Here is a 72,089-nt window from a genome sequence, read left to right as displayed (position 1 = left end):
ACCCATGACCAGCTCGGAAACCAGATTGCATAGCTGAGAAGGTACGGTGGGATTCTAAATGGTCGGTGATCTGTTCGTTAACTTGGCTTTCGAAGACCTTAGAAAGGCAGGGTGGGATAGATATAGGTCTGTAACAGTTTGGGTCTAGAGTGTCTCCCCCTTTGAAGAAGGGGATGACCGCGGCAGCTTTCCAATCTTTGGGATCTCAGACGATGCGAAGGAGAGGTTGAACAGGCTAGTGATAGGGGTTACAACAATTGCAGGGGATAATTTTAGAAAGAGGGGGTCCAGATTGTCTAGCCCAGCTTATTTGTAGGGGTCCAGATTTTGCAACTCTTTCAGAACATCAGCTATCTGTATTTGGGTGAAGGGGAGTGCAGGGCTGTTGACCGGGGTAGAGGTATCCATGTGGAAAGCATGGCCAGCCATAGAAAAATGCTTATTGAAATTCTCCTGGGAGGAGGTGCTCTTGTTCTCCATGGACTTTACAGTGTCCCAGAACTTTTTTGAGTTTGTGCTACAGGATGCAAACTTCAGTTTGAAAAAGCTAGCCTTTGCTTTCCTAACTGCTTGTGTATATTGGCTCCTAACTTCCTGAAAATTTGAATATCGCGGGGGCTATTCGATGCTAATGCAGTACGCCACAGGATGTTTTTGTGCTGGTCAAGGGCAGTCAGGTCTGGAGTGAACCAAGGGCTATATTTGTTCCTGGATTTTTTAAAATTGAATGGGGCATGCTTATTTACGATGGTGAGGAAAGCACTTTTAAAGAATAACCAAGCATCCTCTACTGACGGAATGAGGTCAATATCCTTCCAGGACACCCGGGCCAGGTCGATTAGAAAGGCCTGCTCACTGAAGTGTTTTAGGGAAGGTTTGACAGTGATGAGGGGTGGTCGTTTGAACGCAGACCCATTACGGACGCAGGCAATGAGGCAGTGATCGCTGACATCCTGGTTGAAAACTACAGAGGTTTATTTAGAGGGTAGGTTGGTCAGGATGATGTCTATGAGGGTGCCCGTGTTTACGGATTTGTGGTTTACCTGGTAGGTTCCTTGATCATTTGTGTGAGATTGGGGGCATCTAGCTTAGATTGTAGGACAGCTAGGGTGTTATTAAGCATGTCCCAGTTTAGGTCAACTAACAGTATGAGCTCTGAAGATAGATGGGGGGGCAATCAGTTCACATATGGTGTCCAGGGCACAGCTGGGGGCAGAAGGTGGTCCATAACATGCGGCAATGGTGAGAGACTTGTTTCTGAAAAGGTGGATTTTTAGAAGTAGAAGCTCAAATGGTTTGGGCACAGACCTGGGTAGTATGACAGAACTCTGCAGGCTATCTCTGCAGTAGATTGCAACTCCACCCCCTTTGGCAGTTCTATCTTGTCGGAAAATGTTACAGTTAGGGATGGAAATTTCAGATTTCAGATTTTTTGTGGCCTTCCTAAGCCAGGATTCAGACACGGCTAGGACATCTGGGTTGGCAGAGTGTGCTAAAGCAGTGAATAAAACAATCTTAGGGAGGAGGCTTCTAATGTTAACATGCATGAAACTAAGGCATTTACGGTTACAGAAGTCAACAAATGAGAGTGTCTGTGGAATGGGAGTGGAGCTAGGTGCTGCAGCTCCTGGACTAACCTCTACATCACCAGAGGAACAGAGGAGGAGTTGGATAACGGTACGGTTAAAGGCTATAAGAACTGGTCATCTAGTGCGTTTGGAACAGAGAGTAAAAGGAGCAGGTTTCTGGGCGCGGAAGAATAGATTCAAGGCATAACGTACAGACAAGGATATGGTAGGATGTGAATACAGTGGAGGTAAACCTAGGCATTGAGTGACAATGAGAGAGGTTTTGTCTCTAGAGACATAATTTAGACTAAGTGAGATCACCGCATGTGTGGGAGGTGAAACAAAAGTGCTAGCTAAGGCATATTGAGCAGGGCTGGAGGCTCTACAGTGAAATAAGACAATAATCACTAACCAAAAGAAGCAATGGACAAGGCATATTGACATTAGGGAGAGGCATGCGTAGCCAAGTGATCATAGGTACCAGTGGGTAGCTAGGCGAGCTGGAGACACTGCGATTCAGACAGCTAGCAGGCTGGGGCTGGCAGGCTAGCAGAAGAACGGAAGAGGTCTGTTGTAGCCCCTCGGACGGTTACGTCGGCAGACCAGTCGTGTTGGATCAGCATGGCTCTGTGTAGGCAGTAAAAGGGTCTAGGCCAATTGGCAAAATAGGTATTGTAGCCCAAGAAATTGGCTGATGGTCCTCTTCAGCTAACAGTCCGATATGCTCTAGACAGATAGCGGGCCGCAGAGAGCAGGCTAGCAGATGGGCCCTCAGGGGACGTCGTGACAGAGGAGCCTGTTGAAACCCCTCGGGCGGATTACGTCGGTAGACCAGTCGTGATGGATCGGCGGGGCTCCGGGTCGGCAGTAAAAGGGGTCCAGGCCAATTGGCAAAATATGTATTGTAGCCCAAGGAGTGGCTGATGGACCTCTTCAGCTAGCCGGGAGATGGGCCTCGCACGAGGCTAGTTCCAGGCTCACTGGTGCTTGCTTCGGGACAGAGACTTTAGCCAGGGGGTAGCCACTCGGATAGCAGATAACTAGCAGTGATGATCCAGGTGAAAAGGTTCAGAGCTTGTGGTAGGATACCGGAGATGTGGAGAAAGAGCAGTCCGGTATGCTCTGGGTTGAATCGCGCTGTGCAGACTGGCAGGAGTTGACCGGGCTAAGGTTAGCTGATGACCGCTAGCAGTGGCGAACTGACTGCTAGCTAGTAGCTAGTTAGCGGGCTAGCTTCTGTTGGGGGTTCCGGTTCTAAAGTATAGAAAATAGCAGATCCATACCACATTGGTTGAGGCGGGTTGCATGAGAGTATGTTGAAACGGAGGTTAAAAAGAAAATATATACACTGCTCAAAAAAATTAAGGGAACACTTAAACAACACAATGTAACTCCAAGTCAATCACACTTCTGTGAAATCAAACTGTCCACTTAGGAAGCAACACTGATTGACAATAAATTTAACATGCTGTTGTGCAAATGGAATAGACAAAAGGTGGAAATTATAGGCAATTAGCAAGACACCCCCAATAAAGGAATGGTTCTGCAGGTGGTGACCACAGACCACTTCTCAGTTCCTATGCTTCCTAGCTGATGTTTTGGTCACTTTTGAATGCTGGCGGTGCTCTCACTCTAGTGGTAGCATGAGACGGAGTCTACAACCCACACAAGTGGCTCAGGTAGTGCAGCTCATCCAGGATGGCACGTCAATGCGAGCTGTGGCAAAAAGGTTTGCTGTGTCTGTCAGCGTAGTGTCCAGAGCATGGAGACGCTACCAGGAGACAGGCCAGTACATCAGGAGACGTGGAGGAGGCCGTAGGAGGGCAACAACCCAGCAGCAGGACCGCTACCTCCGCCTTTGTGCAAGGAGGTGCACTGCCAGAGCCCTGCAAAATGACCTCCAGCAGGCCACAAATGTGCATGTGTCTGCTCAAACGGTCAGAAACAGACTCCATGAGGGTGGTATGAGGGCCCGACGTCCACAGGTGGGGGTTGTGCTTACAGCCCAACACCGTGCAGGACGTTTGGCATTTGCCAGAGAACACCAAGATTGGCAAATTCGCCACTGGTGCCCTGTGCTCTTCACAGATGAAAGCAGGTTCACACGCACATGTGACAGACGTGACAGAGTCTGGAGACGCCGTGGAGAACGTTCTGCTGCCTGCAACATCCTCCAGCATGACCGGTTTGGCGGTGGGTCAGTCATGGTGTGGGGTGGCATTTCTTTGTGGGGCCGCACAGCCATCCATGTGCTCGCCAGAGGTAGCCTGACTGCCATTAGGTACCGAGATGAGATCCTCAGACCCCTTGTGAGACCATATGCTGACACATGCACATTTGTGGCCTGCTGGAGGTCATTTTGCAGGGCTCTGGCAGTTGCTGAACAACGACATGGATAATATAAAGCTGGCGGGTTTTACCTCACATCGGCAAGATAGAACAGCTGCCTCCGGGAAGACAAGGGGTGGCGGTTTGTGTATATTTTTAAACAACAGCTGGTGCACAAAATCTAAAATTAAGGAAGTCTCAAGGTTTTTCATGCCTGAGGTAGAGTATCTCATGATAAGCTGTAAGACCAAACTTTTCACTAAGAGAGTTTACATCTATATTTTTTGGAGCTGTCTATTTACAACCACAAACCGATAGTGGAACTAAGACCGCCCTCAATGAGCTGTATAAGGCCATAAGAAAACAGGAAAATGCTCATCCAGTGGTGGCGATCCTAATGGCCAGGGACTTTAATGCAGGGAAACTTAAATCTGTTTTACCTCATTTCTACTAGCATATTAAATGTGCAACCAGAGGGGGAAAAAACTCTAGACCACCTTTACTCCACACACAGAGATGCATACAAAGCTCTCCCTTACTCTCCATTTGGCAAATCTGACCATAATTCTATCCTCCTGATTCCTGATTACAAGCAAAAATTAAAGCAGGAAGTGCCAGTGACTCAGTCAAAAAATAAGTGGTCAGTTGACACAGATGCTAAGCTACAGGACTGTTTTGCTAGCACAGACTGGAATATGTTCTGGGATTCTTCCGATGGCATTGAGTACACCATATCAGTCACTGGCTCATTCAATAAGTCCATTGATGACGTCGTCCCCACAGCGATCATACGTACATACCCCAACCAGAAACCATGGACTATAGGCAACATCCGCACTGAGCTAAAGGGTAGCGCTGCCGCTTTCAAGGAGCGGGACTCTAAATTGGACGCTTACAAGAAATCCCGCTATGCCCTCCAACGAACCATCAAACAGGCAAAGCGTCAATACAGAAATAAGATTGAAACGTACTACACCGGCTCTGACGCTCATTGGATGTGGCAGGGCTTGCAAACTATTACAGACTACAAAGGGAAGCACAACCGCGAGCTGCCCAGTGACACAAGCCTACCAGACAAGCTAAATTACTTCCATGCTCGCTTCGAGGATAGCAACACTGAAGCATGCTTGAGAGCATCAGCTGTTCCAGATGACTGTGTGATCACGCTTTCCATATCCGATGTGAGTAAGACCTTAAAACAGATCAACATTCACAAGACCCCAGGGCCAGATGGATTACCAGGATGTGTACTCCAAGCATGTGCTGACCAAGTGTCTTCACTGACATTTTCAAACATGTTTCAAGGAGACCACGATAGTGTTCTTGGGCACAGGGACTAAGGTAACCTGCCTAAATGACTACCAACCTGTAGCATTCACGTTTGTAGCCATGAAGTGCTTTGAAACACTGGTCATGGCTCACATCAACACCATTATCCCAGAATTTCCATACCGCCCCAAAAGATCTCTATTGCACTCCACACTGCCCTTTCCCATCTAGACAAAAGGAACACATGCGTTAGAAAGCTATTCAGTGACCACAGCTCAGCGTTCAACACCATAGTGCCCTCAAAGCTCATCACTAAGCAAATTACACTGGGACTAAACACCTTCTGCAACTGGATATTGGACTTCCTGATGGGCCGCCCCCAGGGGGCATCTCAGGGGTGCATTCTCAGTCCCCTCCTGTACTCCCTGTTCACCCATGACTGCATGGCAAGGCACAACTCCAACACCATCCTTAAGTTTCCGACGACACAACAGTGGTAGGCTGAGACCTGGCCGTGTGGTGCCAGGATAGCAATCTCTCCCTTAACGTGATCAAGACAAAAGAGATGATTGTGGACTACAGGAAAAGGAGGCCACATTCTCATCGACGGGGCTGAAGTGGAGCAGGTTGAGAGCTTCAAGCTTGGTGTCCACATCACCAACAAACTATCGTGGTCCAAACATACCAAAACAGTCGTGAAGAGGGCATCACAAAGTATTTTCCCCCTCAGGACACTGAAAAGATTTGGCATGGCTCCTCAGATCCTCAAAAAGTTCTACAGCTGCACCATCGAGAGCATCTTGACTGGTTGCATCACTGCCTGGTATGGCAACTGCTCGGCCTCCGACCGTAAGGCACTACAGAGGATAGTGCGTATGGCCCAGTACATCACTGGGGCCAAGCTTCCTGCCATCCAGGACCTCTATACCAGGCGGTGTCAGTGGAAGGCCCTAAAAATTGTCAAAGACTCCAGCCACCCTAGTCCCGGACTGTTCTCTCTGCTACCGCACAGCAAGCGGTACCGGAGCACCAAGTCTAGGTCCAAAAGGCTTCTTAACAGCTTCTACCTCCAAGCCATAAGACTCCTGAACAGTTAATCAAATGGCTACCCAGACAGCTTGCATTGTCCCCCCCCCCACCCCTCTTTTACGCTGCTGCTCTCTGTTTATAGTCTATGCATAGTCACTAACTCTACCTACATGTACATATTACTTCAATTACCAATACTAACCTGTGCGTCCGCACATTGACTCTGTACAGGTACCCCCGAATATATCCTCGCTAATGTTATTTTACTCCTCCTCTTTAATAGTTATTTACATTTTTTTTATTTACTTATCTATTTAATATTTAAATCTTATTTTTCTCAAAACTGCATAGTTGATTAAGGGCTTGTAAGTAAGTATTTTACTGTAAGGTCTAAACCTGTTGTATTCCGCGCATGTGACAAACACAATTATTTTATTTGAAGACACAATGTATCCCAAATCCTCATTATTAGACCCAGCCCTTCTCCTGAGCACACACAGACCTATAAAATGAGTGAGCCGTTGCCAAGCTAGGAGGGCAAAGTAAACACACTAGCATCAGAACGATCTGGGCAACATGCTGCTTATGCTAATGAATCCCCTTCCCTTCTTTTCACCTCATCTCATCCTTCCTTCCAGTCATCCCCTGGCCCTGCTGGCACATTACTAAATAATACCCAGATCATTTAGGTTAGAAATCCTTTTCAAATTGAAGGTGTCGGATACAAAACCACATTCAATATTTCATAGTAAGCTAAAATTGTGTTGGGGACCCTCCCCCAATTTGTAGACACAAAAAGCAACTTTGAACAGTGTACTGTAAATATATCCTATATATATGAGCCGTAACGTTTTGGCATGTGGCATCCTCCATAGAGCCCTATATAATGGGAAGGATTACTGACAACGCTAGGGGTCAACATCAACAATATGTCTCCTTTTGGAGGGAAGATTAGTGTTTACAGTGATTTGCATGGTGACCTGTAGTAGGTGAGCACTTCTGCAGACTCTATGTCACAGGGACATTGGGGAACTTAGTGCTGAGAGGGGAAAGTGCTGGGCACGATAGAAACCAGTGGAGTCTACTGAACTTTGTGTGTGTCGCAGTGGAAGATAGGATTAGGCCAAGGGTTGGCTGGCTCCAAACACAAATGCTCTTGTCAGTGCAGCAGAACGTTGTTTGGTTTGTGTGCATGCGTGCGCTTGCACGTGCATTCATTTGTTCATTCATGCTTGCGTGTTTTTGTGTGCGTGTGTATGTGTGTGTGGATTTTTTGTTTTGTTTGATAAGCCAAACCACTGACATGTGGAATTGTGGCTTGATTGTAGAGGAGTTTATTGCAGATAATTCCATAAAAATGTGCTGGAAGAGGAACAGACCATGGATCGTTTGGGTTGACAGCTGCTCCACTTGGTCGACACCACCATGTCCCACACTCCAGCCCAGCATACTGCAGCAGGCATCTCCCACTGGGCAGCAGGTATCTCCCACTGGGCAGCAGTCATCTCCCACTTGGCAGCAGTCATCTGCCACTGGGTAGCAGTCATCTCCCATTGGGCAGCTTGCAGCTTGACAGGGCGGCAGTGAGGAAGGACATTAGAGACCCAGCGAGCTCCCTCGCTTTCCTCCTCACACTATCCCCCTCTTACAGCGCACATTTTGTTTGTTTCGGTAAAAAAAATACATAAAGTCTGTAAAATCACCAGGAATTCAGCTAAAAGGAAGGCATTTGAACATAATCAAAATGTGTTTTTTTAGGAAATGCCTTCTGGAACATATGAACTTTCATGTGTCTTAATAACAAACTTGCATTCCATCCAAAAATACTAGTACAATTATTAAATTACGAGCCTAGTTGGTTTAGCCACGGAAAAAGACAGGAACATTCCTGCTAGCCATGATTGACTGAGATAATGGATGGGCTGGACATGCCAGGAGATTTGGATTGGTCTGCCATGTGGCATGCTTCTGTCTATAACGTGAGCTGCTCAGTATGCGTTGATAGTCATTTCTACTGCTCCGTTTTTGAAAGATATAACATTAGCCATCGAGAACTACAAAAGTTTTTCTACTTTTTTCAACAACATTGATGCCCTGAATTTAGCAGGCGCTATGGACAGATCAGTTGGAAAAAGTGATTGGCTACTTTCTGCACACGCCACGGTGTCACAACTTCCACCGAAGTCCTCAAAGTACTCAAATGTCATACTGGAGTAAAAGTAAAGATACCTTAACTTCTTAGCGCTTTTAAAAAAAATAACATGCCCAACGTAAACGGACATTTTCTCTGGCCCAGATTGTAGAATATGCATATAATTTACAGATTAGGATAGAAAACACTCCAACGTTTCCAAAACTGTCAAAATATTGTCTGTGAGTATAACAATACTTATTCTGCAAGCGAAAACCTGAGAAAATGTAACCCGGAAGTGATATTTAAAAATTAAAAAAAATCTGTGTTCCCTGGCCCGTCTAACCTCCATTTAAAGGGAACCAGATTCCTTTTCCAATGGCTTCCTCAGGCTGTGACCAGGCTTTAGACATAGTTTCAGGTTTTTATTTTGAAAAATGAGCGACATTTTTCAAAAGTAGTCAGGTGTCCTCTGAATATTTCCTGCGCACGACAGAGGGGCTCCCCATTTTCCGTTTCTCTCTTAAAAACTTCTTCTGGCTGCAAGCCCGAGGCCGGCCACAATATGACAACAGCCACTTCAAGTGCAGGGCGCGAAATTCAAAATATATGTTTTAGAAATATTTAACTTTCACACATTAACAAGTCCAATACAGCAAATGAAAGGTACACATCTTGTGAATCCATCCAACATGTCAGATTTTTTAAATGTTTTACAGCGAAAACAGCACGTATATTTATGTTAGCTCACCACCAAATACAAAAAAGGACAGACATTTTTCACAGCACAGGTAGCATGCACAAAGCCAACCTAACTGACCAAGAACCAACCAAACTAACCAACAAACAACTTCATCAGATGACAGTCTTATAACATGTTATTCAATAAATCTATGTTTTGTTCGAAAAATTTGCATATTTCAGGTATAAATCATAGTTTACATTGCAGCTACAATCAGAAATTGCACCGAAAGCAGCCATAATAATTACAGACACCAACGTCAAATACCTAAATACTCATCATAAAACATTTCTGAAAAATACATAGTGTACAGCAAATGAAAGACAGGCATCTTGTGATTCCAGCCAATATTTCCGATTTATTAAGTGTTTTACAGCGAAAACACAATATAGCGTTATATTAGCTTACCACAATAGCCAGAAACACAAGCCATTCCCCAGTAGCAAAGGTTAGCGATCGTAACAAACCAGCAAAAGATATATAATTTTTGACTAACCTTGATAAGCTTCATCAGATGACAGTCCTATAACGTCAGGTTATACATACACTTATGTTTTGTTCGAAAATGTGCATATTTAGAGCTGAAATTAGTGGTTATACATTGTGCTAAAGTAGCATATTTTTCCCACAACGTCCGGATATTTTTCTGACACTTTTTCTGACACACATATTCTGACCAAATGACTATTCATAAACATAACAAAAAAATACATGTTGTATAGGAAATGATAGATACACTAGTTCTTAATGCAATCGCCGTGTTAGAATTCTAAAAATAACTTCATTACGACATAAGGCTTACGTTATGGCGAGCGAGTGCCCAAAACCTGGGCGCAAAACTAATAGTACACAGTTCGACAGATATATGAAATAGCATCATAAAATGGGTCCTACTTTTGATGAGCTTCCATCAGAATGTTGTACAAGAGGTCCTTTGTCAAGAACAATCATTGTTTGGATTTAGAACGTCCTTTTTCCCTCTTGAATTAGCAAGCGCACTAGCCAAGTGGCGCGAAGCTCTCCTTCCTGAACAAAGGCACACAACGCAACACGCCTAACGTCCCGAATAAATTTCAATAATCTAATAAAACTATGTGGAAAAAACATACTTTACGATGATATTGTCACATGTATCAAATAAAATCAAAGCCGGAGATAGTAGTCGCCTATAACGACAGCTTTTCAGAAGGCAATCCCCGGTTCCTTCTCGCGCCTTCCTGAAAACAGGAAATGGGTGACACGTCATTCCAAGAGGATTTATTCCAACTCAGACCAAGATAAACACTCCATTTCTTCTCTCACTGCCTCTTGACATCTAGGGGAAGGTGTATGACGTGCATGTATACTAATACGTATCATGCCCATTTATAGGCAGGACCTAGAACAGAGCATAGTTTTCAGACTTTCCACTTCCTGGTCAGGAAGTTTGTGCCAAATGAGTTCTGTTTTACTCACAGATATAATTCAAATGGTTTTAGAAACTAGAGAATGTTTTCTATCCAATAGTAATAATAATATGCATATTGTACGAGCAAGAATTGAGTACGAGGCCGTTTGAAATGGGCACCTTTTATCTGGCTACTCAATACTGCCCCTGCAGCCCAAACAGGTTAACCTCTCTGGGATATAGGGGGTGCTGTTTCGACTTTGCGAAAATTGATCTCCAAATTAAACTGCCTAGTACTCAATTCTTGCTCGTACAATATGCATATTATTGTTATTATTGGATAGAAAACACTCTCTAGTTTCTATAACCGTTGGAATTATGTCTCTGAGTGAAACAGAACTCATTCTACAGCACTTTTCCTGCCAGGGAGTGAGATTTCAGAAATCTTGGCCCCTGCTCCCAGGTCAGTTCATAAGTCCCTGTGAATGCTATGATGCTACAAACACTGCCTACGCCTTCCTCTAGATGTCAGTAAGCGGGGAGATTTTGAATGGAGTGGATTGCGCAATCCGGGCTCTATAAATAGACCCTGGAGCGGAAAGAACGTCCTTTTCAACAGTGCGCTCGACGCAGAGTGGTCGTCGGACTGGCCTCCTTCCAAGCTTTGGTTTAGCCACTTATATATCGCCGGTCATGTTTTTATTCGTTATAGGTGTTAAAGACATCATAAGGTAGTTAATTTAAACCGTTTTATATTTTGATTTTGAGGCATTTCTTTGTGACGTACTTTGAAGAGCTGGTCACGTTTCCAGTACATGCCGAACGTTAGTGGCCATTTCGACAGGACGAGGACATCTTTCGACCAAAAGACGATTAGACCGCAGAAAGGATACATTGCCCAAGATTCTGATTGAAGATCAGCTCATAGTAAGAACTATTTTTGATGATAAATCGTTATTCTGTTGAAAAATGTCAAACGCATAAGCCGCCATTTTGTTTTGTGTAGCTTCGCTTGGCGAACCCTGTATTGCACAGTAAGGATAATTTTAGAAATGTAATTCAGCGATTGCATTAAGAACTAATTTGTCTTTCGATTGCTGTCCACCCTATATTTTTTAGTAAAGTTTACGATTAGTTATTCATTACGCCAGATCACTGTCCAAAATGGCGCCCGACATTTTCAGGCTAGTTTTGCTAGTATTGTCATTGTATAACCATGTTTTTTTGTGGCTAAATATGCACATTTTCGAACAAACTCTATATGTATGTTGTAATATGATGTTACAGGAGTGTCATCGGAAGAATTCTGAGAAGGTTAGTGAAAAAATTAATATATTTTGGCGATGATTACGTTATCGCTCTCTTTGGCTTGAATCAATGCTCGGGTAACGTTTGCACATGTGGTATGCTAATATAACGATTTATTGTGTTTTCGCTGTAAAACACTTAGAACATCTGAAATATTGTCTGAATTCACAAGATCTGTGTCTTTCCATTGCTGTGAGCTGTGTATTTTTAAGAAATGTTTATGATTAGTAATTAGGTAATACATGTTGCTCTCTGTATTTATTCTAGTCGAGTTGTGATGGTGGGTGCAATTGTAAACTATGATTTCTACCTGAAATATGCACATTTTTCTAACAAAACCTATCCTATACAATAAATATGTTATCAGACTGTCATCTGATGAGGTTTTTTCTTGGTTAGTGGCTATCAATATCTTTATTTGGCCGAATTGGTGATAGCTACTGGTGGAGAGAAAAAATGGTGGACAAAGAAAAATGGTGTCTTTTGCTAACGTGGTTAGCTAATAGATTTACATATTTTGTCTTCCCTGTAAAACATTTTAAAAATCTGAAATGGTGGCTTTATTCACAAGATCTGTATCTTTCATTTGGTGTCTTGGACTTGTGATTTAATGATATTTACATATTTAGATGCTAATATTTAATTGTGACGCGATGCTAATCAGTGAGGGGGGGGTTGGGGGTGCTTCTCAGTTGGGACGCTAGCGTCCCAACTATCCCAGAGAAGTTAAAGAATAGGTTATGGTCCGTTTGAAATATTATCGATTATGTTTGTTAAAAACAACCTGAGGATTGATTATAAAAAAACATTTGACATGTTTCTACGACCATTACGGATACTTTTTGGAATTTGACGAACGGAACATGGCTTTTGTTTTCTCAACATAATGCGCAACCCAAATGGCGTTTTTTGGTGATAAAAGTAATATTTATCGAACAAAAATAACATTTGTTGTGTAACTGGGAGTTTCGCGAATGGAAACAACCGAAGATTATCAAAGGTAAGCGATTCATTTTATTGCTTTTCTGACTTTCGTGACCAAGCTAACCAAGCTAATATAAGCCTAGCTGTTGTAGCATTGAAAGCTGAACTCACAAGAGCTTGGATTTCTTTCGCTGTAAAATATATTTTCAAAATCTGACACGATAGGTGAATTAACAACAAGCTAAGATGTGTTTTGGTATATTTCACTTGTGATTGCATGATTATAAATATTTTTAGTAATATTTTTTAATCTGATACGTTTGGAAATTTTCAGCTTCCTTTCGGGACCGGAACGAGGCTGTAGTTCTCAACATAACGCGCTACCCAAATGGCGTTTTTTTGTGATAAAAATAATATTTATCGAACAAAAATAACATTTATTGTGTAACTGGGAGTCTCGTGAGTGCAAACATCCAAAGATTATCTACGGTAAGTGATTAATTGTATTGCTTTTCTGACCATGCTAATTTGGGGCTAGCTGTTGTAGCATTGAAAGCTACACTCACAAAAGCTTGGATTTCTTTCGCTGTAAATATATATTTTCAAAATCTGACACGATAGGTGGATTAACAACAAGCTAAGCTGTGTTTTGGTATATTTCACTTGTGATTGCATGATTATAAATATTTTTTGTAATATTTATGCATTTTGCGCCCTGCAATTCTAGCGGTTGTTTAGGAAAGTGATCTCGTAAAAGGGATCTGTAGCAAAGAGAAGTTAATAGACAATGACTCTGTCACGATCGTCTTGATAAGAGAGAGAGGACCAAGGCGCAGCGCATGAAAAATACATCTTCTTTTAATGAAGGGAAAAACAAACACTTACAAAATGAACAAAACAAACGATCGTGAAGCTAAACCGAACTAAGTGCAAACATGCAACATAGACATAGACAATTTCCCACAAACACCTAAAGCCCATGGCTGCCTTAAATATGGCTCCCAATCAGAGACAACAATAAACAGCTGTCTCTGATTGAGAACCAAATCAGGCAACCATAGACTTTCCTAACCACCTACACTGAACACAACCCCATACATACTACAAACCCCCTAAACAATACACACACCCTAAACAAGACAAAACACACAAACATCCCCCATGTCACACCCTGACCTAACTAAACTAATAAGGAAAATCAATATAACAAAGGCCAGGGTGTGACAGTACCCCCCCCCCCCCCAAAGGTGCGGACTCCGGCCGCAAAACCTGACACAGAAGGGGAGGGTCCGGGTGGGCCTTCCTATGGTGGCGGCTCGGGTGCGGGACGTGGACCCCCCTCCACCATAGTCACTATCCGCTTTGGTGGCACCTCTGGAACGGCGAGTCCCGGACTGATTTCCATCCCATAGGGCGCCACTGGACTGAGGGGTAGCTCCGGACTGAGGGGTAGCTCCGGACTGAGGGGTAGCTCCGGACTGAGGGGTAGCTCCGGACTGAGGGGTAGCTCCGGACTGAGGGACGGCAGCTCCGGACTGAGGGACGGCAGCTCCGGACTGAGGGACGGCAGCTCATGGCTGGCTGACGGATCTGGCTGCTCATGGCTGGCTGACGGATCTGGCTGCTCATGGCTGGCTGATGGATCTGGCTGCTCATGGCTGGCTGACGGATCTGGCTGCTCATGGCTGGCTGACGGATCTGGCTGCTCATGGCTGGCTGACGGATCTGGCTGCTCATGGCTGGTTGGCGGCTCTGGCAGATCCTGGCTGGTTGGCGGCTCTGGCAGATCCTGGCTGGTTGGCGGCTCTGGCAGATCCTGGCTGGTTGGCGGCTCTGGCAGATCCTGGCTGGTTGGCGGCTCTGGCAGATCCTGGCTGGATGGCGGCTCTAGCGGCTCCTGACTGACGAACGGCTCTGACGGCTCGGGACAGACGGGCGGCTCAGATGGCGCTGGGCAGACGGATGGCTCAGATGGCGCTGGGCAGACGGATGGCTCAGATGGCGCTGGGCAGACGGATGGCTCAGATGGCGCTGGGCAGACGGATGGCTCAGATGGCGCTGGGCAGACGGATAGTTCAGGCGCCGCTGGGCAGACGGCAGACTCTGGCAGGCTGAGGCGCACTGTAGGCCTGGTGCGTGGTGCCGGAACTGGTGGTACCGGGCTGGGGACACGCACCTGAAGGCTAGTGCGGGGAGAAGAAACAGGGCATACTGGACCCTGGAGACGCACATTTGGCTTAGTGCGTGGTGCCGGCACTGGTGGTACCGGGCTCGAGACACGCATCTCAGGGCTAGTGCGGGGAGCAGCAACAGGACGCACAGGACTCTGGGGACACACAGGAGGCTTGGTGTGTGGTGTAGGCACTGGTGGTAAAGGGCTGGAGACACGCACCATAGGGCTAGTGCGTGGAGGAGGCACTGGTGGTACTGGGCTGGGGCGGGGAGGTGGCGCCGGAAATACCGGACCGTGCAGGCGTACTGGCTCCCTTGAGCACTGAGCCTGTCCAACCTTACCTGGTTGTATGCTCCCTGTCGCCCGACCAGTGCGGGGAGGTGGAATAACCCGCACCGGGCTATGTAGGCGAACCGGGGACACCATGCGTAAGGCTGGTGCCATGTAAGCCGGCCCGAGGAGACGCACTGGAGACCAGACGCGTTGAGCCGGCTTCATGGCACCTGGCTCAATGCTCAATCTAGCCCGGCCGATACGTGGAGCTGGAATGTACCTAACCGGGCTATGTACGCGTACAGGAGACACCATGCGCTCTACTGCGTAACACGGTATCTGCCCGTACTCTCGCTCTCCACGGTAAGTACAGGGAGTAGGCGCAGGTCTCCTACCTGACTTCGCCACACTCCCTTTAAGCCCCCCCCCAAGAAATTTTTGGGTTGTACTCACGGGCTTCCAGCCTTGCTTCCGTGCTGCCTCCTCATATCGCCTCCTCTCGGCTTTGGCTGCCTCCAGCTCTTCACGAGGGAGGCGATATTCTCCCGGTTGTGCCCAAGGACCCTTTCCATCCAGTATCTCCTCCCATGTCCATGAATCCTGTGTAGGTGGGTCCTGTTGCCGCTTGACACGCCGCTTGGTCCGATTCTGGTGGGAAATTCTGTCACGATCGTCTTGATAAGAGAGAGAGGACCAAGGCGCAGCGCGTGAAAAATACATCTTCTTTTAATGAAGGGAAAAACAAACACTTACAAAATGAACAAAACAAACGATCGTGAAGCTAAACCGAACTAAGTGCAAACATGCAACATAGACATAGACAATTTCCCACAAACACCTAAAACCCATGGCTGCCTTAAATATGGCTCCCAATCAGAGACAACAATAAACAGCTGTCTCTGATTGAGAACCAAATCAGGCAACCATAGACTTTCCTAAACACCTACACTGAACACAACCCCATACATACTACAAAACCCCCTAAACAATACACACACCCTAAACAAGACAAAACACACAAACATCCCCCATGTCACACCCTGACCTAACTAAACTAATAAAGAAAATCAATATAACAAAGGCCAGGGTGTGACAGACTCAAGTAAAAGTGAAAGTCACCCATTAAAATACTACTTGAGTAAAAGTCTAAAAGCATTTGGTTTTAAATATACGTAAGTGTCACAAATAAATGGAATAGCTAAAATAAACTTAAGTATGAAAAGTTAAATTTAAAGTATTAATAATTTCAAATTCCTTATATTATGCAAACCAGACGGCACAATTTTATTTATTTAAAAAACATTTACGGACAGCCAGGGGCACACTCCAACACTCAGACATTAATTTACAAACAAAGCATTTGTCTTTCGTGAGTCCGCCAGATCAGAGGCAGTAGGGATGACCAGGGATGTTTTCTTGATGCCTGTGAATTTGACAATTTCCTGTCAAAATGTAAAGAGTACTTTTGGGTGTCAAGGAAAATGTATGGAGCAAAAAGTATTATATTTTCTTCAGGAATGTAGTGAAGTAAATGTAAAAGTTGCCAAAAATATATATAGTAAAGTAAATTACAGATATCCCAAAAAACGACTTAAGTAGTACTTTAAAGTATTTTTTGTTAAGTACTTTACACCACTGCTAATAATTATAAAATATTTATAAAATATTTTTATCTGGACATTTTCTATTTTTGATATTGCTACTGTGCAAGTAACCATTTCACTGTACTGTTTACACCTTCTGTATTCTGTGCATGTGACAAATAAACGTAGATTTTATTTGATATAGTGTGTTTTTACCAACGTGAAGAAAAACATGACCTGCACCAAAGTCAGATCAGGATATAGGTCAAGGACTAGATGAAGTGTATTTTTACCTGGAGTTTTCCCTTATTGTAGGCAACTACTTTTACCCCTGTCTTGAAATCTTTGGTTGGTTACTAAACTACTTACTCTGTTTAGTACATGGCCTAACAATGTGAATCCTTAAAGAGATGGGTGGGGCTAAGCCTTAAGAGGGTGTGAACGATGCTGAATGGGTGTAGACAAAGAAGAGCTCTCCGGTAGGTGTACAAAACATTCAAGGGCCATTTTCTCAAAAGTGGAGTTACAAGTGTATCAACTTTCAAAGCAGAATTGCTTGCACATTGTTCCTCAACTGCAGTAGCTCTGAGTCTCTACTTTTATACAACCTAAAAAACACAATTTCAAACTTTGCTACATAAGACCGAATCGAGGCGGCTGGTCACAAATTAGGAAATCTGATCCCGACAAATAAAATAAGAAGCACATGTGATTGTATCTCAATGTAATCAAGGTATTAGGCTTACTCGTGGTGACTTTGCAGTGTAAAAATTATTATGATTAAGTTCCAGCCTCCTGACCATCCGATTCAACAAAAATCGTCCCGCAGAGGAAACCTTGCCCTACACCACTTTCATCAGAAGTACTTACACATTTTCTGAAATACTGTACATATTTTGTTGGTAGAGTAGCTGAGCAGGGCCTTCGACAATGACACAATTAAGAATACCGTCTAATATGTTTAGCACTTACACAATCAAATACATATATTTAGAGGGGGGTTTGAAGTGTTAAGACGTAGTGCAGGATGTTCATGAACTCATTGCATTATCAAAGTAGCCAGAGCTTACTATTAACTGTAGAGGGGACTTAAAGATCCACATTCATCGTTTAACTCTATAAACCCTGTAAATCCAGCTTAGATACTATGATCAGAGTGTGTTTATGCCTCTGACATCCAGCAAATTACTCTCACTCAAAGCTTTTGTAAAGTTGAATAGGGCAAAGTAAACAGAAACTGTGCTAATCGTTAGAAAACGCAGGCAAATAGGCTACACAATAGGCCTACACTACTGCTTGAGGAGATGGAACAGTGGACACAGTTGATACCTCACCAGTCAATTGGACAATGGTGTGATTTCAACTACGGTAGACTGCTTGTTTTTACTGTAGAGCCACGTGGGTGCTGTAGTGAGGCAGAGAAAGCTGTTGCTTTCACCCGGCTAGCTTTCCTCATCTCAACGTGGCACTGGTCCAAGCAGGGAAAGCTGTTGCTTTCACCCGGCTAGCTTTGCTCGTCTCAACGTGGCACTGGTCCAAGCAGGGAAATTGGCCTTGATTGACCTAGAGCCCTGCAGCAGCATTGCTTTTAACAGCAGTGCCAGTAAAGAAAACCTTTGAGAAAGAATATGATATTTCTCCTTTTGACTAATACCACTGGATCATTCAGCTGAAATGTGAGCGGTGTGTGGAAAGCTACACACAAACCTGTGGAGTGTGCAGAATGTGATATGACAGCACAAACAAAATCCCATTGCCAGTATCCGCCGGTCCACAGTTGAGCGTCAGCTGAATGTGTTGACATGCCATAGATTCTGTTCAGTAGCACAGGAATAACACAACACTAGCAGACCTAGCAGACCTAAAACACCGAAACATAGAGGTGCAATAAAGACGCAACACACAGAAATGTGTCACCAACAGAACAACAGAAAACAAACTGAAAACAAACATCCACACACACAGGTAGACAGATATCCACAAGCAGGTACATTTAGACACACCCCTCTCCTGCCGTGTGCTGTTTGTAGCAGGTAGTGCAGGTGGTTGTTATGGTAATTGTTTTGTACTTTTTTTTATTTAACCAGGCAAGTCAGTTAAGAACATATTCTTATTTACAATGACGGCCTACACCAGCCAAACCTGGACAACGCTGGGCCAATTGTGAGCCGCCCTATGGGACTCCTTATCACCGCCGGTTGTGATACAGCCTGGATCCGAACCAGGGTGTCTGTAGTGACACCTCTAGCACTGAGATGCATTGCCTTAGACCACTGTGCCACTTGGGAGCCACTCGGGATCCCATGGTTTAGTCTGTGGTTAGCACCTGATCTGAGAGCTTGAGACTGGGGATCACATTGTACCTTGTTCCTCATCTCCCACTCAGCCATTAGATGGAAATTATTTCTGATCAGTGGTTAGGTGCTCTTGAATCGAATGACTGACCTCAAGGTGAACAAAGCACTATAGGCCATCGCCAGCCCTTTCAGCCATATATCCTCTATAGACATCATTACTTCCCCATTTTACAGGCGCCAAAGTGATATGGCTGTGAGAGAAAGGAAGGAGAGAGAGATGGAACAGAGGGAGAGAAAGAGAGAGAGAGAGGAGAGAAAGAGACAGAGAGAAAGAGAGAGGGAACAGAGAGAGGAGAGAAAGAGAGAGGGAACAGAGAGAGGAGAGAAAGAGAGAGACAGAGAGGGAACAGAGAGAGGAGAAAAAGAGAGAGGAAACAGAGAGGGATAGAAAGAGAGAGGAAACAGAGAGGGAGAGAGCATCTGCAGCAAGATTTTTGGCATTGAGACTCATCACCTATGAAGTAATGTAGCTCAGTAATAAAGGATCCCTTTACTCAAAAAACATATTTTACTATTTTGTTCATTAGTCTACTGTTTATATAGTCCCAAAACAATTATGAATGTCAGCAGTAAAGTTTAAGATAGAGCACTTTAATTAAAAAGCTACAAGTTTGATGATGCTTTTTGACATTCATTGTTGAAAATGAAACATGAGAATATAAAGAGCAATATATATAGAGGAAAAAATTAAGCTTGTCCTTTGTCCAACACAAATAAGCAAGTAGCAATAGCCAAGAAAATGGGCATTGAAGATAGACAGAACAAAATGCAACAAAATACCCTACTGAAAAAACAGTATAATACCCTGCTGAAAGCATTATAATACCCTGCTGAAAACATTATAATACCCTGCTGAAAACATTATTATACCCTGTTGAAAACATTATTATACCCTGTTGAAAACATTATTATACCCTGTTGAAAACATTATTATACCCTGTTGAAAACATAATACCCTGTTGAAAACATTATTATACCCTGTTGAAAACATTATTATACCCTGTTGAAAACATTATTATACCCTGTTGAAAACATTATTATACCCTGCTGAAAACATTATACCACCCTGCTGAAAACATTATACCACCCTGCTGAAAATATAATACCACCCTGCTGAAAACATTATAATACCCTGCTGAAAATATAATACCACCCTGCTGAAAACATTATAATACCCTGCTGAAAACATTATAATACCCTGCTGAAAAAACATTATAATACCCTGCTGAAAATATAATACCACCCTGCTGAAAACATTATAATACCCTGCTGAAAACATTATACCACCCTGCTGAAAACATAATACCACCCTGCTGAAAACATTATAATACCCTGCTGAAAACATAATACCCTACTGAAAACATTATAACACCCTGCTGAAAACATTATAATACCCTGCTGAAAAAACATTATAATACCCTGCTGAAAAAACATTATAATACCCTGCTGAAAAAACATTATAATACCCTGCTGAAAAAACATTATAATACCCTGCTAAAAAAACATTATAATACCCTGCTAAAAACATAATACCCTGTTGAAAACATAATACCCTGCTGAAAACATTATAATACCCTGCTGCTTTTATTACTGTTGTAAGAGAGCGCAATGGTAGCACTTTTTGGATGTAGAGGGTGTGTGTGTGTGTGTGTGTGTGTGTGTGTGTGTGTGTGTGTGTGTGTGTGTGTGTGTGTGTGTGTGTGTGTGTGTGTGTGTGTGTGTGTGTGTGTGTGTGTGTGTGTGTGTGGTGGAGGTTTATATGTAAAGTTCCAAAGCAAAAAGCTTTCCTCTGTGCTCTTAAGATAATGAAAACAAAGGAGAGAGTGAAAGAGCGAGAGAGAGATAGAGTGGGAGAGGGAGAAGGGGGAAAACAGAAATGTGACTGTAGCAAAAGTGCAAAAGTGTCTTATGGAGATGGCTGAAGATGAACAACACCTCAGAGCCAGCCCACAGACTTTTGTGTATCAATGCCTTTTAAATTCACTTAGACTCTATAATCATCAAGGTCAAAACTACATTTTGTAATCGGAGAAATAAATGAAACAAGTTGCTGGTAAAATAAATGGGAACAAAGGTCAGCCTTCAGCAAAAACACACAAAAAAAAAGAGGGAGAAAAATCCCATGAACCCTTTAGATAACATCTACATTTCTGCTATTTGACTAATTGAAATAAACTTGCTCTATAAATACAGAGGATGCCATTAGCACTCACTGTTTTGTAGGAAATGTTTGTGTTATCTTGGGGGGGGTTGTATCCTTTTCACATTTAAATGCTGGGGTTGATAACCGTGTGAGATTAATGGAGGGGTTTCCACATTTTTGGGGCCTCACGATCCCATTTTGATATCTGGAGATTTGAGACCCCACCCATGGGGCTATAGCAGTCAGTTGAAAAACATTCTAAGACTATTTCTGATTGTCTTCTCAACTCACCATCACATAATTTTAATGTGGGGCAGTCAATTACAAATTAGTCTGACAATGTATCTTATCTCACCACCACTAATGAGGTGGGTATGCTTGGTGCATGTCGAGTTGGAGATTCTCAAAGTCATAGGGCGTGGTCGACAGTGCTCATCTCTGATGTCACAATCCAACCTGGATCGATATTTTGTTTTAATGCAGACAAGAGCAGTGAATCCAGCATACAGATATGAGCTGGCGAAGGGTATCCATGAGTTTTATGGTGCTTTCAAGACAACTAGGAACTCAGGAAAAATACGAGGTCAAATCATGACGTCAGTGATCTTTAGTTCGGAAAGTCAGGGCACCAGAAAGAGGCCCGAGTTCCTGAGTTGGAATTCCGAGTTGGATGACCGTTCAAAATTATGTTTCCAAGTCGAAGCTTGTTTCTTTTCGAGTTCCCAGTTGTCTTGAAGGCACTGAAGTCGGAAGTCGGAGATTTTGTTGAGTTGTTTTGAACGCGGCATTAATGCTGAGAGGGGGACGGCAGGGTATTCCCTTTGAGTCCCTTTGGCTTGCCTGCCGTCCTGTGATAGATGGAGCCCCATCTGTGCAAAAACCCACCATTCGATCCCATTTGGAATCTGTTTCTCGTGAATATAGCCATGCAGCACCCTGAACATCCCATATGCCGTTTCATGATCGGGAATCGTGAGACTGAAAAATATGTCCTTGTGAATAGTATCGCCCGACATGTATAGTGAACAAAAGTCAATGCAAAGGCACTCTTTTCATTTCGATTTTTATGGTTTTGAGATATAAATATATTGTCTTTGTATCTCAAAACCATAAAAATCGAAATGAAAAGCATGCCGTTGCATTGACTTTTGTTCACTGAATTGAGAAAAACACTGTTTGTTGCACTTTTGTCTAGCCACGGATTAATTGAAATAGGCTACCATCACATATATGATATTTATTTAGTTTACATCAGTCAAAATATGCTGGGTATTTGTTTGTTTTTGAATGCGATAACCTTCTAATCTAGTCGGTTCTGTAGTCTAGCCAACAGTCTCTAATTGATTTGATTGTAAAAGACAGTAGCTCTCAGCAAAGTTTATTCTGTCATGCATTTGTCTAACTCACAATGCACATATCTGATTGTACATGAAGACGCTGTCCTTGTTTTAATCATCACATCAGGTATGGATTACTACTATGGCACACAGCCTGTATTGCAGCATTATCTCACCAGACTCACTCATGCAGAACTTATTGTATAGTAGCATCATAGGCCTGCAGTGGAATAGTGTTAGATATGCAGTCGTCTCTCTATTCTCTGTTGGGTAATGGGTGTTCACTGTACTGCATAAGACTATACTATGATCTATACATTTAGATCAAGAGCAGCCTCCGGCAGGGCTCTTTGGATTGCACAGAATACCGCAATTGGGTACATGCTCTTTTGACATTGTGGCAACGACATGACATGAATGTGAGCTCTTCTTCCATTTGAGAGCCGTTGTGAAAGAAAGAAACTCTTTCCATTTCAGCCCCAACGTCAGTGTGTGATTTCTCTCCATTCCAGGCTCAACGCGACTGTGACAGAGTCAGAGAGTCCGAGAGTCAGTGGGGGGCAGAGCTGAGAGGGAAGTGATTCATGTAATCTCCTCACACGCGCTTCCTGTCATTTGTGTCAGTATTTGTGAATGCCTCTCTGCTCGTCTCAGTTTGACGAATGTTTTGGTTGCTATTTAAGACTGTGGGACTCTTTAATCTTTGCTTCTTTCAGCAGCACAGCCGAACTGTGGGATGCCTGAAGTTGAACTTGAATGATTTGCTTTAGTCGATAATATACACTAGTAGTGTCTGCAGTTCAGGGTCACTGTGTCAGGAGTGTTTTGACATCTTCACTGTACAGTTACAGGAAGGTGGACAAGGTTAGTTTGACATTTGACAAGCACACTATGTTATTTTCACAGGCTCTCCGACCTAGCTGCTATTCCTGTTCCTTTCAGTGCCACTGTCAGACTGAGCCATGGTCTGGGGCTTGCACTGGAGTTGTGGGGGTCGCATGGCTCCTCCCTCAAGGTTACAGGCTGCTCTGATCTCCCGCAACATGGCCACGGCTCCCTCATTTCTCTGTGTCTCCTGTCAGGGGCAAATTCCTCAATGCTGGCAGGCAGACAGACACCTTTATTAAGCATGGGCACAGGCTGCTGCTGCAGCGGACTCTGTAACCTTCTGCCCTCTGCTTCATACACAACAGGGTTTTTCGGGCCGTTGTGACAAGGCCTATTTTTTTCCCTAGAAATATTCTCCAAAGAAAAAGGAAAACAGTTTATTATTGTTTAGCAGCATCTGTCTTTGAGCCAAGAGTAATGAATTGCTGCAGGTCAATATTTTACACAATGATGCATTTTGGGAAGCAGACCTCTACAGGGCATCTGTGAAACAATGGGTGTCATAACTAGCCTGTGTGCGTTATTAATCTTGCCCTGCTCCCTAATCAATCTGGTTCTCACCTCGCAAACAGTGTAATACATTACCGTGTTAAACGAAATACCATATTTCACCGCGGCTGTCTCGGGGGATGATGTCTTCCTTACAAAAGGCAGCCATGCATTACAGCAACAGCTTCCTCAGGATGTTACATCAGCGAAAAGGTTCAATATGAGTCTACAATAGTTATTGGGAGCAGACCTGTCGAACAGCCTGCCTCTATTCCTTTAAGCTGCAGGCATTTGGAGGATGTTACTCTTCATTTCTGCCCCCGGTTCACCTGTGTGTGAATGGTATAGATTAGAAGAACATGACTGATCTTTTTAGAATTTGGTTGATTTTTTTTTCTTAAAATATGGAGTGGAAAATTGAATAATTTTCTAATGAACCACCTGAAAAATTATGTTCAATGACAACAGCTTGGTCTGGCCAATTTATACACTGAACCGTCATGGCATTTTCTAATATTATCACATTTAGGAAAGAATGTGTTCTGAACAACTGGTGTCATGTTTACAACTGGGAACCATTTGAGAGGCATGTCGTGAAGTCATAGCTTTCTGTGCTAATATTCTATAGAGCAGGGGCGCAACTTGGTTTTAGACGTGGGAGGGACATAACCTGGTGGAGGGTCTAGGGTCCTCCCTCAGATTTCTTTTGCCCATCTAAAGCTAATTCCCTGCATTCCTATACAATCTAATATGACAATGTTGAGGCAACTTTTGGCTTACTTTTACTTCAAATAAGAATTGAATATGTTTCTAAACACTTCTACATGAATGCGGATGCCACCATGTATCCATTTATCATCAATATATCTCCCAGATCTTCTTCACATTTTTGTTTAACATGTTTTCTGTCATCAGGAAAAGCCTCTATCAACCGTTGATACAGTTTGGAAATCAACTTTAGAGGTTTGTCAGGCTGCCTTAAAAAAAACATGTCTCTGAAGCTTCTGGCTTGTCCAGTGTTTGCTGCACAGAGAGAATAAAGTGTTATATCTGCAAAAATACACCTCAGTGCCATCACAGACTGGTCTTCTACAATTATTCTAAACCTTTGATTAGCTCCAGTGTACGCAATCATGGCTGAAAATCGATTTCAGGGACATTATAAAAAAAATAATCTATAGCAAACACGGAGCCAACAGGCCAAAGGCATTTCCCTTCTTCGCTGTGTAGCTTAGTTCTCTTTCTTTTAGCTATTCAGGCAGAAAGACCAATGAGCTTGCTTTTGGAGTCGTAGCTAGAACCGTAGTCAGAGCCAGAGAGCGTTAGAACCAGAGCCAGAATCAGAAGTAGAACCATAGCTAGAACCAGAGCCAGAACTAGAGTTAGATCCAGAACTAAAACCTGAGCCAGAACCAGAGGTAGAACCAGAGCTAGAGCCAGAACCAGAGCTAGAGCCAGAACCAGAGATAGAACCAGAGCTAGAGCCAGAACCAGAGCTAGAAGCAGAGCTAGAAGCAGAGCTAGAACCAGGGCCAAAGCTAGCGCCAGAGCTAGAATCAGAGCTAGAACCAAAGCCAGAGCTAGAATCAGATCTAGAAGCAGAGCTAGAAGCAGAGGCAGAGCTAGAACGAGAGCTAGCGCCAGAGCTAGAACCAGAGCTAGAACCAGAGCCAGAGCTAGAACCAGAGCCAGAGCTAGAACCAGAGCCAGAGCTAGAACCAGAGCTAGAACCAGAGCCAGAGCTAGAACCAGAGCCAGAGCTAGAACCAGATCTAGAACCAGAGCTAGAACCAAAGCCAGAGCCAGAGCTAGAACCAGAGCTAGAACCAGAGCTAGAACCAGAGCTAGAACCAGAGCCAGAGCTAGCGCCAGAGCTAGAACCAGAGCCAGAGCTAGAACCAGAGCTAGAACCAGAGCTAGAGCCAGAGCCATAGCCAGAGCTAGAACCAAAGCCAGAGCTAGAACCAAAGCCAGAGCTAGAGCCAGAGCCAGAGCCAGAGCTAGCCTTTGAGCAGCCAGTGATGTCGAAGCAGGCGGTGTTAAATTAGCCCTAGGCCTATACATTTAGCTTAATGCAAACGGTTGGCACTGAAAACGCCATATCCAACTAGTTGTCTTAGTATTTTCACGCATCCGCAGTCAAATCCACTAACACATCCTGATTTCTTTTCCCTTTCCAAGGTACCGTGACGTTGAACGAGACTTTTCCTTGGATGCTAGCGCTATACGGGTGTTTGCTGTTACACTGGCTGGATTACTGATGAAAAATCAGACACACGGTGGCTGTCTGGCGCTTATTGACAACTGCAATGCCTAAAACCACAATACTGTATCAATTTGTAAATGTGCATGCGCCAAGCTTCTGTAATTTATGAGAAATCTATGAGAAATTGCATAATATATTTATGCTTTTTTGAGTAAACCATGCCAAAAAAACAATTGCATCGTAAAAAAAATAAAAAAGATAAAAAAATGAATCACAACATGACAACAAAGATTGATGAGAACCCTATGTAAAAGACAGTGAAAGGGAACAACCAAACATTGACCATGTAGACCTCTACTTAGCAGACTGAACTGGTACTGGACTCACGTTCTGCGCTTTGAGTAAAAAGCCAAATACGTCTCAAATCAGATCAAATTTTATTTGTCACATCTGCCGAATACAACAGTGAACAACAGTGAAACAGTGAAACTTACAGTGAAATACTTACTTACAAGACTTTAACCAACAATGCAGTTTTAAGAAGAATGAAAATACTAAAATAAACTGAAGTAAAAAACTAGTAAATAAAATAAATGAAAAATAAGAAAAATAGAAAAATAAAAGATTATTAAGGAACAACAATAAAATAACAGTAGACAGGCTTTATACAGAGGGTACCGGTACAGAGTCAATGTGCGGGGGCACCGGTTAGTCGAGGTAATTGAGGTAATATGTGATTGTAGGTAGAGGTAAAGTGACTATGCATATATAATAAACAGAGAGTAGCAGCAGCGTAAAAATGGGGGGTGGGGTGGGGACAATGCAAGTAGTCCGGGTAGCCATTTGATTAGCTGTTCAGGAGTTTTATGGCTTAGGGGTAGAAGCTGTTAACTTCTTATGGGTGGGGGCAGTATTGAGTAGCTTGGATGAATAAGGTGCCCAGAGTAAACTGCCTGCTACTCAGACCCAGTTGCTAATATATGCATATTATTAGTAGATTTGGATAGAAAACACTCTGAAGTTTCGAAAACTGTTTGAATGATGTCTGTGAGTAAAACAGAACTCATATGGCAGGTAAAAACCTGAGAAAAAATCCAACCAGGAAGTGAGAAATCTGAGGTTTGTAGGTTTTCAACTCATCGCCTATCGAATATACAGTGGGATATTGGTCATATTGCACTTCCTAAGGCTTCCACTAGATGTCAATAGTCTTTAGAACCTTGTTTGATGCTTCTACTGTGAAGGAGGGGGGAATGAGGGCTCTTTGAGTCAGGGCTCTGGCAGAGTGCCATGAGCTGACAAAGCGCGTTCACGTGAGAGAGTTAGCTTGCGTTCCATTGCATTTCTGAAGACAAAGGAATTCTCCGGTTGGAACATTATTGAAGATTTATGTTAACTTCTTGCGACTACAGGGGGTGCTGTTCCGAATTAGCATTTTGTCGTCTCCAAATTAAACTGCCTAGTACTCAATTCTTGCTCGTACAATATGCATATTATTAATTCTATTGGATAGAAAACACTTTCTAGTTTCATACAAAGTTGGAATGATGTCTGTGGGTGACCCAGAACTCTTTCTACAGCGAAATCCATGACAGACAGTGAAAGGTCTGAGAGCGAAGCTCTGATTTCAGATCAGTTTTAAAAGTCTGTGTATATCCTATGGAACGACACGAACTGCACCCGCCTTCCCCTGGATGTCAGTAACCAATGAGAAGTGGAATGGGCCTTCTGCGTAGCTCTCAGAGGTTATAAAGGACCAAGGAGTGAGGGTAGCCCCCCTTTCGACGCTCGCCTTTACGCAGGAAGACACCTCCGGATGCCATTTTCAAAGGCTCGGTTATCAACGTAAAATGTATCCGTCTGTAATTTAATTCGATATAGGACTTAGAAACATCATAAGGTAGTTAATTTAAACCGTTTTATAGCAATTTATATCCGTTTAGTGCGATTTTGATGCATTTCTATGTGAAGCACCGGGCACATTTCGGGGTCCCGGTCGAACGTTAGCGGGCATTTAGACGGACAAAGGACATCTTTCGACCAAAAGAAGATTAAACCCAAGAAAGAATACATTGCCCAAGAATCTGATGGAAGAACAGCTCAAAGTAAGCAATATTTAATATGATAAATCGTTGTTCTGTCGAAATATTTTAAACGCATATTTCGCCATTTTGTTTGGTATAGCTTCACTTGGCGAACCCTGTATTGAAAAGTAAGGATAATTTTAAAAATGTAAGTCAGCGGTTGCATTAAGAACTAATTTGTCTTTCGATTCCTGTCAACTCTGTATTTTTTAGTCAAGTATATGATTAGCTTTCGATTAAACTAGATCACTCTGAAAGCTGACGTCCCTCATTTTGATGCTTGAGTTGTGACTATTTCCATTGTATAACCACGGTTTTGTATGGCTAAATATGCACCTTTTCGAACAAACTGTATATGTATGTTGTAAAATGATGTTACAGGAGTGTCATCGGAAGAATTCTGAGAAGGTTAGTGAAAAAATTAATATATTTTGGCGATGATAACGTTATAGCTCCCTTTGCCTTGAATTCATACTCTACTAACGTTTTCACATGTGGTATGCTAACTTATCGATTTATTGTGTTTTCGCTGAAAAACGCTTAGAAAATCTGAAATATGGTCTGAAATCACAAGAACTGTGTCTTTCCATTGCTATGCTTTGTCTATTTTTATGAAATGTTTTATGATGAGTAAATTGGTCATACACGTTGCTCTATCTAGTAATTCTAGTCGATTTGTGATGGTCGGTGCAATTGTAAACTGTGATTTCTACCTGAAATATGCACTTTTTTCTAACAACACCTATCCTATACCATAAATATGTTATCAGACTGTCATCTGATGAGTTTTTGTCTTGGTTTGTTGCTATCAATATCTTAGTTTAGCCGAATTGGTGATAGCTAGTGGTGGAGAGAGAAAATGGTGGACAAAGAAAGATGGTGTATTTTGCTAACGTGGTTAGCTAATAGATTTACATATTGTGTCTTCCCTGTAAAACATTTTAAAAAACAGAAATGATGGGTTTATTCACAAGATCTGTATCTTTCATCTGGTGTCTTGGACTTGTGATTTAATGATATTTAGATGCTACTATTTACTTGTGAAGCTATGCTAGCGATGCTAATCAGTGTGGGGGGGGTGGGGGGTGATCCCGGATACGGGGTTGAGAGGCGGTAAAAGTTAAAAACATCCTAAAGATTGATTCTTTACTTCGTTTGACATGTTTCTACAAACTGTAATATGACTTTTCGTCTGAACTTTCGCATGGACCTGCCCGCGCCTCGTGAGTTTGGATTGTGTACTGAACGCGCGAACAAAAAGGAGGTGTTTGGACATAAATTATGGACTTTATGGAACAAATCAAACATTTATTGTGGAACTGGGATTCCTGGGAGTGCATTCTGAAGAAGGTCAAAGGTAAGTGAATATTTATAATGCTATTCTGACATCAGTTGACTCCACAACATGGCGGATATCTTCATGGCTTGTTTGGGCTCTGAGCGCTGTACTGAGATTATAGCATGGTGTGCTTTTTCCGTTAAAAAAATGTGAAATCTGACACAGCGGTTACATTAATAACTTCTTATGGCTGGGATCCCGTTAACGGGATCGATATGACAACAGCCAGTGAAAGTGCAGGGCGCCAAATTCAAAACAACAGAAATCTCATAATTAAAATTTCTCAGACATACAAGTATTTTACACCATTTTAAAGATAAACTTGTTGTTAATCCCACCACAGTGTCCGATTTCAAAAAGGCTTTACGACGAAAGCACAACATATCATTATGTTAGGTCAGCACCTATTCACAGAAAAACACAGCCATTTTTCCAGCCAAAGAGAGGAGTCACAAAAAGCAGAAATAGAGATAAAATGAATCACTAACCTTTGACGATCTTATTCAGATGACACTCATGGGACTTCATGTTACACAATACATGTATGTTTTGTTTGATAAAGTTCATATTTATATCCAAAAATCTCAGTTTACATTGGCGTGTTATGTTCAGTAATGTTTTGCCTCCAAAACATCCGGTGATTTTGCAGAGAGCCACATCAATTTACAGAAATACTCATAATAAACATTGATAAAAGATACAAGTGTTTTACATGGAACTTTAGATAAACCTCTCCTTAAGAAGCCTTTTGGACCTGTACTTGGAGCTCCGGTACCGCTTGCCGTGTGGTAGCAGAGAGAACAGTCTATGACTAGAGTGGCTGGAGTCTTTGGCAATTTTTTGGGCCTTCCTCTGACACCGCCTGGTATTTTGGTCCTGGATGGCAGGAGGCTTGGCCCAGTGATGCACTGGGCCACAACCACTACCCTCTGTAGTGCGGCCAGGCCGGGCGGCAGCGGAAAATCCACCACACATTGTTTCCTCATCATCACTGTCTTCTCTGACCTCACATGGATGCTGCATCTTCATAGATTGGCATTGGCCTATTTCAACAGAGAAAGACTTATAGTTGATGGAATGTTCTCCACAGAGGAGGCATGAGTAAGTTTAGATTGGCCCAAAGCGCTTTAATCGCCTACTTTTCAAATTGTAAAGTGAGCTTTTGTTTTAAGTGGCCAATGAGAGCAGGTATACTGTTATGTTGCACATATTACCATTAGGTAATGCTATTAAATAAAATCTAAATATCACAACACCCTTCATTATACAATCTATTTAAGCGTAATCACATGACTTCTCGTCACCTCTTCAGCATCTCTTCCCTCTCTACCTCCCCATTCACTCCATCTCCAGTCCTCTACCAGCCCCCAATCCCCCCTACACTGCTCTCACCCCAACCCCATCCATAACACAGCTTGACCCCACTAGGCTCATGCAACACATTAAATGCCAGTTAGTCTGGAGCTAGCCCTGGCAGAGGCTGTGGTAGTGGCCTGGCTTGGCCTGTGGGAAGGTACTTATTGGTCCTTGGAGGCCAGGGTGTGGATGTGGTGGTTCCAGGACCTTGGAGCTGAGCTGTCCCCCTAAAGACACCATCTCCCGACCAACACATCTGGCTTTCTGCTCTGTTTTTCTACTCCTTCACTACTCCGTCCACCTTGCCTCTAGTCTATTAACCAGACCCATCTCGCCGACCTTGTTTTCTCTTTCCGTTATGAGGAGGTCGGATAAGGGGGTTTATTCCACCAAGCAAGGTATTTCGCTGATATTATGATGCAGCTGTTCCCATTATGTTTAGCGCGGCTCCAAAACAAGACTTCAAACCAACTGGAACAGCTGTCCCACACGTGTAACAGGGATTTTGTGCTGGAACAACCGTGTCGGCAATAAAAGGCATTCTACCCTCCTAATATGGATATGAGATCAAAAACGTGTCACACAGTAAATTAGTCTTGATGATCTCATGCCACTTTAGACTATTACTGACCCCCCCCCCGCCCCCCAAATCAAATCACATTTGATTTGTCTCACAGTTTACAGCAAGTATAAAATGTCAGTTAGATTAGGCTGAGATTAGACATACATATAAGTGACGTATAAGATAAAGCAACACTATGGAATATGAAGACAAATCTCTGGGACCAGTCCTGAGAAATACATGTTCAGCCGGTAGAACAACACATGGTGTGCTGCTGTGGTTATCTGCAGCTTTCAGAGCCTTGCCCTTTACTGTCCCAGTGTTATTTACACACCACCAGACGGACCAAATGATACATGTTATGTCTGACCTTCTATATTTGTTTTCATTCCTCTTAACTGTGATTTTATTTCCCTTGGACAGAGCAGATAGAACGAGAGGGAAGAGGCGTGTGTGTGTGTGTGTGTGTGTGTGTGTGTGTGTGTGTGTGTGTGTGTGTGTGTGTGTGTGTGTGTGTGTGTGTGTGTGTGTGTGTGTGTGTGTGTGTGTGTGTGTGTGTGTGTGTGTGTGTGTGTGTGTGTGTGTGTGTGTGTTTCTCGCATTGTATATCTGCACAACATACAATTGCACACCTCAATAACTAAACAGAGCAATAACCACACCAACCAAATGAATACAACAACAGAAGTGAGAGCCTCCGTCCATCACAGGGTCTTTGTCCGGTTGGAAAGAGTTAACCGCCACGGGATAGACCTAAGTCAACATGGCCATGGCTCGTCTGGCCCTCCCTGCCAGATCAATATCTGCAAATAATAAATTAGCTCCCAGAGGGGCGCAGTAACCCCCATAACACCGCCCAGGAAAGTCTACACTTGGTGTGTGACTCAATAAGGCAGGAGAACAAGTGTACAGGGCCACGTCTTTATCACTCCATAATAGAAAATGAATGGTGCTCATATCAGCGCTGAGGCACCCTGAGGGTTAGCTAATAGGGCTAGTTATAACTGTCATCCTCCCAGAGACCCCCGGAAATATTCCATGCAAACACAGAGACCTGCGCAGGAGAAGGGAGGGAATGTATGCAGAGATGATGGGGATTCCCTCCACAATATTCTCAGCTGACAGAATGGATTTAAAAGGTGTAAAACACTGCCAAGTTGACTATGACGTCGTAAAACAAATGAAACATGTTTTGTGGATGTGGTGATTTGCAGATGTGTGTCTGATTGGGACGAAACGGCACAACATGAGTAGGTATCAGCTTTTTAACACATGGACATGACACCAGAACAGTTGATATACTTCCCTGGCTAAAAGACTGAACCTGAAATTAACACAAGTGACAAAAATGCAACTAAAGTAATAGTTATGATCTGTATTTATTCATGTATAGTTATTGGCTAGTTATAGGCTATCCATGTCTAGTGAACAATTCAACATGGCGCATAATATGTGTGTTGGATGCCAACAGATCCATATAGTTTGCAGCTTGGTGATGAGACTTAAAAAACGTAACTACTATCACTTATTTCAGCTGTTTTGTTCCTGGGGTCCAGAAACAGAGCTATGGAATTAAATAAACACAGTTGATATTGATCTCCAGCCACCCGGTAGCAGCCAGCCTCTTACCGAGACTCAAGAAGATGTATTACAACACCGTATGCAGAGCACGGTGGAACACATACACACATCACACACGCACACAGACACACAACCATGTTTAAATAGCCAATGGTATAACACACATTCGATCTGGTCCCTTTAATTTGCCTATGTTCTAATTTGAGGAGGGCTGGGGAGGGTTTACCCTCCTCCTATCACCTTCCTCCAGCTTTTCATTTCGCCAAACTGTGGGAAGAGTCAGCTTTGAACTCACCCACATACAGCCACACTTCCATCTCGAGCACAAACATTGTGTCATTTTCTGCAGGCCACCTGAGATATGTTCTCCATGTTGGAAGCTTCTAGAACAAACGTGGTGCCAGCTGGAAAGGAAAAAAGTTATCCATAAGGTGAGGAGCATCCCAACGTAGTGAGGTTGATATTCCGTCAATTTGGCACCACACATCTCCATCAAAACAGATCCTCTCACGGTGGATCAAGAGCAGAAATGAACTGTAGAGAAAAACAGAAACAGTATATTCCTTTCAATGGAGTAGAACTGTGTGGATCTGACGTTTAGGTCTGTGTAAGTCTGTGTGTGTCGGTGCATGCCAGTGCCACTAAAAGAAAAAATGAAAGAACAGGAGAAGAAATATAAAGCCTGGTTCCTCATCATGCGGTTGTTAGCTTGTCCAATCTATGGCAATCAGTGCGCTCCCAGGGGTTGAAAGACACGAGACGCGGGGGAAAGGGAAGCGAAAGCTGAGGAAAGATCAATACTGCACTGGGAAACAAGAAGTGTGGGCTATTTACTTTTCATTGATCTGATGATGCAGGAGAAACACCTCCGTCTTCTAGTAAATAGAGAGAATAAGTATTCTGTAGAGGGTTGGCGTGTTTTTCTCTCTCCTCACCCTAAGGTCAGGGAGAAAGCTAAAAACAACCAGGAACAAAACAAAACAAAAATATTTCTGGGGCTCAGTAAAGTAATTCATCTGCATTAAAACGCCATGGGAACAGACACTAACTAGCCAAGTAAGATTTGGCTGTAAGCTGCTGAAGAGCCCTGGCAGTGGAGACAGAGAGAGAATGTAGACTAGGACTGGAGGAGAGGATGGAGGAGAGGAGTGGAGGAGAGGAGAGGAGAGGATGGAGGAGAGGACTGGAGAGGACTGGAGGAGAGGAGAGGAGAGGATGGAGGAGAGGACTGGAGAGGATGGAGGAGAGGACTGGAGAGGAGAGGAGAGGACTGGAGAGGAGAGGAGAGGAGAGGACTGGAGAGGAGAGGAGAGGAGAGGACTGGAGAGGAGAGGACTGGAGAGGAGAGGAGAGGATGGAAGAGAGGAGAGGACTGGAGAGGAGAGGGATAGACTGGAGAGGAGAGGAGAGGACTGGAGAGGAGAGGAGAGGGATAGACTGGAGAGGAGAGGAGAGGACTGGAGAGGAGAGGAGAGGACTGGAGGAGAGGAGAGGAGAGGACTGGAGGAGAGGAGAGGAGAGGACTGGAGGAGAGGAGAGGAGAGGACTGGAGGAGAGGAGAGGAGAGGACTGGAGGAGAGGAGAGGAGAGGAGAGGAGAGGAGAGGAGAGGAGAGGAGAGGAGAGGAGAGGAGAGGAGAGGAGAGGAGAGGACTGGAGGAGAGGACTGGAGGAGAGGACTGGAGGAGAGGAGAGGAGAGGAGAGGAGAGGAGAGGAGAGGAGAGGAGAGGAGAGGATGATAAATACATCAGGCCTCAAGCAGTGCTAGACATACAGTACATAGTGTAATGGAGCTGTAGTTAGTCCCCACAGTACCGGGAAACACTACATTCATAATGCACATGTCAAGAGGAATATGAGGTTTTGTAAAAAGCAGAACATACTATCAGTGTACCATAAATGTTCCCTCCCTAAGCTCCCAGGCCATTTGTTTTATTGAGTGCATTTGCTGGACACATTCATCGTCCAACTACGTACAGTACGTGTCACAGTAGTGATTGAATTTGCTGTATAGATATTTTAGGGGTGAAAGTACTGTCCTGAGTGTGTGTTTCACATACATGTTGTCCTTACTGTATGCTAAATATTTTTCACTGGGCTCTGCATGACCAGAACATATGGTAAGATATATCATGATAAGATATCATGGTATGTCTTATCATGGTATAAGACATACCAGAGAAACAGATGACTGACACCAGACGGGGTATTGGATCAAATCAAATCAAGTTTATTTTATATAGCCCTTCGTACATCAGCTAATATCTCGAAGTGCTGTACAGAAACCCAGCCTAAAACCACAAACAACAAGCAATGCAGGTGTAGAAGCACGGTGGCTAGGAAAAACTCCCTAGAAAGGCCAAAACCTAGGAAGAAACCTAGAGAGGAACCAGGCTATGAGGGGAGGCCAAGCCTCTTCTGGCTGTGCCGGGTGGAGATTATAACAGAACATGGCCAAGATGTTCAAATGTTCATAAATGACCAGCATGGTCAAATAATAATCAGGAGTAAATGTCAGTTGGCTTTTCATAGCCGATCATTAAGAGTATCTCTACCGCTCCTGCGGTCTCTAGAGAGTTGAAAACAGCAGGTCTGGGACAGGTAGCACGTCCGGTGGACAGGTCAGGGTTCCATAGCCGCAGGCAGAACAATGACAGACAGCACTGCAAAAACCAAGCAAGAGAATGAACAAGAGCCTGTGAAGCCCATTCATTAAACCAAGAAGGTCTAAGCAGTAATAGTTTATTGATCTGAGATAAAACAGGATACAGGCCTAACACAATTCATATACATAGGATGTAATATTTACAGTGTGAATAAGAAGTAATGCTAATTCAATCCGGTTGCTGGTTTTGAATTAAAACGACCCTTATAAGAACAATGTTTCACAGAGCTAAACAACATGTCATCAAATGCCACCATGCTGCAGTTTTGTACTGTTTCTCCCTGGATGGAACTTAATTTATCAGTTAATGTCATTGATTGGCTAGAGAGTCAACACCCCAGTGGGTCCAAAATCACCATCTGATTACATTGCTAGGATGAAAATGAACATACTAAAGAAGTCCATCATAGTCTTCTAGGGGTTGTCTTTGAGGAGACATTCCAAAACACCAATATGCCAACTGATCTTTATTCTGAAAGCAACTCAATGGAAAACAATAGAATGATATATATATGGGGGATACAATCATCCCAGCTCTGCAGATTTTGCTGCGAAGAGATCATTTGTTTTGGTACTGTCCATATGTAGCTGGTTTTTGGTCGCAGGTTCAGGAATGGCTGAAGACTCGTAACATGTACATGGAGCTAACTCTGCAGGTAGCACTGCTGGGTGATTTGAAAAGGCATAGTCAATCAATCAATAATATAATAATGCTTTTTGCCAAAAAATATATCTTTAATAAAACCTCTTGCCGCTCCGATCCCTTTAGCGGGATCATTTTTGTCTACATCCGGTGAATTGCAGAGCGCCAAATTCAAATTAAATTACTAAAAATATTTAATTTTCATGAAATCACAAGTGCAATACACCAAAACACAGCTTAACCTGTTGTTAATCCAACCGGCGTCTCAGATTTCAAAAATACTTCATGGTGAAAGCAAACCACGCGATTATGTGAGGACAGCTCTCAGCAGACAAAACATTACAAACAGCTAGCAGCAAAGTAGATTGGTCACGAAAGTCAGAAAAGCAAACGTCAGAAAAGCAATCAAATTAATCACTTACCTTTGATGATCTTCGTATGTTTGCACTCACGAGTGTCACGTTCGTCATAACGATGAGACCAAGGCGCAGCGTGATGTGAATACATTCTTCTTTAATTAACGAATAAACACTAAACAAACAAAAAAAACGACCGTGACGCTATTTAAACCAAGTGCTGACATGCAACTACACATAGACGCTACCCACAAATACAGGTGGGAAAAGGCAACCTAAGTATGGTTCTCAATCAGAGACAACGATAGACAGCTGCCTCTGATTGAGAACCACACCCGGCCAAACACACAGAAATACAAATCATAGAAAAAGGAACATAGAATGCCCACCCAAATCACACCCTGACCAAACCAAAATAAAGCTCTCTACAGTCAGGGCGTGACAACGAGACTCCCAGTTACACAATAAATGTTCGTTTTGTTCGATAAAGATTCTCTTTATATCCAAAAACCTCCATTTGGCTGGCGCGTTTTGTTCAGGAATTCCACATGCTCGTGCGGTCACGACGGGCAGACGAAAATTCCAAATAGTATCCGTAAAGTTCGTAGAAACATGTCAAACGTTTTTTATAATCAATCCTCAGGTTGTTTTTACAATAAATAATCGATATTATTTCAACCGGACGGTAGCCTTTTCAATAGAAGAGAGAAAGAAAAGATCTCGCTCCCGGCGCGTGCGGATGCACAAATCTGAGGACATCTGGCTATCCACTGACGCGATGTGATCATTCTCGCTCATTTTTCAGAATAAAAGCCTGAAACTATGTCTAAAAACTGTTCACACCTTGTGGAAGCCAAAGGGAAAGGAATCTGGTTGATATCCCTTTAAATGGAGGATAGGCTTGCAATGGAAAAGAGTAGTTTCAGAAAAACAGCACTTCCTGGATGGATTTTCCTCAGGTTTTCGCCTGCTATATCAGTTATGTTATACTCACAGACAATATTTTGACAGTTTGGAAACTTTAGAGTGTTATTTATCCTAATCTGCCAATTATATGCATATTCTAGCTTCTGGGCCTGAGAAATAGGCATTATACTTTGGGCACGTTTTTCATCCAAACATCAAAATACTGCCCCCTAGCCTAAAGAGGAACTTTTTGTGAAACATCACAGCACAGTTGAAAAAGATATGGCAAATAGGAATCACAACTGGATGGTGTTCAGAGATAGATGGGGGAGGGTTTGACTGGAGCTGAAGGGTGGGACTAAAAACAACAAGATAACTAATGTAAAATATACTGTGTCCGTAAAATGTATATAGTGCATTTGTAAAGTATTCAGGCCCCTTGACTGTTTCCACATATTGTTACATTACAGCCTTATTTTAAAATGCATTAAATTGTTTTTTCCTCCTCATCAATATACACACAATACCACATAATGACAAAGCAAAAACAGGTTCAGACATTTTTGCAAATGTATAAAATGAAAAAAGATTAAATATAACATTTGCATACATTACATTTATCGACCCTTTACTCAATAATTTATTGAAGCACCTTTGGCAGCGATTACAGCCTTGAATGGGTATGACGCTACAAGCTTGGCACAACTGTATTTGGGGAGTTTCTCCCATTCTTCTCTGCAGATCTTCTCAAGCTCTGTCAAGTTGGATGGGGTGTGTCACTGCACAGCTATTTTCAGGTCTCTCCAAAGATGTTTGATCGGTGTTCAAGTCCGGGCTCTGGCTGGGCCATTCAAGGACATTCAGAGACTTGTCCCGAAGCCACTCCTGCGTTGTCTTGGCTGTGTGGTTAGGGTCGTTGTCCTGTTGGAAGGTAAACCTTCGCCGCAGTCTGAGGTCTTGGGCACTCTGGAGCAGAATTTCATCAAGGATCTTTCTGTAATTTGCTCAGTTCATCTTTCCCTCGATCCTGACTAGTCTCGCAGTCCCTGCTGCTGAAAAACATCCCCACAGTATAATGCTGCCACCACCATGCTTCACTCCAGACGTGACGTTTGGCATTCAGGCCAAAGAGTTCAATCTTGGTTTCATCAGACCAGAGACTCTTGTTTCTCATTGTCTGAGAGTCTTTAGGTGCCTTTTGGCAAACTCCAAGCGGGCTGTCATGTGCCTTTTACTGAGGAGGGGATTCTGTCTGGCCACTCTACCATTAAGGCCTGATTGGTGGAGTGCTGCAGAGATGGTTGTCCTTCTGGATGGTTCTCCCATCTCCACAGAGGAACTCTGTCAGTGTGACCATCGGGCTCTTGGTCACCTGCCTGACCAAGGCCCTTCTCCCCCCTGATTGCTCAGTTTGGCCGGGCTGCCAGCTCTAGGAAGAGTGTTGGTGGTTCATAACTTAAGATAATATTTTAAGTATAATGGAAGCCACTGTGTTCTTGGGGACCTTCAATGCTGCATAAATGTTCTGGAACCCTTCCCCAGATCTGTGCATCGACACATTCCTGCAAACTTATGACTTGGTTTTTGCTCTGACATGCACTGTCAACTGTGGGACCTTATATAGACAGGTGTGTGCCTTTCCAAATCATGTCCAATCAATTGAATTTACCACAGGTGGACTCCAATCAAGTTGTAGAAACATCTCAAGGATGATCAATGGAAACAAAACAGGATGCACCTGAGCTCAATTTTGAGTCTCATAGCAAAGGATCTGAATACTTATTGGGGTATTGTGTGTAGATTGATGATGATTTTTTTTTATAAGGCTGTAACGTATAGGTTCAGAACTTTTGTGAAACAGCACAGTTAAAAATATATGACAAATAATAATCAAACTTGATGGTCTTCAGAGATAGATGGGAGCGGTTGAGGGTAGCTGAAGGATTGGATTAACTTCTACTTGGTCACAATCCCGGATCCGGGAGCACCCTCATCAGTAAAAAAGCTGACTAGCATAGCCTAGCATAGCGCCACAAGTAAATACTAGCATCTAAATATCATTAAATCACAAGTCCAAGACACCAGATGAAAGATACACATCTTGTGAATCCAGCCATCATTTCTGATTTTTAAAATGTTTTACAGGGAAGACACAATATGTATTTCTATTAGCTAACCACGATAGCAAAAGACAACTTTTTTTTCCACCATTTTTTTCCTGCATAGGTAGCTATCACAAATTCGACCAAATAAAGATATAAATAGTCACTAACCAAGAAACAACTTCATCAGATGACAGTCTGACAACATATTTATTGTATAGCATATGTTTTGTTAGAAAAATGTGCATATTTCAGGTATAAATCATAGTTTTACATTGCAGCCACCATCACAACTCTCACCAAAGCAACTAGAATAACTACAGAGACCAACGTGAATTACCTAAATACTCATCATAAAACATTTATGAAAAATACACAGCGTACAGCAACTGAAAGACAAAGATCTTGTGAATCCAGCCAATATTTCAGATTTTTTAAGTGTTTTACAGCGAAAACACAATATAGCATTATATTAGCTTACTACAATAGCCAACCACACAACAGCATTGATTCAAGCCAACAATAGCGATAATGAATAAACCAGCAAAAGATATTAATTTTTTCACTAACCTTCTCAAACTTCTTCAGATGACAGTCCTATAACATCATATTACACAATACATATAGAGTTTGTTCGAAAATGTGCATATTTAGCGGCACAAATCGTGGTTATACAATGAGAATAGTAGCCAAGCTGCCAACAAAATGTCGGGAGAAATCTTGGGAGAGGCACCTAATCTAATCAGTAACTAATCATAAACTTGACTAAAAAATACAGGTTGGACAGCAAATGAAAGATACATTAGTTCTTAATGCAACCGCTGTGTTAGATTTTTAAAATTAACGCTACTACGACATACAGCGTGCGTTAAAGCGAGACCACACTGAAATTAATGGCGGAATAGTAGTTTCACATTTTTCAACAGAACAACGAATTAACATCATAAATAGTTCTTACTTTTTGATGAGCTTCCATCAGAATCTTGGGCAAGTTGTCCTTTGTCCAGAAGAATCGTTGCTCGGTTGTAGATTGTCGCCTTCAACTTTGGAATTAGCAGTAAACATTAGCCATGTGGCGAAGACGTGCCCAACTCACTATAACGCAGCACAAAGAAATATCCGAAAATCGCAATATACTGATATAAACTGATATAACTCGGTTTAAAATAACTACATTATGATGTCTTTAACACCTATATCGAATAAAATCAGAGCCGGATATATCTAAGGCCTATAACGGGAGCTTTCCAGAACGCCATGCTGAGGTCTGTCTTGCGTCATGGCGAATGTTGAAAAGAGTGTACCCCACGTACCCAGACCCTTTATATGGCCTCAGATCTGCCTAGCAACTCCATTCCAATTTTACATTTTACATTTAAGTCATTTAGCAGACGCTCTTATCCAGAGTGACTTACAAGTTGGTGCATTCACCTTATGATATCCAGTGGAACAACCACTTTACAATAGTGCATCTAACTCTTTTAAGGGGGGGGGGGGGGGGTTAGAAGGATTACTTTATCCTATCCTAGGTATTCCTTAAAGAGGTGGTGTTTCAGGTGTTTCCGGAAGGTGGTGATTGACTCCGCTGACCTGGCGTCGTGGGGGAGTTTGTTCCACCATTGGGGTGCCAGAGCAGCGAACAGTTTTGACTGGGCTGAGCGGGAGCTGTACTTCCTCAGAGGTAGGGAGGCGAGCAGGCCAGAGGTGGATGAACGCAGTGCCCTTGTTTGGGTGTAGGGCCTGATCAGAGCCTGAAGGTACGGAGGTGCCGTTCCCCTCACAGCTCCGTAGGCAAGCACCATGGTCTTGTAGCGGATGCGAGCTTCAACTGGAAGCCAGTGGAGAGAGCGGAGGAGCGGGGTGACGTGAGAGAACTTGGGAAGGTTGAACACCAGACGGGCTGCGGCGTTCTGGATGAGTTGTAGGGGTTTAATGGCACAGGCAGGGAGCCCAGCCAACAGCGAGTTGCAGTAGTCCAGACGGGAGATGACAAGTGCCTGGATTAGGACCTGCGCCGCTTCCTGTGTGAGGCAGGGTCGTACTCTGCGAATGTTGTAGAGCATGAACCTACAGGAACGGGTCACCGCCTTGATGTTAGTTGAGAACGACAGCGTGTTGTCCAGGATCACGCCAAGGTTCTTAGCACTCTGGGAGGAGGACACAATGGAGTTGTCAACCGTGATGGCGAGATCATGGAACGGGCAGTCCTTCCCCGGGAGGAAGAGCAGCTCCGTCTTGCCGAGGTTCAGCTTGAGGTGGTGATCCGTCATCCACACTGATATGTCTGCCAGACATGCAGAGATGCGATTCGCCACCTGGTTATCAGAAGGGGGAAAGGAGAAGATTAATTGTGTGTCGTCTGCATAGCAATGATAGGAGAGACCATGTGAGGATATGACAGAGCCAAGTGACTTGGTGTATAGCGAGAATAGGAGAGGGCCTAGAACAGAGCCCTGGGGGACACCAGTGGTGAGAGCACATGGTGCGGAGACAGATTCTCGCCACGCCACCTGGTAGGAGCGACCTGTCAGGTAGGACGCAATCCAAGCGTGGGCCGCGCCGGAGATGCCCAACTCGGAGAGGGTGGAGAGGAGGATCTGATGGTTCACTGTATCAAAGGCAGCCGATAGGTCTAGAAGGATGAGAGCAGAGGAGAGAGAGTTAGCTTTAGCAGTGCGGAGCGCCTCCGTGACACAGAGAAGAGCAGTCTCAGTTGAATGACTAGTCTTGAAACCTGACTGATTTGGATCAAGAAGGTCATTCTGAGAGAGATAGCAGGAGAGCTGGCCAAGGACGGCACGTTCAAGAGTTTTGGAGAGAAAAGAAAGAAGGGATACTGGTCTGTAGTTGTTGACATCGGAGGGATCGAGTGTAGGTTTTTTCAGCAGGGGTGCAACTCTCGCTCTCTTGAAGGCGGAAGGGACGTAGCCAGCGGTCAAGGATGAGTTGATGAGCGAGGTGAGGTAAGGGAGAAGGTCTCCGGAAATGGCCTGGAGAAGAGAGGAGGGGATAGGGTCAAGCGGGCAGGTTGTTGGGCGGCCGGCCGTCACAAGACGCGAGATTTCATCTGGAGAGAGAGGGGAGAAAGAGGTCAAAGCACAGGGTAGGGCAGTGTGAGCAGAACCAGCGGTGTCGTTTGACTTAGCAAACGAGGATCGGATGTCGTCGACCTTCTTTTCAAAATGGTTGACGAAGTCATCCGCAGAGAGGGAGGAGGAGGGGGGAGGGGGAGGAGGATTCAGGAGGGAGGAGAAGGTGGCAAAGAGCTTCCTAGGGTTAGAGGCAGATGCTTGGAATTTAGAGTGGTAGAAAGTGGCTTTAGCAGCAGAGACAGAAGAGGAGAATGTAGAGAGGAGGGAGTGAAAGGATGCCAGGTCCGCAGGGAGGCGAGTTTTCCTCCATTTCCGCTCGGCTGCCCGGAGCCCTGTTCTGTGAGCTCGCAATGAGTCGTCGAGCCACGGAGCAGGAGGGGAGGACCGAGCCGGCCTGGAGGATAGGGGACATAGAGAGTTAAAGGATGCAGAAAGGGAGGAGAGGAGGGTTGAGGAGGCAGAATCAGGAGATAGGTTGGAGAAGGTTTGAGCAGAGGGAAGAGATGATAGGATGGAAGAGGAGAGAGTAGCGGGGGAGAGAGAGCGAAGGTTGGGACGGCGCGATACCATCCGAGTAGGGGCAGTGTGGGAAGTGTTGGATGAGAGCGAGAGGGAAAAGGATACAAGGTAGTGGTCGGAGACTTGGAGGGGAGTTGCAATGAGATTAGTGGAAGAACAGCATCTAGTAAAGATGAGGTCAAGCGTATTGCCTGCCTTGTGAGTAGGGGGGGAAGGTGAGAGGGTGAGGTCAAAAGAGGAGAGGAGTGGAAAGAAGGAGGCAGAGAGGAATGAGTCAAAGGTAGACGTGGGGAGGTTAAAGTCACCCAGTACTGTGAGAGGTGAGCCATCCTCAGGAAAGGAACTTATCAAGGCGTCAAGCTCATTGATGAACTCTCCAAGGGAACCTGGGGGGCGATAAATGATAAGGATGTTAAGCTTGAAAGGGCTGGTAACTGTGACAGCATGGAATTCAAAGGAGGCGATAGACAGATGGGTCAGGGGAGAAAGAGAGAATGTCCACTTGGGAGAGATGAGGATCCCAGTGCCACCACCCCGCTGACCAGAAGCTCTCGGGGTGTGCGAGAACACGTGGGCAGACGAGGAGAGAGCAGTAGGAGTAGCAGTGTTATCTGTGGTAATCCATGTTTCCGTCAGTGCCAAGAAGTCGATGGACTGGAGGGAAGCATAGGCTGAGATGAACTCTGCCTTGTTGGCCGCAGATCGGCAGTTCCAGAGGCTGCCGGAGACCTGGAACTCCACGTGGGTCGTGCGCGCTGGGACCACCAGGTTAGAGTGGCGGCGGCCACGCGGTGTGAAGCGTTTGTATGGTCTGTGCAGAGAGGAGAGAAGAGGGATAGACAGACACATAGTTGACAGGCTACAGAAGAGGCTACGCTAATGCAAAGGAGATTGGAATGACAAGTGGACTACACGTCTCGAATGTTCAGAAAGTTAAGCTACGTTGCAAAAAATCTTATTGACTAAAATGATAGTGCTGCTGGCTGGTGGAGTAGGCTAGCTAGCAGTGGCTGCGTTGTTGACTTAGTTTGAAAGTGTAGCTGGCTAGGTAGCCTCGGTAACTGGCTAGGTAACCTTGACAATTACTCTAAACTACACAATTATCTTGGATACAAAGACAGCAAAGACAACTATGTAGCTAGCTAACACTACACTAATCAAGTCGTTCCGTTGTAATGTAATAGTTTCTACAGTGCTGCAATTCGGTAGACGGTAGACGTTGGCTAGCTGCTGGCTTGCTAGCAGTGTTGCCTACGTTAGGACGGAAATAGCTGGCTAGCTAACCTCGGTAATTACGATAATTACTCTAAACTACACAATTACCTTGGATACAAAGACAGCAACGACAACTATGTAGCTAGCTAACACTACACTAATCAAGTCGTTCCGTTGTAATGTAGAAACTAATGTAATAGTTTCTACAGTGCTGCTATTCGGTAGACGGTAGACGTTGGCTAGCTGCTAGCTGCTGGCTAGCTAGCAGTGTTGACTAGGACGAAAATAGCTGACTAGCTAACCTCGGTAATTACGATAATTACTCTAAACCACACAATTATCTTTGATACAAAGACGGCTATGTAGCTAGCTAAGATCAGACAAGTCAAACCGTTGTACTGTAATGAAATGTAATACTACCTGCGGAGCGAAATTCTCACTACTTGCTGACATCTAGGGGAAGGCGTATGCAGTGCATGTCGACCAATAGAACACATGCAAATTAATAAACTGACCCTAGAACAGACTGCCTGATTTCAGATTTCTCACTTCCTGACAGGAAGTTTGCTCCAACTTGAGTTCTGTTTTACTCACAGATATAATTCAAACGGTTTTAGAAACTAGAGAGTGTTTTCTATCCAATAGTAATAATAATATGCATATTGTACGAGCAAGAATTGAGTACGAGGCAGTTTAATTTGGGAACGAAATTTTTACAAAGTGAAAACAGCACCCCCTATTGAGAAAAGGTTTTAAAGACAAACAAAAGATAACTATTGTAAAATACACTGTGTCCATCAAATGTATATAGTATGTATAAGCTAGAAGTAGAAGCCTAACTATTGTTGTCCATTACTTTACTCCAATTAGGGCAGGGGTGGTAGGCTTTACTGGAAAATAATAAAGGAAAATATATAACAAAATAATAATAATAAAAAGTATATATACATGTATAAATTGACCCCCAAAATATATGGGGGACTGGAAATTATGCAGAAAATGATGGAAACTACAATCTATCTGCAATATTAAAGCTGATATACCTCCTAATTGTTTTTTAAATAATAATAAAATGATGTAAAACATCACATTAGAACTATCTACTTATCCTAGTGCATTTGTCATATACGTATAGCCTATGCTTGAATAGGTGAGGACATGTTAATGTATGACAAACTTTAACAACAATAAATGATGGTAAATATCCAGACCACCGAACGAAAACCCTTTCCCCTCTATGCTTTGCATGGCAGCACTGAATAAAACCCTTTTGCTTAGATCCATAAAATTCATATTTTATTTTCAAACAGGAGAACACAAGGGCATTTTTTACTGTGTGAACCTCTCTTTCTCTTCCCTCCATTGACTATGTGGCTGTATCGCAACAAGCAGCCTTTAATGACTCCCTGAAGACCTCTCTATCCCTGCCCACTCCCTCTGCCTGCCTGCCTCCTCTTCGGGCTCCAGTTCAGCTGCTAATTAACCCTCTCTAATAGCTTAGATTACATTAGCTTTGAGCGCCTCACACCCTCCACTGGACTCGCACCGCCACACAATGAGCCCTGCCTTGCTTTACAAATTCCTCCCTTCACAAGAGCACAATTATGAATTCAAACAAGTTCTTATGCACACTCACTCATCCAGGTAAGAAGGCCACCCAGCCACCGCCTCCCCGCCCTGGGTCTGAAGGGGTCTGAAGAGGGGGACCACACAACAAGATGGCGTGGGGTGGGGGACACACACACAGCAATCCTAAAGAGCCAATCACAGAGCTCAGGGGTCACTTTAGGTGTTCCATTGGCCCAGTCACAGAAGCCAAATGATAACCCTGCGTCTTAACATTCCAATTCAGCCCGGAATGGAATCTTAATTACCTTGGGCCAATCCAGCTGAAGGGGGAAGACGGCAAAGAGATAGAATTAGACAATGAAATTAATCACTTAAGCTGCTGGTTTCAGGATTCAACTAAAATTATCACAAATACAGAAATATAGTCCTACATTTAAATTGATGATTTAAATATATAAAAACTACATTTTGGTATTTTTTTATTTAGTTCACTGTTGATACAGTCCCAATATTTTTTGCATGTCAGCAGTCAAGTTTTCAAGATATTGGACAGTCAAGGAGCCACATCATCATGACGCAGTTAAGACTAAGAGGGGAGGATGTTATGAGGCAGGTTCATCTGTAGATCTCTAGCATCGCAAATATAACAGAGTAGCCTAAATGTGTCAACCCTAAATTCTTAGAAATACAGTAGGTATCCTTAACTCAATGGAGGTGCACAGTCCTTTAGTATTGGCACCATTACACTAATCAGGTCATGATAGTATTCAATCCAAAATAATGGCTAAGAGGAAGGGGGAAGTAATGTATTCATCAAAATGATGTATTTCAGAATTGGGAAATATTTTTTTTCTAAAAGCACTTAGTGTGAAACCTATGGATGATAATGTGAGGAGAAATGGAGAAGGGAAAAAACGGAAAAAGAAATAGATGTAATCTCCCAACGTCTGAATGTAAATTGGTAGATTTGTAGTGAAAGGACCTTCTCATGTTTCTTTGTCCGAACAAGTAATTTCCCCTCCATCCCTCTCCTGTAAGGCTCTCCTGTAAGGCTTGCCATAGCAGCATTTTCAGCTGCACAGAGCACTCTCCTTTCTATTTCAATAGGACAGCTAATTTGCTAGACTCCCAGCTGAACTGCTGACTGGGTATTTTAGACTGTGTGTGTGTGTGTGTGTGTGTGTGTGTGTGTGTGTGTGTGTGTGTGTGTGTGTGTGTGTGTGTGTGTGTGTGTGTGTGTGTGTGTGTGTGTGTGTGTGTGTGTGTGTGTGTGTGTGTGTGTGTGTGCGTGTGCGTGTGCGTGTGTGTGTGTCATGAGCGAGGAGAAAGATGGAGAGAGAGAAAGAGAGAGAGAGGGAGAGAACACATTGTATCACTCAGAGATCATTAGATGTGTAAGGGCTTTGCTATGCAAGGTCAGGGCTGGTCGAGGTGGGCAACAGTACGGCAGTAAAACAAGTCTAATCAGCTGCTTTTCTCCTCCACAGCCCTTGTCGATTATAGCCTACTTTATTCTCCCTGTATGTATTTACTGGCATTACCAAGGCATATATGCCAAGGACACACACAGAATGGCTTTGAGGAGAGTGGCCTCATTACAGGGGGGAAATGAAGTTCTTGGCTCTCTATCTCTCTCCCAGGGAGAGAAGGGCTGCTTTAACAGGTGCAGCACAATCACATGACTATTCCACACTTTTCATTAGGCTATCTTTTAAGTGGAGGCCTGCAACTGGCGACACACACACAGTTCTCTATCATAGAGGTACCTCCCCCACCCCACAGCCCAACTCCCTGAGTCCATCTCTCTACCCCCACCCCACAGCCCAACTCTCTATGATTCCATCTCTCTACCCCCACCCCACAGCCCAACTCCCTGAGTCCATCTCTCTACCCCCACCCCACAGCCCAACTCCCTGAGTCCATCTCTCTACCCCCACCCCACAGCTCAACTCCCTGAGTCCATCTCTCTACCCCCACCCCACTGCCCAACTCCTTATGAGTCCATCTCTCTACCCCCACCCCACAGCTCAACTCCCTGAGTCAATCTCTCTACCCCCACCCCACAGCCCAACTCCCTATGAGTCAATCTCTCTACCCCCACCCCACAGCCCAACTCCCTGAGTCCATCTCTCTACCCCCACCCCACAGCCCAACTCCCTGAGTCCATCTCTCTACCCCCACCCCACAGCCCAACTCCCTATGAGTCAATCTCTCTACCCCCACCCCACAGCCCAACTCCCTGAGTCCATCTCTCTACCCCCACCCCACAGCCCAACTCCCTATGAGTCAATCTCTCTACCCCCACCCCACAGCCCAACTCCCTGAGTCCATCTCTCTACCCCCACCCCGCAGCCCAACTCCCTATGAGTCAATCTCTCTACCCCACCCCACAGCCCAACTCCCTATGAGTCAATCTCTCTACCCCCACCCCACAGCCCAACTCCCTATGAGTCAATCTCTCTACCCCCACCCCACAGCCCAACTCCCTGAGTCCATCTCTCTACCCCCACCCCACAGCCCAACTCCTTATGAGTCCATCTCTCTACCCCCACCCCACAGCTCAACTCCTTATGAGTCCATCTCTCTACCCCCACCCCACAGCCCAACTCTCTATGAGTCAATCTCTCTACCCCCCCCCCCCCCCCCCCCCCCCACAGCCCAACTCCCTGAGTCCATCTCTCTACCCCCACCCCAACTCCCTATGAGTCAATCTCTCTACCCCCACCCCACAGCCCAACTCCCTATGAGTCAATCTCTCTACCCCACCCCACAGCCCAACTCCCTATGAGTCAATCTCTCTACCCCCACCCCACAGCCCAACTCCCTATGAGTCAATCTCTCTACCCCCACCCCACAGCCCAACTCCCTATGAGTCAATCTCTCTACCCCCACCCCACAGCCCAACTCCCTATGAGTCAATCTCTCTACCCCCACCCCACAGCCCAACTCCCTATGAGTCAATCTCTCTACCCCCACCCCACAGCCCAACTCCCTATGAGTCAATCTCTCTACCCCCACCCCACTGCCCAACTCCTTATGAGTCCATCTATCGACCCCCACCCCAACTCCCTATGAGTCAATCTCTCTACCCCCACCCCACAGCCCAACTCCTTATGAGTCCATCTATCGACCCCCACCCCACAGCCCAACTCCCTATGAGTCAATCTCTCTACCCCCACCCCACAGCCCAACTCCTTATGAGTCCATCTATCGACCCCCACCCCACAGCCCAACTCCCTATGAGTCCATCTCTCTACCCCCACCCCACAGCCCAACTCTCTATGAGTCAATCTCTCTACCCCCCCCCCACCCCACAGCCCAACTCCCTGAGTCCATCTCTCTACCCCCACCCCACAGCCCAACTCCCTATGAGTCAATCTCTCTACCCCCACCCCACAGCCCAACTCCCTATGAGTCAATCTCTCTACCCCCACCCCACAGCCCAACTCCCTATGAGTCAATCTCTCTACCCCCACCCCACAGCCCAACTCCCTATGAGTCAATCTCTCTACCCCCACCCCACAGCCCAACTCCCTATGAGTCAATCTCTCTACCCCCACCCCACAGCCCAACTCCCTATGAGTCAATCTCTCTACCCCCACCCCACAGCCCAACTCCCTATGAGTCAATCTCTCTACCCCCACCCCACAGGCCAACTCCCTATGAGTCAATCTCTCTACCCCCACCCCACTGCCCAACTCCTTATGAGTCCATCTATCGACCCCCACCCCACAGCCCAACTCCCTATGAGTCAATCTCTCTACCCCCACCCCACTGCCCAACTCCTTATGAGTCCATCTATCGACCCCCACCCCACAGCCCAACTCCCTCTGAGTCAATCTCTCTACCCCCACCCCACTGCCCAACTCCTTATGAGTCCATCTATCGACCCCCACCCCACAGCCCAACTCCCTATGAGTCAATCTCTCTACCCCCACCCCACTGCCCAACTCCTTATGAGTCCATCTATCGACCCCCACCCCACAGCCCAACTCCCTATGAGTCAATCTCTCTACCCCCACCCCACAGCCCAACTCCTTATGAGTCCATCTATCGACCCCCACCCCACAGCCCAACTCCCTCTGAGTCAATCTCTCTACCCCCACCCCACTGCCCAACTCCTTATGAGTCCATCTATCGACCCCCACCCCACAGCCCAACTCCCTCTGAGTCCACTCAAGGACACAGTGCTGCTGGCCCTGGTGGCAAGTGGGTTGTGCAGTTAGCTTAGCAGTGTGGCGTGTTCATCAAGATAATGATGGATAACTTTAAAACGGACCCACAACTCCATAGAGATGAATGGCCGTCTTGGCTTCTGACTCAGCATATTGGTCTTTCCCCCGCTCATTGCGTGTTTTATCACAGAACACCCTCCACACTCAAAATGGAGATTAGCCTTGCCTGTCAGGGAAATTGAACCTGCTAATACCCATCAATCAAACCCACAGACCTCCAATCAGGCCAACAATAATACACCAACAGCATTCTGGACCCTCTATCATCCAAACATCTCTAAGAGAATCTTGGGTAATTTTTTTTCTTATAAGTTGAAATGATTCGAGACCATTCGTGTGGGTAATGACAGAGTGAAGCACAGAGGCAGAGAGAGAAGGGGGAGAGAGAGAGAGAGAGAGAGAGAGAGAGAGAGAGAGAGAGAGAGAGAGAGGGGGGGGGAGTTATAGAGGAGAAAAATAATGCCTCTCTGTTTGGACCTTCTCATTACGCTAATGGTTTTTTATAAGGCACTTGAAATGTCAAAGCTTTGGTGGATTTAGTGGAAACTTAAATTCCATTACCTGGCAGGCATTAATTGCTAACTGAGCTCAGGGATCCTTCCCTTGGGGCCTCTGTTTCCTTTCTGTCACCTGGCTAACTATTCTGTCTAGACCAACTTAGAGGCCCGTGATCCAGCACACGGATCAATAAACGGCACATAATTCAGGCCCAATAATGAGCTTTCACTTCAACACAAACGAAAAAAAACTTCAACGGGTGTAAAATGATAATGTAATTATTAAAAGGACAGACGAAATGAGGAAGCACTTTCGCATGGAGAGGGGGCGAGCCCTGCTCAATTAGCCCTGCCTACGGCTATCATTGTTATTGGAGACAAAGCTAATCAAGGAGGAAATCCAGGCATCCATTTCAGCGGGTAATGGAATGCTCTCCCCATACCCAGCCTGATGTCATAAAGCCTGCCCTGCAGAGTGGGCACTCTTTAATGGACCACAATGGATTTCATTTCCCCAGTCAGGGATAGCAGGATGTATATAAAGGTATGGGACAGAGGCTCAAAATGCACCAGCAGACACTGATAGAACTGTGATGTTCAGGTCTACAATGTAAAAATGATGTGTGGATGTCACGTTCTTTCAAAATTGAACCCAGAAGCAGACCAGGACAAGGAGCGTAGGAAGAAGGTGAGTATTTATTTACAAGTAAATGTGAATGGGTAGATATATCCAGGTGGCGTAGCGGGCAGCGGTGGTGAATTGATGGGAGTAAATAGGTGAATCCAATGGAGTAGCGGAATCCTCCGTCGACCAGGCGTGAATGGGGTGAATGATCCGGGTGAGTAACTGAAGGCAAAACAAACGGAGGTAAGTTCAAGGCAAGCAATACGTAAACAAAAATAACAAAACAAATACTATCCAACTGGAGTCTGATACTATGGCACAACATACTGTTCATGGCTAACGATCCGGCAGGGAATGGAAGTCAGGTCAGAGCTTTTGAAGGGGAGAGATGATGATCAGGACAGGTGTGCAGATTACTGATGGGACACAGGTGCGGGTGAACATCAATCTCCCAACAAGCTAATTCGCCCGGCAACCAGACAGGGTGCGTTCCAGGACACCTGAAACACACTCCAGGACAGACACACAGGCAAACCCAGACTCAGGAAGCGGGATTCGTGACAGTACCCCCCCTCCGACGAACGCCACCGGGCGGACTACCTGGAGCGCCAGGGTGGAGGCGGTAGAAGTCACGAAGCAGGTCGTCATCCAGGATCTGACGCCGAGGAATCCAACTCCTCTCCTCTGGACCATATCCTTCCCAATCCACTAAATACTGGTACCCTCGACCCCGCCGTCTGGAGTCCATGATGCGGCGCACCGTGTAGACAGGACCACCTCCGATCATCCGAGGAGGAGGAGGGCGAGGAGGAGGGGGCAACAGAGGACTGAGGTGAACCGGCTTGAGGCAGGAGACATGAAAGGTGGGATGTACTCTAAGAGTTGCAGGCAACTTGAGTCGAACCACAACAGGATTAATGATTCTCTCCACTACAAACGGACCAATGAACTTCGGTGACAACTTTCTCGACTCAGTCCGTAGAGGAAGATCCCGTGTAGCCAACCAAACCTTATCTCCGACCGTATAAGCTGGGGCAGGAATACGGCGACGATTCGCCTGGATCTGATACCGGTCAGACACTCTAAGGAGAGCCTTCCTGGCCCGATGCCAGGTCCTGTGGCAACGACGAATGTGGGTCTGGACAGAGGGAACCGAGAGATCCCTTTCCTGAGAAGGAAACAAAGGAGGTTGGTAACCGTACAGGCATTGGAAGGGGGACATCCCAGTGGCAGATGACGGAAGGGTATTATGGGCATACTCGACCCAGGGTAATTGAGATGACCAAGAGGTAGGATCAGAGGAGACAAGACAACGCAGCGTGGACTCCATCTTCTGGTTGGCTCTCTCCGCCTGACCATTAGATTGTGGATGAAATCCAGAAGTGAGACTGACTGTAGCTCCAATGGCCAAACAGAAAGATCTCCAGACAGCAGAGGTAAACTGAGGACCACGGTCAGAAACAATGTCACTGGGCAATCCGTGGACCCTGAAAACCTCCCTAACCAAGATCTCAGACGTCTCCGTAGCCGATGGAAGCTTGGAGAGAGGGACAAAATGAGCAAACTTGCTGAATCTGTCCACAATGGTCAGAATGACCGTGTTCCCAACAGAAGGGGGCAATCCTGTGACAAAATCCAGGGCCAGATGCGACCAAGGTCGCCGAGGAATAGGTAGGGGGTGAAGAAGCCCAGAGCTGGGCCGATTGGTACTTTTGTTCTGAGCACAAACAGGACATGCGGCAACAAACCTCCGGGTATCTTCTCCCATGGCAGGCCACCAAAATCGTCTGCGCAGTAGCGACATAGTCCGAGCAACGCCAGGGTGACAAGCTATCTTGCTGGCGTGGGACCACTGAAGAACAGCAGAACGGACCGACTCAGGCACGAACAACCGACCGGGTGGACCGTTACCAGGGCCGGGCTGCGTCCGAAGGGCCGCCATCACATCCTCCTCAATCCTCCATGTAACGGTTCCCACGACAACATTCTGGGGAAGAATCGTCTCAGTCTTGGCCCCACTCTCCTCCGTCTTAGAGAACATCCGGGACAGGGCGTCCGCCTTCCCGTTCTTCGACCCAGGTCGGAACGTCAGGGAAAAATTGAAGCGTCCAAAAAACAACGCCCACCTGGCCTGACGGGCGTTGAGACGTTTAGCCGATTGCACGTAAGCCAGATTCTTGTGGTCAGTCCAGACCACAAACGGTTGCTCCGCTCCCTCCAACCAGTGACGCCACTCCTCCAAGGCAAGCTTCACAGCGAGAAGCTCCCGGTTACCCACATCGTAGTTTCTTTCAGCTGGAGAAAGACGACAAGAGTAGAAAGCGCAGGGATGGAGTTTACCGTCAGTGGAGCTACGCTGGGACAGGATGGCGCCCACCCCCACATCAGACGCGTCCACTTCAACAACAAACTGACGGGAAGTGTCAGGTTGAGAGAGAATCGGGGCGTTGGTGAATCGGCTCTTCAAGTCCAGAAATGCTCGGTCTGCCTCAGGAGTCCAACAGAAATTTCTGGTGCAAGACGTCAGGGCAGTTAAAGGGGCAGCCACCCGGCTGTAATCACGGATAAACCTCCGATAGAAGTTCGCAAACCCCAGAAATCTCTGGAGCTGCAATCTCGTACCGGGCTGGACCCAATCCCGAACCGCCCGAACCTTCTCTTGGTCCATCTTGATCTCTCCCCTGGATATGATGTACCCGAGAAATGACGTCGTGTGGGCGTGAAAATCACACTTCTCAGCCTTCACGAACAGACGGTTCTCCAATAACCAGGACCTGCTTGACATGCAGAACGTGGCTAGAAAGCTCCTTCGAGAAGATGAGGATATCATCCAGGTAAACGAACACAAAAATTCCAATCATATCTCTCAGAACGTCATTTACCATACTTTGGAACACAGCCGGAGCGTTGGTCAGTCCAAACGGCATCACTTGGTACTCAAAATGTCCCATCGGAGTATTGAACCCAGTCAACCACTCGTCCCCCTCTTTGATCCGAACCAAATGATACGCATTACGTAAATCAAGCTTCGTAAACACCGTAGCACCCTGTAAGGAATCGAAAGCCGAGCTCATCAAGGGAAGGGGATACTTGTTCTTGACCGTAATATCATTCAACCCCCGATAATCAATACACGGTCGAAGAGAGCCATCCTTCTTGCTCACAAAAAAAAATCCTGCTCCCAGAGGTGATGACGAGGGCCGAATGAGACCTGCAGCTAGAGACTCCTTGATGTAGGTCTCCAAGGCCTCACGTTCAGGTCGAGAGATACTGTATAACCGTCCCTTGGGAAAGGCAGCTCCAGGAAACAGATTAATCGCACAGTCATAAGGTCGGTGGGGAGGAAGGGACAGAGCCTTCTGTTTACTGAATACTTCACCCAACTCGTGATATGTTTCTGGAACCAGAGACAAATCAGGAGGAGCAGAGTCACTGACCTGACTGGAAACAGCAGGAGAACAGGCAGTCCTAAGGCAGTTAGCATGACACTCAATGCTCCAACTAGTTACCTTACCCGTCACCCAATCAAACGAGGGATTGTGTTCCTTCAGCCAGGGGTAACCAAGAACCAGAGGAACATGGGGCGAGGACAGAATGAGGAAGGAGATCAACTCTGAATGATTCCCCGACACCAACATCTTAACCGGTTCAGTCCTCATAGTGATCCGTGCCAGACTACTCCCGTTCAGAGTGGTTGCTTCAATGGCTTCCGGCAATTGCTCCTTGGAAAGCCCCAGCTGTTCCACCAAGTCGGCATCAATAAAGCTGCCATCGGCACCTGAATCGATAAGAGCGTTCATCTCTAATCTCTGATCCTTATTCATAAGGGTCGCAGGAAAACGGGGTCTGACAGGATCCTTGAGAGATTGAAACTGGCTCGCTAAAATTCCTCCCAAAACTAGCGAGCCGGGCAGTTTAACGGGCGCTGTGGACAAGCGGAGATGTAATGTCCCGAGCTACCACAGTAGAAACAGCTGTTGGTCTTACGTCTACGTTGGCGCTCCTCCTTAGTTAGCCCGTGTCGCCCCACTTGCATTGGTTCAGAATCTGGTGGCAAGACCCCTCCACTAATACCGTGTGGGGAATAACGATCAATACTTTCTGGTTCACTTCCTGAACCGAATGGTAACCGAGTGGCTGATTGATTGGATGGGCCCCACTGCTTCTCCCTCCTTCTCTCTCGGACTCTATTATCTACCCGAATAGATAAAGTGACCAAGCTGTCTAGGTCACTAGGCTCTGGATAAGATATCAGCTCGTCCTTAAGTTCCTCCGACAACCCCTTGTAAAAAACCGCTTGTAGTGACTCCTCATTCCAACCACTCTCCACCGCCAATGTCCTGAACTCGATCATAAAATCTGCCACACTGCGAGCTCCTTGGCGAAGAGAGAACAAACGTTTAGCTGCGTCCTTACCTCGGACTGGATGATCAAAAAGCTTTCTCATCTCTCCCGTGAACTCCTGATATGAAGCCGTGCAGGTTCCCTGTCGTTCCCAAATGGCTGAAGCCCATTCCAGAGCTCTTCCACGCAGCAGTTCAATAACAAAGGCTATCCTAGCCTTGTCCGTGGCGTAAGAATGGGGCTGCAGATCAAACACTAACCCACACTGCATAAGAAACGAACGGCATCTTCCCAAATCCCCTTCATATTTATCAGGCGTCGGTACCTTGGGTTCACGGAAGGAAACCGCTCCAGACCCGGCAGGTGAGATGGGTGAAACAGGTGGTGAATGAATCGCCGGCAAACTGAGCTGATCCTGGATTTGTGTCAAGCTAGCAGATAAGTTCTGGATTGAACTCGCTATCTCCTGTAGCGCCGTATTGTGTTGTCCCAATGTCTTCCCCTGCTGGGTAATGGCATGGCAAACGGAGTCCAGGTCCGCTGGGTTCATCCTTGGCCGGATCGTTCTGTCACGTTCTTTCAAAATTGAACCCAGAAGCAGACCAGGACAAGGAGCGTAGGAAGAAGGTGAGTATTTATTTACAAGTAAATGTGAATGGGTAGATATATCCAGGTGGCGTAGCGGGCAGCGGTGGTGAATTGATGGGAGTAAATAGGTGAATCCAATGGAGTAGCGGAATCCTCCGTCGACCAGGCGTGAATGGGGTGAATGATCCGGGTGAGTAACTGAAGGCAAAACAAACGGAGGTAAGTTCAAGGCAAGCAATACGTAAACAAAAATAACAAAACAAATACTATCCAACTGGAGTCTGATACTATGGCACAACATACTGTTCATGGCTAACGATCCGGCAGGGAATGGAAGTCAGGTCAGAGCTTTTGAAGGGGAGAGATGATGATCAGGACAGGTGTGCAGATTACTGATGGGACACAGGTGCGGGTGAACATCAATCTCCCAACAAGCTAATTCGCCCGGCAACCAGACAGGGTGCGTTCCAGGACACCTGAAACACACTCCAGGACAGACACACAGGCAAACCCAGACTCAGGAAGCGGGATTCGTGACAGTGGAATGTGCTTATCTTTAGTGCATGGACCTATCTAGGTTGAGTTGTGATTAAAACTCACTGTTGAGATACACTTCGGTCAATATTGAACTACTGTACTAACAGTGAACTGATTCACTAACCTGTGATACTCTATTTATAACAGCAGCTCTAGACTACATGTCACACTATCAACACACAGACAGACAGGACAGACAGGACAGAGAGGACAGACAGGACAGAGAGGACAGAGAGGACAGAAAGGACAGACAGGACAGAGAGGACAGAAAGGACAGACAGGACAGAGAGGACAGAAAAGACAGAGATGACAGAAAGGACAGAGAGGACAGAGATGACAGGACAGTCAGAGAGACAGAGATGACAGGACAGTCAGAGAGACAGAGATGACAGGACAGAGAGGACAGACAGGACAGAGAGACAGACAGGACAGAGAGGACAGACAAGACAGACAGGACAGAGAGGAGAGACAGGACAGAGACGATAGGCAGGACAGACTGGACAGAGAAGACAGCAGACAGGACAGAATGGACAGAGAGGACAGACAGGACAGATTTTGGAACCAGTCATTTGGTGTGTAACAAAGTGCGGTCTGACCTGGGGCCCCATCAGCAAACTACTGTTCTCTAATTATGTGTATCCTTGAACTCCAATCCAATAGGAGACTGGGGGGCTCCTGATTGGTGGGATACAGGAGGTCTGGGCTAAGGAAACAGGGGCTTTATGGACGGCTTCCTCCCACTGTTTGTCTGCCGTTGACATTTGCAGCATCGCCCCAACAGCAAGATCCTTACCCCGTTTATTCATCAAACAGAAATTAGCCTTGTGGGAGCCCCCCGCTAAGAAAGGTTGCAGCACTCACAGCAACATCTCCACTTAGGGTTCAGCAGCCAGGACGTTCCCACGGCAACATCTCCACTTAGGGTTCAGCAGCCAGGACGTTCCCACGGCAACATCTCCACTTAGGGTTCAGCAGCCAGGACGTTCCCACGGCAACATCTCCACTTAGGGTTCAGCAGCCAGGATGTTCCCACGGTAACATCTCCACTTAGGGTTCAGCAGCCAGGACGTTCCCACGGCAACATCTCCACTTAGGGTTCAGCAGCCAGGACGTTCCCACGGCAAAATCTCCACGTAGGGTTCAGCAGCCAGGACGTTCCCACAGCAACATCTCCACTTAGGGTTCAGCAGCCAGGACGTTCCCACGGCAACATCTCCACTTAGGGTTCAGCAGCCAGGACGTTCCTACGGCAACATCTCCGTTTAGGGTTCAGCAGCCAGGACGTTCCTACGGCAACATCTCCGTTTAGGGTTCAGCAGCCAGGACGTTCCTACGGCAACATCTCTGTTTAGGGTTCAGCAGCCAGGATGTTCCTACGGCAACATCTCCACTTAGGGTTCAGCAGCCAGGACGTTCCCACGGCAACATCTCCACTTAGGGTTCAGCAGCCAGGACGTTCCCACGGCAACATCTCCACTTAGGGTTCAGCAGCCAGGACGTTCCCACGGCAACATCTCCACTTAGGGTTCAGCAGCCAGGACGTTCCCACGGCAACATCTCCACTTAGGGTTCAGCAGCCAGGATGTTCCCACGGTAACATCTCCACTTAGGGTTCAGCAGCCAGGACGTTCCCACGGCAACATCTCCACTTAGGGTTCAGCAGCCAGGACGTTCCCATGGCAACATCTCCACGTAGGGTTCAGCAGCCAGGACGTTCCCACGGCAACATCTCCACTTAGGGTTCAGCAGCCAGGACGTTCCCACGGCAACATCTCCACGTAGGGTTCAGCAGCCAGGACGTTCCCACAGCAACATCTCCACTTAGGGTTCAGCAGCCAGGACGTTCCCACGGCAACATCTCCACTTAGGGTTCAGCAGCCAGGACGTTCCTACGGCAACATCTCCGTTTAGGGTTCAGCAGCCAGGACGTTCCTACGGCAACATCTCCGTTTAGGGTTCAGCAGCCAGGACGTTCCTACGGCAACATCTCTGTTTAGGGTTCAGCAGCCAGGACGTTCCTACGGCAACATCTCCACTTAGGGTTCAGCAGCCAGGACGTTCCCACGGCAACATCTCCACTTAGGGTTCAGCAGCCAGGACGTTCCCACGGCAACATCTCCACTTAGGGTTCAGCAGCCAGGACGTTCCCACGGCAACATCTCCACTTAGGGTTCAGCAGCCAGGACGTTCCCACGGCAACATCTCCACTTAGGGTTCAGCAGCCAGGATGTTCCCACGGCAACATCTCCACTTAGGGATCAGCAGCCAGGACGTTCCCACGGCAACATCTCCACTTAGGGTTCAGCAGCCAGGACGTTCCTACGGCGACATCTCCGTTTAGGGTTTAGCAGCCAGGACGTTCCTACGGCAACATCTCCGTTTAGGGTTCAGCAGCCAGGACGTTCCCACGGCAACATCTCCGTTTAGGGTTCAGCAGCCAGGACGTTCCCACGGCAACATCTCCATTTAGGGTTCAGCAGCCAGGACATTCCCACGGCAACATCTCCGTTTAGGGTTCAGCAGCCAGGACGTTCCCACGGCAACATCTCCGTTTAGGGTTCAGCAGCCAGGACGTTCCCACGGCAACATCTCCGTTTAGGGTTCAGCAGCCAGGACATTCCCACGGCAACATCTCCGTTTAGAGTTCAGCAGCCAGGACGTTCCCACGGCAACATCTCCGTTTAGGGTTCAGCAGCCAGGACGTTCCCACGGCAACATCTCCGTTTAGGGTTCAGCAGCCAGGATGTTCTCATAGCAACATCTCCATTTAGGGTTCAGCAGACAGGACGTTCCCACGGCAACATCTCCACTTAGGGTTCAGCAGCCAGGACGTTCCCACGGCAACATCTTCACTTAGGGTTCAGCAGCCAGGACGTTCCCACGGCAACATCTCCACTTAGGGTTCAGCAGCCAGGACGTTCCCACGGCAACATCTCCACTTAGGGTTCAGCAGCCAGGACGTTCCTATGGCAACATCTCCGTTTAGGGTTTAGCAGCCAGGACGTTCCTACGGCAACATCTCCGTTTAGGGTTCAGCAGCCAGGACGTTCCCACGGCAACATCTCCGTTTAGGGTTCAGCAGCCAGGACATTCCCATGGCAACATCTCCGTTTAGGGTTCAGCAGCCAGGACATTCCCACGGCAACATCTCCGTTTAGAGTTCAGCAGCCAGGACGTTCCCACGGCAACATCTCCGTTTAGGGTTCAGCAGCCAGGATGTTCTCACAGCAACATCTCCATTTAGGGTTCAGCAGACAGGACGTTCCCACGGCAACATCTCCACTTAGGGTTCAGCAGCCAGGACATTCCCACGGCAACATCTCCACTTAGGGTTCAGCAGCCAGGACGTTCCCACGGCAACATCTCCGTTTAGGGTTCAGCAGCCAGGACGTTCCCACGGCAACATCTCCACTTAGGGTTCAGCAGCCAGGACGTTCCCACGGCAACATCTCCGTTTAGGGTTCAGCAGCCAGGACATTCCCACGGCAACATCTCCGTTTAGGGTTCAGCAGCCAGGACGTTCCCACGGCAACATCTCCGTTTAGGGTTCAGCAGCCAGCACGTTCTCACGGCAACATCTCCGTTTATGGTTCAGCAGCCAGGACGTTCTCAAGGCAACATCTCCATTTAGGGTTCAGCAGCCAGGACGTTCCCACGGCAACATCTTCATTTAGGGTTCAGCAGCCAGGACGTTCCCACGGCAACATCTTCATTTAGGGTTCAGCAGCCAGGACGTTCTCACGGCAACATCTTCACTTAGGGTTCAGCAGCCATGCCGTTCTCAGAGGGGTCTGTGTGTGAGAGTTCTTCTTAGTTAGGTTGTGCAAAGTACAAGAAACAGGGGACAAAGTGACCTGCATTGGCGAGAACATACATTCTGAACACAGACATTCCCGAACACAGATGTGCTAATGGGTTTCATTTCCTTGATGCACTGCTGAGTATCTTGGCATGCTCTGAATGTCACTTCCCATAGAGGTCTGGCATTTGACGTGGGTTCTCTGGGCCCTGGAGCGGACGGGCGCTCTGGGAACAGATAGCTTTCCATATCTCAAGCGCTCAGATGGGGGATTCTGCACTTACGTCACTCAAAGACTGGGAGGAGATTTTAGGTCGACTTTGCTTCTGATATTACTATCTCCATGTCTGTTAGTCTTTTTCTCAGTTCTCTTAAAGGTATGTCCTCTCCTCGTATCCTCTGCTTCATTGCATTGATCTGAAAGAAATGGGTAGGTGGACACCAGCCCATTGATGGGCTTCCACCACACTGTTTTTAATCCCACTTTAAACAAAGTACAATTTATAAAGGCTTCATAAGCACTACATAAATTACTTTACAAATCATCTATAAGCGTATGTCATACTCTATAAATACTGTATAAGGGGTGACAGCCATTGCCACCGTAGGGTGAATTGCCAAATGTGACACAACGCACTATATACACCGTTTATAGAGCATGACATACGCTTATAGATGATTTGTGAATAATTTATGTAGTGCTTATGAAGCCTCTATGTATGCTACTGTATATAAAACCTTTACACTGTAAGTTGTACTTTGTTTAAAGTCGGACCCTGTTTTCACCTGTCAAGTATTTTCCAATCAGATAGGAGAAAGAGGATGACAGGATGGATGACTGGATGGACAGATGACAGGATGGATGACATAATGGATGACAGGATGGATGGATGACAGGATGGACGGATGACAGGATGGATGGATGACAGGATAGATGGATGACAGGATGGATGGATGACATGTTGGATGACAGGATGGATGGATGACATAATGGATGACATAATGGATGACAGGATGGACAGATGACAGGATGGATGACAGGATGGACGGATGACAGGATGGACGGATGACAGGATGGACGAATGACAGGATGGATGGATGACAGGATGGATGACAGGATGGATGGATGACAGGATGGATGACAGGATGGACGGATGACAGGATGGACGGATGACAGGATGGATGGATGACAGGATGGATGACAGGATGGACGGATGACAGGATGGATGACAGGATGGATGGATGACAGGATGGACGGATGACAGGATGGATGGATGACAGGATGGATGGATGACAGGATGGATGGATGACAGGATGGATGACAGGATGGATGGATGACAGGATGGATGGATGACAGGATGGATGACAGGATGGATGGATGACAGGATGGATGACAGGATGGACGGATGACAGGATGGATGACAGGATGGACGGATGACAGGATGGATGACAGGATGGACGGATGACAGGATGGATGACAGGATGGATGGATGACAGGATGGATGGATGACAGGATGGACGGATGACAGGATGGATGACAGGATGGATGGATGACAGGATGGATGGATGACAGGATGGATGGATGACAGGATGGATTGGTAACCATTTCAGATAGATTCCTAGATGAGTAAGGCCTTCTTCTGGACTATGATCCCCTTGAAATTATTTTTTTGTAGAACAATGCCACAACTGCAACAGATGTTTACACCTAAAGTTGATTCCCCCCCCCCCCCCCCCGTCTGCCAATCAACATCAGATTTAGATGACTAATTATGCAAATGGTATCAGAACACACCCTTTTTTTCCTCCACAAAACAACTGACAATTAAAACATGTGGGGGGGTTTGTGTCTCTGTAATTCAATGCCCAAAGTTCTCCACAGAGCGTTATCTGTCAAAGACGGATGCGTCTGCACATATGGATGACAGAGACGGGAGAAATTTGGAGAGGTTGCACAATAATGAACATCACGTGACACTGGCACTTTAATTCCATGTCTGCCTTCCTGATCCTAGAGCTGCACTAATAATAACAACCTGTTTAGGGTTTTTCAATACGAGTAACAAAGTGCTCCACATCATAAAATAATGAAATAAAAGTACTAACAAAGAAACAATGACAGGAGGAAGGAGCATGAAACAGGATATCCAATTAGAATCATACATTGAAATCATACATTCAAAATATTTTCATTAAAGTGTATCTTCAGCAGATATTTAAAAAGAGGCACTAAATCTACAGTCAACACTGGGCCATCTGCAACTCTCCATCTGCAACTCTCCAATTAACAAAATTGGTGTACATAACATGCTTATAGTCAAGTACATTTGACCCACTATTCTTCCTCTCAATAAGATCTGCTGAGGAGTTGTTATGAAAGTTACACTGTTGATTGGATACACTTTGTTAGAGGAAGAGACACATGTTGTAGTCCTGAAAGGGTGAACTGACATGCAGGTTTTTCATGTCCAGGCGCAGAGGGCCAGAGTGCACGTTTCCCTGCTTCTCCCTGAAACAACCAACGCCTCAACACCTAGAGGGGAGAGCTGTGATCGACACCTCCATCTACCTAGACACCACACAGACAGTACACAGACAACAGGCAGGCCTCTTCCAGCTGCTCAGCAAGAGTAAATTGGACTTGATTAGAATGAATCACATTCGCACGAGTGCAATTTGAAAAAAAAAGAAATCTGGGAAATCTGTTCAGGAGCTGAGTTGTAAACAAATATTTAACATTGTGAAAACTATTGAGTACTTAACAGGGTGAAAATCATTAATTCCAGCAGTGGTGTAAAGTACTTATTGTAAGTAAAAACACTTGAAAGTACTAATGAAGTTGTTTTTGGGGGTATCTGTACTTTACTTTTACTATTTATATTTTTGACAACTTTTACTTTTACTTCACCACATTCCTAAAGAAAATTATGTATTTTTTACACCCAAAGTTCTCATTACATTTTGAATGCTTATCAGGACAACACAATTATCTAATTCACACACTTATCAAAAGAACATCCCTGGTCATCCTTACAGCCTCTGATCTGGTGGACTCACTAAACACATGCTTGTTTGTAAATGGTGTCTGAGTGTTGGAGCGTGCCCCTGGTTATTCGTTAAAAAATGAATAAAAAAATAACATGATGCTGTCTGATTTGCTTAATATAAGGAATTTGAAATTAGTTATACTTTCACTTTTACTTTTGATACTTAAATATATTTAAAACCAAATGCTTTTAGACTTTTACTCAAGTAATATTTTACTGGGTGACTTTCACTTTTACTTGAGTCATTTTCTATTAAGGTATCTTTACTTTTACTCAAGTATGAAAATTGGGCTCTTTTTCCACCACTGAATTCCAGTGTAAGAAAGGACCAAATTAATTATCTCTAAAATATGTAAATACTACCTTACACCTTATTCTTCTTTTTTTTAAATCCAATTTCTGGTATTACAGATTCATGGAACATGTATAAAAAGAGTATAAAAATCTCCTACAGTCTGGCAGTCTCCCCTCTTTCACCATGGAGAGATGCAGTCTGCAAAATGGCAACTTTCAAACTTGTCTTTATTTGTCTCACATCGTGGGTCTGGGCTGGGCGTTGTTGCTTGAAGAAGAAATTGGGTAATTAAATTAAAGTGCTTTCCAAAGACACATCATAAGTCCCTCCATTGCGCCGCTCGCCTGACAAATGGTCTTCGGGGTATAATTGAAACACATTGTTGTCAGCATAGGTCAATAACATTATTCCCCCCTTCACCACCACACGATTAACAGACTCCATTTTATCTTCCCTCACACCATTTCGTGCAGATAGCGGGAGTGTCAGCTGCTTATCCATAAAAGGCCTTATCCTTATCTAAAAAATAAACAAATACATAAAGCACAATAAGGACTACTTAGTATAAGGCAAACAAGCTAGCTGTGTTTGTTTGACACATCAATACAGGATGAAGCCGAGAAGGGCTAGTGCAGACCTTCACTTTAATGGAGAAAGGGCATACAAGTAGCCTGTCAAATTTAACAGGTCAAACATTTGTCCTTGAAACAAGACACGACAACAATCTCTCGCCCGGTGAACACAGATATTATCTTACAAAACTGGAAGATGATAAGATGCAGAAAGAATATTGTAATAGATACGTGTATATTGGAACGTTTTAAAAACTAAATCTAAATATTTTTGATAAAACATTAGCTCATGTTTCGTAATGCATAGCTGTGTGACTTTATAGAGGAAGTAAGAACAGCCCAAAACCAGGACAATGTCACCCAAGGACATGGAATAGCAAAACCCCATAATTGTTTTTCCTAGCGCTTAGTGGCCTTAACTTCTTTGGACGTTTTATTTACAGCCATCACTCTGTTTATGCTTGATAAACATGGTTTAATTAGCATAAGCACAAGTGTAATGTGGAGCTAAAATAAAAAGTTATGTGTATTTAAGAATAGAATTTACAAATCTATGGGCCTAAATTAATTTGATAAACAAATGGGAAAAGTAGGGCCAGGGATCAAGGGTAAAAACACCATTACCACCCAGTCCATGGTGGCTGCCTTCGTGTAATTATCTACAAGGTTACAAAGTTAATTGAATTTATTCCATGGAATCTGTTTACTGTTTAGCCTTAAGGATTGGAAGCAACAACACTTCCAACGTAACAGAATGGAGGGACTATCCTTAAAGTAGAATATATGTCTTGTGTGTGAGTCTCGACGTGGAGCAGAGCCAAATGACTTATGGATGGGTATTCAATGAAGTCCTTTGTCAGAAATGTATGCAGAGGTGGGGCAGGATATACTGTACAGTAATCCCTGATGCACAACAAGGGGGTAACTCCATTGTCTGTCTGACTGGAGAAATGTGTTTACGAGCAGGCTCTGCGCTCAACCAACAGATTAGACGACAATTGGGAGTGCGCGATAAGCAGGCAGCCAGCAGCATGTCAGTCGCCCCCCCCCCCCCCCCCCCCATTTGTTTGACAAGTAGAGAGTCAGCATGAACAATGCCTTTAATCCATTCCCTCTCTCAATGAAACTTACATACCAGTGGTGATTGCTAGTAGTTCTTTACATATTACCAGCGGAGTGTTATGTTTTGAAAGGTGTTGCAAAGCTACACAGAGTCGGCTCAAAACAACCTAACAACCTAACCCCCCTCACATGATAGGGGACCTGGCCTCAGTAAAGAGAGGTTAGAATGACATTTAATTGGAATGGCTTCGTACAGGCCTTTGTCTTCTACAGGCAGTAAACCGTATGAATGAGCTAAAACAGACAGACTGAATGGCAGATGATTCATGATGACATCAATGAGCAATGTGCCTTTACAGCAACAGACAAAGGCATCAGCATGCAACCCCAACCTGTGTTAGCCATTTTCATCATCTTAACAATGTCCTTTGACCGGCCATCACTGGCCTCTGCCCTACCAAACCTGTAAATGTTCCTGTGACCTCCACCCACAGGGTCACCCCACCATGTCAGCAGGGGTCATGTTTTTAGATAAAGTACCAGTCAGCCAGGCCTGTGGCTGCTTTAATGGAATAGGACTGAGAGTAAGATTTATGGCAGTGCTGGATTACGTGAGTGAGATCATGTGTGTCTTTCTCAGTGGTCTTTTTTTTTTTTTTTTTTTAACTAGGCAAGTCAGTTAAGAACTTATTCTTATTTACAATGACAGCCTACCCCGGCAAAACCCAGACGACACTGGGCCAATTGTGCGCCGCCCAATGGGACTCCCAATCACAGCCGGAAATGATACAGCCTGAAATCGAACCAGGGACTGTAGTGACACCTCTTGTACTGAGATGCAGTGCCTTAGACCACTGCACCGCTCGGAAGCCGAGTAGATCAGATCAGGAGTGACACATGACCAGACCATGGCCTATACACCCCAGGCCCCAGGCCATGGGAAATGACCAAAGCCAATCAGTGAAAGCATGAAATGACTTTGGCAGTCTGGGGTCGACAGTATATGACACGACAAGGTGAGTCGAACGAGGCAACCGGTTCTTTAAACTACGCACATAATAAACATTGGTCAGGTTGAAAACATACTCCAAGTGTGTGTTCAAGTGTAGGTATGGCCATTGGTACCAGTCTCTTTCAGACTTTTAAAAATGCATCTTGTGGGCATAAAGGACATAGTGTCACGATCGTCTTCTTGAGAAAGATTGGACCAAGGCGCAGCGTGTGCAAAATACATCTCTTTATTGTGGAAGAGAGGAAAAACACAAAAACGAACACTATACACAAACTAACAAAACAACAAACGACCGTGAAGCTAAATAACGTAAGTGCACAGACAAGCAACAAACGTTCAACATAGACATTTACCCACAAACACATGATGCCCATGGCTGCCTTAAATATGGCTCCCAATTAGAGACAATAAACCACAGCTGTCTCTAGTTGAGAACCAATCCAGGCAGCCATCGACATACAAACACCTAGAACAGACATTTCCCCATTATACCTACAAACCCCTAGACAAACCAAAACACATACTTCCCCATGTCACACCCTGACCTAACTAAAATAATAATGAAAACAAAGATAACTAAGGCCAGGGTGTGACATAACCCCACCCTTAAGGTGCGAACTCCGGGCGCACCAGCATAAAGTCTAGGGGAGGGTCTGGGTGGGCGTCTGTCCACGGTGGTGGCTCTGGCACTGGTCGTGGTCCCCACCCCACCATAGTCACTACCCGCTTTCGTAGCCTCCTCCAAATGACCACCCTCCAACTTAACCCCACTGGATTAAGGGGCAGCACCGGACTAAGTGGCAGCACCGGACTAAGGGGCAGCACCGGACTAAGGGGCAGCACCAGGATAAGGGGGAGCACCAGGATAAGGGGCAGCACCAGGATAAGGGGCAGCACCAGGATAAGGGGCAGCTCCGGACTGAGGGACGGCAGCTCCGGACTGAGGGACAGCACCGGACTGGCTGGCGGATCCTGGCTGGATGGCTCTGGCGGATCCTGGCTGGACGGCTCTGGCGGATCCTGGCTGGGCTGCTCATGGCTGGCTGACGGATCTGGCTGCTCATGGCTGGCTGACGGATCTGGCTGCTCATGGCTGGCTGACGGATCTGGCTGCTCATGGCTGGCTGACGGATCTGGCTGCTCATGGCTGGCTGACGGATCTGGCTGCTCATGGCTGGCTGACGGATCTGGCTGCTCATGGCTGGCTGACGGATCTGGCGGATCCTGGCTGGATGACGGCTCAATGCTGGATGACGGCTCTGGCTGGTCATGGCTGGATGACGGCTCTGGCTGGTCATGGCTCGCTGACGGCTCTGGCTGGTCATGGCTCGCTGACGGCTCTGGCTGGTCATGGCTCGCTGACGGCTCTGGCTGGTCATGGCTCGCTGACGGCTCTGGCTGGTCATGGCTCGCTGACGGCTCTGGCTGGTCATGGCTCGCTGACGGCTCTGGCTGATCCTGTCTGGCGGAAGGCTCTGGCTGATCCTGTCTGGCGGAAGGCTCTAGCGGCTCCTGTCTGGCGGACGGCTCTGTAGGCTCATGGCAGACGGGCGGCTTTGCAGGCTCATGGCAGACGGGCGGCTTTGAAGGCTCAATACCGACGGGCGGCTTTGAAGGCTCAATACAGACGGGCAGTTCATGCGGCGCTTGGCAGACGGACAGTTCAGACGGCGTTGGGCAGACGGACAGTTCAGGCGCCGTTGGGCAGACGGGCAGTTCAGGCGCCGCTGGGCAGACGGCAGACTCTGGCCGGCTGAGGCGCACTGTAGGCCTGGTGCGTGGTGCCGGAACTGGAGGTACCGGGCTGATGGCACGCACCTCAGGGCGAGTGCGGGGAGAATGAACAGTGCGTACAGGGCTCTGGAGACGCACAGGAGGCTTAGTGCGTGGTGCCGGGACTGGAGGCACTGGGCTGGAGACACGCACCATAGGGCTAGTGCGTGGAGGAGGAACAGGGCTCTGGATACGCACTGGAAGCCTGGTGCGTGGTGTAGGCACTGGTGGTACTGGACTGGAGACACGCACCTCAAGGCTAGTGCGGGGAGCAGGAACAGGACGCACAGGAGGCTTTGTGCGTGCTGTAGGCACTGTCTTAACCAGACGGCTAGCACGCACCTCAGGACGAGTATGGAGAGCTGTTCCCGGTGACATTAAATCACCAACACGTTCATTCGGACGGATGCCGTGCCTCATGCACCAAACCAATACATCCCTCATAACTTTCTCCTCCAATTTCTCCATTAACTCCTTTACTGTCTCTGCGTCACTCTCCTCCAAATCCGCCCTCACCGGCTCCTTACGGTAAACAGGAGGAGTTGGCTCACGTCTCCCGACTGACCCAACTAAACTACCCAAGAGTCCCCCCCCAATAAATTTTTGGGTTTGACTTATGGGCTTCCAGCCTTATTTCCGTGCTGCCTCCTCATATCGCCGCCTCTCTGCTTTCGCTGCCTCCAGCTCAGCTTTGGGGCGGCGATATTCTCCTGGTTGAGCCCAGGGTCCTTTTCCGTCCAATATTTCCTCCCATGTCCACGAGTCCTGGTTTCGCTGTTGAGCTCTCCCACGCCGCTTGGTCTTTGGTTGGTGGGTAATTCTGTCACGATCGTCTTCTTGAGAAAGATTGGACCAAGGCGCAGCGTGTGCAAAATACATCTCTTTATTGTGGAAGAGAGGAAAAACACGAAAACGAACACTATACACAAACTAACAAAACAACAAACGACCGTGAAGCTAAATAACGTAAGTGCACAGACAAGCAACAAACGTTCAACATAGACATTTACCCACAAACACATGATGCCCATGGCTGCCTCAAATATGGCTCCCAATTAGAGACAATAAACCACAGCTGTCTCTAATTGAGAACCAATCCAGGCAGCCATCGACATACAAACACCTAGAACAGACATTTCCCCATTATACCTACAAACCCCTAGACAAACCAAAACACATACTTCCCCATGTCACACCCTGACCTAACTAAAATAATAATGAAAACAAAGATAACTAAGGCCAGGGTGTGACATAACCCCCCCCTTAAGGTGCGAACTCCGGGCGCACCAGCATAAAGTCTAGGGGAGGGTCTGGGTGGGCGTCTGTCCACGGTGGTGGCTCTGGCACTGGTCGTGGTCCCCACCCCACCATAGTCACTACCCGCTTTCGTAGCCTCCTCCAAATGACCACCCTCCAACTTAACCCCACTGGATTAAGGGGCAGCACCGGACTAAGTGGCAGCACCGGACTAAGGGGCAGCACCGGACTAAGGGGCAGCACCAGGATAAGGGGCAGCACCAGGATAAGGGGCAGCACCAGGATAAGGGGCAGCTCCGGACTGAGGGACGGCAGCTCCGGACTGAGGGACAGCACCGGACTGGCTGGCGGATCCTGGCTGGATGGCTCTGGCGGATCCTGGCTGGACGGCTCTGTCGGATCCTAGCTGGTCTGCTCATGGCTGGCTGACGGATCTGGCTGCTCATGGCTGGCTGACGGATCTGGCTGCTCATGGCTGGCTGACGGATCTGGCTGCTCATGGCTGGCTGACGGATCTGGCTGCTCATGGCTGGCTGACGGATCTGGCTGCTCATGGCTGGCTGACGGATCTGGCGGATCCTGGCTGGATGACGGCTCTGGCGGATCCTGGCTGGATGACGGCTCAATGCTGGATGACGGCTCTGGCTGGTCATGGCTGGATGACGGCTCTGGCTGGTCATGGCTCGCTGACGGCTCTGGCTGGTCATGGCTCGCTGACGGCTCTGGCTGGTCATGGCTCGCTGACGGCTCTGGCTGGTCATGGCTCGCTGACGGCTCTGGCTGGTCATGGCTCGCTGACGGCTCTGGCTGGTCATGGCTCGCTGACGGCTCTGGCTGATCCTGTCTGGCGGAAGGCTCTGGCTGATCCTGTCTGGCGGAAGGCTCTGACTGATCCTGTCTGGCGGAAGGCTCTAGCGGCTCCTGTCTGGCGGAAGGCTCTAGCGGCTCCTGTCTGGCGGAAGGCTCTAGCGGCTCCTGTCTGGCGGAAGGCTCTAGCGGCTCCTGTCTGGCGGAAGGCTCTAGCGGCTCCTGTCTGGCGGACGGCTCTGTAGGCTCATGGCAGACGGGCGGCTTTGCAGGCTCATGGCAGACGGGCGGCTTTGAAGGCTCAGTACCGACGGGCGGCTTTGAAGGCTCAATACAGACGGGCAGTTCATGCGGCGCTTGGCAGACGGACAGTTCAGACGGCGTTGGGCAGACGGACAGTTCAGGCGCCGTTGGGCAGACGGGCAGTTCAGGCGCCGCTGGGCAGACGGCAGACTCTGGCCGGCTGAGGCGCACTGTAGGCCTGGTGCGTGGTGCCGGAACTGGAGGTACCGGGCTGATGGCACGCACCTCAGGGCGAGTGCGGGAAGAATGAACAGTGCGTACAGGGCTCTGGAGACGCACAGGAGGCTTAGTGCGTGGTGCCGGGACTGGAGGCACTGGGCTGGAGACACGCACCATAGGGCTAGTGCGTGGAGGAGGAACAGGGCTCTGGATACGCACTGGAAGCCTGGTGCGTGGTGTAGGCACTGGTGGTACTGGACTGGAGACACGCACCTCAAGGCTAGTGCGGGGAGCAGGAACAGGACGCACAGGAGGCTTTGTGCGTGCTGTAGGCACTGTCTTAACCAGACGGCTAGCACGCACCTCAGGACGAGTATGGAGAGCTGTTCCCGGTGACATTAAATCACCAACACGTTCATTCGGACGGATGCCGTGCCTCATGCACCAAACCAATACATCCCTCATAACTCTCTCCTCCAATTTCTCCATTAACTCCTTTACTGTCTCTGCGTCACTCTCCTCCAAATCCTCCCTCACCGGCTCCTTACGGTAAACAGGAGGAGTTGGCTCACGTCTCCCGACTGACCCAACTAAACTACCCGAGAGCCCCCCCCCAATACATTTTTGGGTTTGACTTACGGGCTTCCAGCCTTATTTCCGTGCTGCCTCCTCATATCGCCGCCTCTCTGCTTTCGCTGCCTCCAGCTCAGCTTTGGGGCGGCGATATTCTCCTGGTTGAGCCCAGGGTCCTTTTCCGTCCAATATTTCCTCCCATGTCCACGAGTCCTGGTTTCGCTGTTGAGCTCTCCCACGCCGCTTGGTCTTTGGTTGGTGGGTAATTCTGTCACGATCGTCTTCTTGAGAAAGATTGGACCAAGGCGCAGCGTGTGCAAAATACATCTCTTTATTGTGGAAGAGAGGAAAAACACAAAAACGAACACTATACACAAACTAACAAAACAACAAACGACCGTGAAGCTAAATAACGTAAGTGCACAGACAAGCAACAAACGTTCAACATAGACATTTACCCACAAACACATGATGCCCATG

This window comes from Salvelinus namaycush, chromosome 1 (genome assembly GCF_016432855.1).
Source record: "Salvelinus namaycush isolate Seneca chromosome 1, SaNama_1.0, whole genome shotgun sequence".
Classification (NCBI taxonomy): domain Eukaryota; kingdom Metazoa; phylum Chordata; class Actinopteri; order Salmoniformes; family Salmonidae; genus Salvelinus; species Salvelinus namaycush.
Note: the sequence above shows the minus strand (reverse complement) of the source record.